Here is a 71,079-nt window from a genome sequence, read left to right as displayed (position 1 = left end):
ATTAATAATGTTGTGTCTGCAGCTTCATTATGGAGAAAATAGCAAGATGCTTCCTTTCAGAATGATAGCTTTTCAGTAATGATCAAGTCTATTTGATTTACACCCTATTTATTGTTCAAAATGACACTTTTACTTCCCTGAATCTAAAAAGAAAGCTAAGGCCCTGATCCTGATAATGCGTATGTATGTGCTTAGCTCGACACTCACAAGCCCCTTCCAGCAAGTAATATACATGAATAAATATGTGCAGGACTGAGGTCCCATGCTCCATTTGCTTGCACTGCTGTTCTGAAGGCAAGGATTTTTCTAATATATATATAGCCAGCTTTCAGCTCACAAAGGGTCTGAGTCTGTTAGCTTTAACCGGCACAGGCAGATCCATTTAATTCTCTGTTCATGTGATATTTTGCCAAGTCATTAGCTTAAGTAGAACAATTCATGCAAGTAGAGGCTTTTAGGCAGAATCTGAAGAGTTAAAAAAAATTACATGTACTAAATTTCATTATATGGAAGATTAAAAGTCATTCACTAAATTCCACACTCTTGTAAACATAAGGCCTGATCCTCACCTGAAGTAAATTGGCATAGAGCTATTGACTTCACTAGTGCCACTGCAATTAATATCAGATGAGCAGAAGTCCGGTTTCTATACAGTGACATTTTAGTCTTTTCATGACTCATTAATTTGACCACATACTCCCTGTGAACCTGATCTAAAACCTGTATCTCAATTACTTGATCATCCTAAAGAATAGCTAATTAACAACTGCATGCTTTAAAAAAAAAAAAAAAAGGAAAGAAAGGCAATATATTTTGATGTTTTCCATTTGACAGAGTATTATGTTATGAATAATATAATATGCGTTTCAAGATCTTGTTAATTTTGATGTGATAATGAATGGGAATTCCTAGTGGAATTTTTTGTCCAGAAATATGAATGGTATTAGCTCAACAGTTATATGATTAAGCAATAAGACCTGCTGAGGCAGGCACTACTCAGAGATGATTGACTGCTTTAATTGATTGACATCCAGAGGTAAAGCCAAGGGCACCAATTTACAGATCAGGTCAATTATCTCCTGGTAATGCCCACTTGGTATGTCTTATTGCTATGCTAATATTAACTGTTATTGAAACATTTTAATGACTTTTTAATTTAAAAGTGGTAAATTTAAAAAGGGTGAACATTAAATTATTCAACTTGAAATAATGGGAACAGAAATATTCTGCTTCGCTAATAGTGATGTAAAAGTTTTGTTGTGCATACCAATACTTCTAGAGATCATTTTAGTTTGTCTCCTGGGGAAGGCAAATGCTGTTTGGCATTTAATAAAAATCCATGATGTGGCAGCACAAAGTACCTGGGAATCACCTGAGCAGCTCCCAGAGCCTGGGAAATAACCATGGTCTGCTACATCCAAACATTAGGTGGAAAGCCACCCCAGGGAGAGGATACTTCCTGTAACGACGTTAAAGGTCGGCTTACAGAGGCAATGGAAGGTGCTCAGCATGACCCCGAATAGGGCTCTCTAATAGGAAGGGAGCCAAGCGCAGGACTGGGCAAGTTTCTTGTAGGGGAGAGACACGTGTCCCCACGAGGGTGGCACACCCAGGCTCTGCCAGCCAGCCACCCACCCGTTCCCCCGCTTTCGCCACATGCTATTGAAGCACAGGCACAAAGCGCTGCGTGGGAACCCGGCTCCGTTTGCTGTTCTTGACAAGATCTCACTCCTGTAATTTAACCCAGTCTTTGTCAAGGAAGATTTAATTTCAAAGAGCCCCGTACTTTTTACAGAGAAAGGGATGCGAGTCCTCTGGCTTACTTTCCCACCCCAGCCAGCTGCCCAGTGGCTTGCATCTGCTCTTCTGCTCCAGGTTACCCAGCAGGGCTGGCAAAGTAGAGCGTGTGTTGGCACTTCAGCTCGTGCTGTGCAGGAGCATGGGAAGATGTGATATGTTAGGTCTCAAGGGTGCACATAGCTGCTCTGAGGGCCATACAGGTTAGAGAGAGAGAGACATTCTGTTAAAGTTTCCAGGGGGAAAAAGAATATGGATGCAGTTACCATGTGAGCATGCAATGGCAACCAGGAAGATCTGGGATATAAGGTCCTCTGTGAGCAATCAGTTGACTCCTCTAGAGCACAGGATCTGGTATAAACAGAGAAGACAGACGCTTAGACATTCATTGACAAATAAAGGGTGCAGATGGTTTAGGCAGTTATTGAAACACACTGAAACTTTTTTTTGTGTAGGACATGGAAAAGAACAGCTACATGGGTTGTATCTAACAGGCAGGAACTGTCTTTCATTCGTGTAGCCTCAGAGTAACATTTTAGGAAGGCTTTTAGGAAGGTAAACATCAGCATGGTCATGAAATCTTGTCCAAAGAAAAACAGTGTTAAACAGATCTAGGAGATCGTTCAAGAAACAGTATTAAGAGCACAAGTGTAAAGTGTTCCTGTGCAAACAAAAGAAAGGAAGGATAGTAAGAAACCAGTTTAGCTAAATCACAAATTTTTCACTTCAAACACTACAAAGAGGAGGGGAGAGTAGACTTAACATCAAAGATTTTTAAGCGTAGTGGGATACAGTTAGACAGACCAGTGCACAAAACGCGATGCAGCTGGGATGTCAGTGGCCTGATGAATTTCCTTGTAGTTCCTGTGAGAAACTAGAGTAATCACAGGGCTTCTGGAAATGAAGATTGTGGCACAGGGCTACAGCATAGCAAATATGGTGTCTTTCTCCAGAGGAGAAAGACTGGACATACAGTGTTTTAGTAAGGCTTTTGAGATCATCCCACATGCTATTTGCATCCAAAATCTAGGAAATTGGTTGAAAAGCCATAGTTGCTAGCAAAAGGAAGGGGGGAGGGGCTGGGTTTAAAACTAGTGGGCTTTTGTGGGAGTCTGCTGCAGGCCCTGTACTTTTCAGTATTTTCATTAGCTGCGTGGATCATGTAGGCTGTAGTATTTCCAACACTGGGGGTGTTTAAGAAGATGTCAGACAAGTATGTCAGGTGTGACACAGAACAGTTGATCCAGCCTTCAGGCAGGAGCATGAACTAAGTGACCTCCACGGTCCTTCCAGTCCTATCCTTCTGTGCCTCTCATCAAAATATTTTAAGCTAATATGCCAGAATTTAAACTGGAATAGCCAAGACAGAGGAAAATATTCCTTTCTGCCAATCCTATTATGTGGGCTGTAACCTCAAACAGAAGGGTGGGGGGAGCAAGGGATGCAGTAACATCTTAAATCACCACTGTAAGACTCAACAGAGCTCATCTGTCAGCAAGTCGTGACAGGAGAGTCCTAAAAAAACCCAAACAGGACTAGCAGGCCTGCAGGCTAGGTGGTTTTTTTCTTGTTCTTTTTTTTTCCCCTTCTCCCTCCATTTACTCTCTCTTTCAGCCTTTATTTAAGGGAAGACAAACTCAGTTATGCTCGAGTTCAAATGAAACTTTCCAACTTACAGAGTTTCATTGAGTACCAAATGATGCCAAGCAAGCTTGCCTGTCCCTGGCTGACATAACATTGCATGACTCCTGTCCCTGGGACCGGCACAAATACCGGTTATCAATCTCACAGGCAAGGGAAAGTTAAATGAAAGATTAAGGGAAACGTGTGTGATGACAGACTAGCTTTGTACACCCCTGTTGGGTGTTGCGGGTTGCTCAGTCGTACTAAAAGTGTAGCTGTAACATGAGATGTAAATAGCTTTTACATTATTGGAGTCTGGGGTCAGTACCTCAGACTGTCCATAAAGAAAGACTTTTGCAGACATGGTGTGGGAACTGGGGGACTTGGTTTCCTAATCACCTTTCTGCTCTTTGGTTTCCCTAACTGGGGTGGTGAACGTTCCCCAGCCCTTGTGAGAGCTCTGAGCTGAATAGATGGAAACAACTGTTTGAAAGCTAAGGATTTAATCATGCTACAAGGGTTAAAAAATGCTACTGGTAGTCTTATCCAAGGCTTGAAATACATGTTTATACAACATACAGTAAGGACCCAGAGTTACAAAAGAGCTAAATTATGCATCTAGCGCTATGCTGAGTGTGGACTGTATAAATAAAAGCTCTAAATAGTTTCAATTCCTTATGTATGTTTTCAAAATACCTTTTCTTAATGCTCTTGAGTTTGGAATAACTTTTACGGGCAAGGGATCAACAGTGATGTGAAGCTGAATTTCACGCCCCTCTTAATCCATGCCATGAAGATATTCAAAAGTCAGTGAAAGATCAGTTCCAGTTCAACCCACACTGATGCCCTAATCTGTGTGCTGTCATCAGGCAATAGTGAGTTTGGAACATGCCATATGGGAGCCTGGCAGATGTTGCACAAACTGCCTTTTCCTTCCTGCTTCCCGGGCTTTCGTCAGTCATACGCTCTGTCACGGCAGCATGTAGGAACGGCGTCATATCAACCTCTCAGTAATTGCTCTAAAATTGCTTCATTTTTCCTATTGCACGCTCACAGGTCTCTGCAGTGTTTGTTATTTTCCATAATCCAGCCACATATCAGAAATTATGATGCAGTATTATCCCTGTTGCTTCTGTTCGTAGGAGCAAGAGTTCGCTGGCAACAACTATTGCCAGTGGCTTTGGGGACAGGTAATTTTCCAGAGACTACAAAATCCCAGCTAATGCCCCTTTGGGGAGTGGTTAAAACAAGATCCATCAAACCATACAGTATTTTGCCTTTTCTGGCTGCTTATTGATGGAGGAACATCTGGATGGTGTTTGCAGGAAGGCACTGGTTACACTAGCCCATGCACCAAGCCAGCCAGATGCCACCCAACATTGTTCAGAAAGCCACGGTCAGCATAAAATTGAGCCTGAGCTAATAAGGCCTGCTTAGATTATTTTGCATTAACGTGACTACATAGCATTTATATTAGATGTGGTGGCGTGAGGATGAGCAGAACCAGATATACATCCACCTAGAGAGGAGCACACAGGCTTTACTAAAATCCCTCTCTTCGGCTCCTTGTTTCTATCATCATCAAGGATGTACTGTCTCCTAGAGGTGCAACACTTCTTTCCAAAGTCAGTTTCTTTTGCTCACTAAACTTACAGGTTTACTTCTGTGTTTCATCTTCTGAATGGAAATAGACATTCTATTTCACCATGCCTCTAAGTTAGGATGACATCTTTGTTGTTGCTTTTTGTTTATATACAAATGGGCTCCAAATAGCCATGTTCATAAATGCAACTACTAAGCAAGGCTGCTTCCAAATGCATGCTACTGCACTGGTCTGTAACTGAGGTTCCCAAAATACAGCACATTGTGAGAACCAGCAAAGAGCTGGTGGATTATATAAAGGGACATATCACTTTCCCTAATCACCACTTTCAATTTTGTAAATACATGACACGTTAGTAGTTGCAAATCTGTACTGAAATCATAAATATCCTGGGCTGGACATCTTCTTTTTATAGTTAAAAAATAAATAAATAAAATAAATCTATAATTAAACAGCTTTTGATAAACCCTTTAAGTTTCTCACACTCAAGTATTTTGAACTGGTTTGGTAGAAACCAACTGGTAGAAAACCAGTTCTGGTTTTTTGCAGAAATGCATCAATCTATCTTTGATGTGTGTGTAAGAAATGGAATAGTGTAGTACAGTGAGTTCATGTAAAATATATATCTCTCAAAATAATGTCAATCAGATGAACAGGAGGTAGTGTCACTTCTTTTTCAAGGGTGGAAGGACAGTGTGTCCTACAAGAAAACAGGCATTGCTGATTTGTGCCAAATCTCATACTGATGTAATGCACTGATTTATTTCATTTAGCTTGATCACTGAGGAGTTTGCCTTTCAAATCACTAGAGCTGTAAGAAAAAGGAGAAAATACACATCATGCGTGTATAGGCAATTTGTGCCAAACTATTCAAAAGCAATATAGGTTGTCAGCAAACAGGGCTATTTGCTGTGTGCTGGTATCTGCTGTATGTCGCATATTATCTGTAACAACTCCGCAATTCGTTCTTTCACTCTTGTTCTCTTTCTTTCATCACATTAGATTATGTAGAGGCACTTCAAGGTAAATTTTTAAAACTGTGTGGGAGATGCGTGTTGGAGAAAAACTAAGAAGCAAATATCTTGAATGTTTTTTAGCACAACTCCATCTGTCACCTATTTTGACAACTTACCTGCTCATGTCACCTCTGTCTCACGCTGCTGTGTTGAGTCATATTGTGTTATTTCAGAATAACATATTTTGGAGCCAGGGCTGCCTTAAAATGCCACATGCTTAGTAATTATAAGATAGGCTTCTATGCGTAAAGAATACACGGGACAGATTATTTCTGTTCAGCCACCTCCATAGCCCTGCTGTGTGTAGTGTTATACTGTAATGAACCCACTCAGTGACACTGCACACTTAGAGAAGCTCAAGGTCAAGAGACTCATTTGCATCGTGAGTGCAACACCTCTTGCTGAAGTACTATTCCACATTGCCCCCACTGATGTGTCTTATTGCCAAACTGCTCCTTCCAGATTATGCAAGATAACAAGTCAGCTAAGAACGCTCAGAGATGACAGTGATATAAAATATTAATATGGCCTTATAGAAAACAATCTATAAGCTCTTATGGCAGCTGTGATTTTCTTTTGCAGTTTACTGTATTAAAAGAGCACATTCAACTTGCAATCTAGCCAGTTTCAAAAGCGTGTTACCTGTAGGCTTCCTGATAATTTACAGTCACAAATTATTGTTTCTTTAAGCCTTTTCTGTCACTGTATATAGGGGAGGAGCAGGAGAGAAGTGCTAGAACCAAAGTGAAGGCAGACTGAAAATACAGAGTGAAGCTGCCAGCTACGCAAAATAATCCAACAGGAAGAAATAAAAGGAAATCCTCCCTCCCTGCTCTCTTTTCCTTAATGGCTGCTACTTGGTGCTACCCTTTACACATGGAGGTGCATGTCTCTCATGAGAAATGGGAGGCAGAGTGTGGCCCTTTAGAAACTCAGAGGAGGAGGGATAGCCTGAGGGGCTGGCCTGATGCCTCCCAATCCCACCCACTAGGTACCTCCAGCTGGTTTGGGGTTTTTGGAGTGGGAGAGCATGGGGTGGAGTAATTCACTAGGATGAGATACACATTTAATGGCATTTTTTAGAACTGATAATTAGTCACCAGGCGTACATGGAAATGAATACTAACACAAGTGGGGGTGATCGTGGCAAAGATGGTATTAAGTCTTTTTGTGCAGCACAGGCTCCAATTCTACAACTGGTTGTAATGAACAGGAGTCTCTCTGACTCCATTCAGCTGTCGATCAGGCCATACCCATGTCCAAATGCCAGAGCTGTCTGGCCAACTTGCCTGCTCACATTCTTGAGGGAAGTGTGATACGTGAGACTTGTCATGGAATTTGGAGCCCGAATACTTGTTAAGTACCAGAGCGCTGGTCCCGCTGCACGCCTTCCTGGTGTTCAGGACACTAAGGACTCTGATGTTATGATGTTTTGAAGCTGTGCAGAGAGCAAGTGCAGATCCTGGTAAATGGTAGAAAGGGAAAAGCTTCGGGATTCTGATTAGCAGTCATCCCTGTCATAAAATGCTTCAATCTCCTAAGGATTACTCCCAGAGATGATAAAACTGCTCTAACTAGGTCCGCAGTATAGATGGGCAAGGAGGAAGGAGTGCTTAAAGGCTGAGCTTTCTTTTTGGGCCTGTAACACAAGAGCTGAGGCATTCCTGGCATTTAGGGATTTCCTCTCCTCTGGAGGCCTGGCGGACCTTGGAAGAGGTTGTACGATGCAAAGGAATTGCATAACGTGTACTCCTTTTGCAGCTAGCAACCTCGGTGGGAGGTATAGGCTGAGCCAGGATAGGACTTAGCACCCTGGCACACATCGTGAGATTAGCCGGTGTCAGCACAGTCCTTTAGTAAAACAAAATATAAGCATCAGATCACATTTATGCATCCAGCTTGTACCTGTCTTGCCAAGCTTGCATGAGCGACACCTGCTGCTAGTAGGTTTGGGGACACCAAGTGGCAATGGAAATGCATTGACTTGCTAACCATTGATAAGCTTTGCAGAGCCAAAACATGTTTGTTTTAAACCAGCTCTGTACTTCAGTAAGATCATTTTGGAAGTCAAATGTATACATATTTCTGGGGTGGTTTCTACTATGTTACTTTAGGTGTATTTTCCTGGACTATGTCTTGCCTAAAACTATGGGAGACAGCACAAGGTATAAGAGGCAGCTCCTGAGCTGAAGGGCATCAGGCATGTGATACAGCATACAGGCCCTTGAGTAATGAGCTAAGGAGACAACTGCCTAGTGTGAACAGTACATCTGATTGCATGTAGAAGATTCCTCTGCTTCACAGTGAGAACTGAAGTCCCAATACAGGAGTCGCAAAAGCAATTGAACATGTGGCTTCCACCCAATTCCCCTAGCGTTTCCCCCTCTATGCATAGGTCAGTAATGACAAGACACCGCTGGTAATACCAGCTGTAGCTGGTAATAAGAAAGTTCACCACACTGAGGAGTTTGAACTGCACTTGTGTAGCTTAGTAGCAGATCATTGGCCTAGGAGGATGGAGAGCCAGCCTGAACTCTGCCAGAGGTTTGTCCATCTAAGATTTATTTATTATTGCAGATTTCTTGTTTGTACTTGGACTTTGGATGGCACGGAGGGATAAGGGAGGCTGCAGGGCTACTGTCAATCTTTTTATCTCCAAATACTGGTCTAGCTCCAGTACTGCTGGGGGCAGGCACAGTCTCCCAAGTTTTGGGTTCTTCCAGGGGCTCTATAGTCTTTCCTACACACCTGAAGTTCTTGTTTCCATGTCTAAGCCTTGTGAACCATGTAAAATGAGGTCTTTAAGGCAGAGTCCCATGAAATATGACAGGTTCAGGCAAGAATGAAACACTGTCATTTCTTTCCTGGGGTTTAGACTGCACCAGGTCAGATATGGCAGAACTTGCAGCCAAGCCACAGAAGAGGCAGCTCGCTTGCAGCAGCCATAATAGATAGCACGGTCCCACCAGCCCCTGCTAGTGCATCCTGGCACCGGCCTGCTTAGCTGTTAAAGGCTTAGCACTGGGAGTATGGTGGGTTCAGGCTAGCCTTCCTCCTCCCTGAGTGCACCCGGACCAGCTGGCACCCCCACCTGAGAAAACCCTCCCATCTCTGCCTATCTTCTGCTGCCAGCACTTGGAGACTGGAGGGGCAGATGCTGCCGAAAGTTTATCTTGGGATCAAACACCAGGTGTTATAAAGGTCATAAATGTTTTCCATGTAACATTTTGTTTGCTTCTCAAAGCCTCTGCTGAGTTTCTTTGAGGTCTGTTCATAAAATGCTCTGGATGTCTCATGCAATAAAAAAGGTAGCAGGTTTCTAAACCAATTTGTGATACATCAGTAGCATCTCAGAAGAGTATGTTCTTATTACTTGGAGTTGTTCAGGTTGGCTTCCTCACCAACTGAACTCTTACACTTTGAATAAAAAAAAAAAATCCATATTGTTTATATTTTAGCAGTTTTGTAGATTTAGGAGTGTTATATTAACTGAAACATGCCCCAGCTGTTAATTTAGGTTTCACAATCTATCCCCACCGAATGTTATTTTTATGATATAGTGATCTTGTGACGTGTATCGCTCTTGGCCGGTATTCCTCTGGCAATCAATTCAACCAATTTAGAAATTCAGAGGAAGACACAGGATTAATTCCAGAATGGATGCATCGAAAGACATTGTTCTACTAACAATCAATCATGTAACTAAAACAGGTCAGTTAGGGATGGCAAAGATACCGTCTTGTTTCATGTTAAGCTATGTACCCAGGCTTGATACATTTTCCAAATTATTCTATGTAAACAGTCTTATGTAGTGTTTGGTGACCCATATATTCACTCTTTTTCATTTCTGTTAGGCTAAGGCGAATGGGAGAAAATTGTTTACATACCCAAAGCCATGTATCTCTTTGCTTCTAATTAGAGTGTATGCACACATTGTCTTCAGCCGCTGTCCTGTGCTTGCTCCTTCGCCCCTTCCCCAAGTTCTTGTCGCCTCTAACTTTTTGTCTTCTGCCTCGACCTCTTTCAGTTGGAACAAGGCAGGTTACTTTAACAGGGCCAGTACTAGGTCCTTATTAATGTGGTTCCTTGTGGCTGAAGTGAGTTAAGGAGCAATTATATGAGCAGCCGAGCAAGCAGATGAGAGGGGATAACAACTTGCAGCAGAGGGAAATGGTGAGCAGGAGGAGGATGGGGCGAGCACCTCTTCAGGTAGGATAGCTGTAACTGGACAGGCTTTATAAACACAGTCTTAATTGGTACCTATTTCATATCAAGCAAGAAAAGAGGGAGGTGAATTAGATGTTCACAGCATGGCATGTTTTTTATCCACACACAAGATCTTGGGAGTTCACTCTTCAATTTAGTTAATTTTGTTATTACTGCAATTGAATCTGCTTATGCTAAATATTTATTTATGTACATTCAGCCTCATTGCCTGCAGTATTATTTCTGAGCTGCTTTAAAATTATTCCTGCCTTTCTTATGCTGAGATTTCAGAAGTGAATACTGCGTTCTTTAGGAACATTGCTCCCAGTGGAGCATACAGGGACGGCTTTGAGGTGCTTGGCCAGTAACACGGTGTTCTTCAAATAAAGCTCCAGGTTGTGTTAGGCTTCCATCATCCTAGATTTTGTTGCGAACTGTTCTAATTAATGAGTCACTATCATATTACCAGAAATATATTCTACCTACTGATTTTCAATTGCAAATTATCTCTTCCTGTGTATTTTGTAAAATAGGAGACAAGGGCCACGTTCTATAGCAGCAATCTTACGGACCTTATTTGTCTATGTCAATCAACTCTGCAAAATGTATTTTTCAATCAGAGGATCTGTCTTCAGAGAAAAAAAGCAAAACCAGTAGGACCGAAGCCTAAATAATTAAGGCTAGAGCCTTAGCTAGTGTGAAAAAGAATATTGAAATCATGGGATACATAGCAGATGTTACCAGCTCAACATCAGCTTTTTTTATATTACAGCTATGATAGAAACACTGATCTTATGTCACAAGTAACAATTAGATTTCCCATACTGTAGTTGGCTTACTCCTTCTCTTTTCTTTCTCTCTCTTTTTTTTTTTATTTTCTTCCCCTTTTCTCCCTTTTCTTGTTCTGTTGAATTATTTTATTAGAGTTCAAGATCTGGACAAGTCAGGATTTCCTGATAAACCTGTGTTACCAGCACAGCATTTAGTCATAAAACTTCAGAACAAAGGGAATGAAAAGCATATTTCACAATATTTATTTCCTCCGGGTCTTAGAATAGACCAATATCCTTCCTAAACTTCTTTGCAGGTGTTCAGGTATAATTTGGATGAGTTAAGTATAGAGACAAGAGGCCATATTTCAGCTACATGAAAGAGGTTTATATTGTCATTTCAGAATGGAAAATGAAGTATGCATAAAAAAATGTCTTGCAGTTTAAAGAGCAATGTTAGAGACTGTGTATTGGCTAAACTGTTGCCGGACTGCTCAAAATATTGGCTGGCAGAGAGGACGAAGGAGGTGGCTTCAGCAAATGCAAAGTCTGTCCTACATGACATTTAAAAAGAAATATAATAGGTCCCTTTCAGTACATAATAAGTCTCTCAGATTAAATTCCTGCTCAGTTTCCACTTAACCTTTCAACCCAATCAAGGAAAAGTTAGGTTGAAATAGTAAATGTGCATTGCTTTGGGTGAGAAGTTTTATCCTGAGACTGGAAGACTGAGTTTAGAGCAATACCAGAGAGATAAATTGAGAGCAAGTAGCACATTTATGGGGGTTTGGCTACCAGGATATTGGCAAAGGGTATGCTTACTGTGTCCGCTTGCCCATAGCCACAAAGGGATGCTCATGGGAGGCTGCAGGATAACATACTGTGTTCAAGACAGCCCTGCTTTACAGTCAGACATGCCTGAAGAGCAAAGCCTCTGTGTCAGGATATTTTCTGTACGCAAAGAGAAACTGGAATGACAGACAAAACATGGGTCAAAGGGGGAACCAGACAGAGTAAATGAGAGATGAGATTGAACTGGAGCAGTCAAAGAAAAGAGCATCTTTTTCAGACATGGGAATGAATGGTTAGACTTTAAGATTGGAGTCCTTGCAATTGGCTTGAGCTCAGTAAGGAAAATAGATTTAGTAAGTTAGAGAGGAATAGAGCCACTGTACGCTCAGAAGAAATATATCAAGTTTTTGACACAAGGCCTATTTACCATTTAATTCTCATTGCACAGAGGTGAGCCCCACCCCGGTGCATGATGGAGCTGCTTGATCAGTTTAGCTGCTCTGCAGAGGCAAAGCTACAAGAGAAAACTGAGAATGGCCATCTAGTGCAAGGCACTGCTTTCAACTTTCTCTGGCTCTGAGAGTTACTCTAAAAGTAAAGTTCATGAGGTAAAGCTATGGCAGAATGCTGTGCATGCATTTTGAGCATGAAATTGGAGTTCTTTGCGCACTCTTTCTATGACATGACTTGTGGGAATGCTATACCAGATACGCAGTGAGTAGATTCAGTTACTGTTTTGACAGTGTTGCACGATCATATTTGCAGTGACTGTGAACTGAACTGCGGTGCTCTAACCTGTGTTATTCAGCTGAAAGCAATGCAGCTGCAAGACAGAGTGCCATCTGAGAGCTTGTGTTTTCTCTTATGAACCTAACAGGGTACAGCTACAGCTGATGGTGAAACCTTTGCCCCATAGTCCCTGGCTGTTTTGTTTGCTCTTGTGCAGACCTACCATTCTAGCATGCGCATGTGCATATGGTATGTGTATGAGAGATTAAATTTTACTGTTAATTGTATCACACAAATTGTGTCTGTTTCCTATCTGATGCAGTTTGAGACTAGGATAAACCAGTTATGTAGGTTCTCTGAAATCCTGCACATTGCTACATGTGGGCTTTGGAAGTTAGACTATTACATTAAGGGTAATTTCCTTGATGCATTGTTAAAATCAGCCACTTTTACAGTCTGTCTTCATCTGTGTGAATCTGACTTGGCACAATTACTTGTAAGAGCCACAAAATAATTGTCTATGAGTGACAGATTTTTTTTTTTCCTAACTCATCAGTTAAGAGATCCTTAATTGTGGAGACTGTAGCAGGCCTCACGTTCCTGCTGCTCCTCGGGACTTGGTCTGCAGTTGCCAGTAAGCAGGAGTCCAAGTAGACTGCAACCAATTCATCAGCTTCATGAATGCTAGCAAATAAGTAAAAGCTGATAAAATAATAAATCTTCACTTGGCAAACAGCAAAGGAAAAGACTAATGAAATTCGTTGGCTGGAATTTGAGTTTCTCCTACTCTTACTGACCTAAAGATGGCATCCATAGGGTGGAGGGAATATGAAGCTTTTGGGAAATGGAGAGTACTTGGAGCAGAACTGCTATCTTCCATGAGGACAGTGAAGTATTTCCATTTCAGAAAGGACTGAAGTTGGTTAAGCAACATTCCCAACCCAGACCGTATGGTCTGCTCTTGGCTGTGCTCTAGCATCTTCTCCAATGGGTAGACCTTTTCGAAAGCTTAAAGGTGTCAGGGAAATGTCTCTGGTCCTTCAGCCACAGAACCAGATGCTTTTCCTTCTGTATGCACTGAGAGGTGTAGGCATCATTAGCTTCATGCTGATGTCTCCCTGAGACATATATCTCTGTTCTGAGCTAGGGACAGCCGTGCTGTGCTGCACATCATGCCAGGGATAATGGGGCCTCCAGAGCCTCTGCTCTTCCTCCAGGCACATAGGAGTCTCCCATTCATTCATTTGTTCATTCATTCCACCTAATAAAAATATGTTGATGTGGGAGGCTGGGATCACACACAGCTTGGCAGAATTATCAGGTTCTGAAGGAGAAAAGAAGTTCACAAAGTGATACTGCATCATACCCATGTAACCCAGTAGTAACGATCCTGATATGTATTATTTTGCAGTAGCATCCTAGCAACCGTGTCAAATAGAAGAAGAAACATGAGAACAAAGAGTGCATGTTAGAGCTACCCTGAAGCATGTTTGAATTAATTATGCCTCTTAATTTTTTGGATAAAAATCAGGTGCTTATTTCATTATTTATAGCACAAAATCAAAACATTACTCTTTTATTTATGTTGATGCTGATTCTGCCCAGATTGTGTTGGTTTTCCTGCTATCAACAGCAGCTCTGAAAAACTTGACATCTTTCCATGCTTTTAGAGAACCGGGAATGAAGTGGCTTTTCCCTAAACTGAAACTGAAGTTTAGAAATCTAAAAAAAAAAAAAAAAGTTAAAAAAAGGAAATCAAAGTGTGTATTATTGGGGAAAAGAGTATTTTAAACTTTTACCAAACATATGAAATAAGTCATAATAACTATGTGGACTGTACACATCAAAGCAGTGCAAACTATTAACCAATTAATCTCAAAAACACTTCTGTGAGGCAAATAAGTTGGCTACTATGCTAACCAAGTTATGGGAAACTTATATTTATCAAAATGAGTACTTACCCTGCAACCAAAAAAGGAGGTATGTGCCATCATTTAAACTTCCTGAGATGATAAATACACATTTAAAAGACATGATTTGCCAAGCAAATATTATCTGCAGAATTAAATTTAGTATGGAAGGGTAGTATATTCTCCAAGCATTTCAAAAGGAGCCTATGCACATCGTTAACTACAAAATAGCTCATTTATTTTCATAGTTCAGGTCCCTTTAGCAAATAAAATGCAGTTTGGCAAACTGTGTAACACAAAACATGTCTGTAGTCTGCATGTAACATACAACCAACAAATTTTTAAAAATTGGAAGTCTGACCCACAGTTATGTCCCTCAGGCTTTTCTATCAGCAGAACTGTCCTGCAATCAAAACTGTGCTGCTTTAAAACTGAAATATTGTAGTGATGGATGATTCATGTCCCTAATTTAGTGATATGAGCCAATGAAAATGCAAGGCATTGCTCCTTTCCAAAGTTGGTTTAGTGTTCTACAGCCTCCTCCTGTTTAATCAGAATGTTTGCATTTATTATTATTTTCACCTATCTCTCAGTCCTCATTAATATTAATCCTTGCCTCCACACTAACATGAGCTGCAGGAACTGTAGCAGTGATGCTGCAGAGTAATTGTCTTTATAACTAACTACAACTGATTGCCGTTTCACCATGTGAGCATGAACTTACACATATAGGATCTATTACATTGTGAAGAAATGTTTTAAGTGAATTCCAGTGTCAGCTAAATTGATAGTTAAACGTATGAAATTCAGCATTGATAAATGGAAATGCTTTTTTGCACAACACATGATTTAACCATGGGCCTGTCTGCCACAGCAAATTGTTCAGACTGAGATTTAGAAGGATTCAGATTTAGATGCTTATATGGAAATCAGAAATACCTAATGTTATAATTAATACAACAAATAGTGAAAAGGATATTGAACCTTGTGTTCTAGGATGTAAATCAGTCTCTTAACTACTAGAGAGCAGGTTATGAAAGCAGGCTGTTTACACCTGCCCAATAATGTGCTTTTGCATTTCTCTTGATGTATTAGGTACTGATCAGCATCAGACAACAGCTACTTTGGTTCTGACACAGAACCGATCATTTCCAAAGGTGCTTTCTTACACTCTTCCTAGCAGGAAGATGTTGCTTACACTGTGATAGCACCCAAATTCTTTAGTCCAGGCTCAGAACAGCAAAGCAGAAAGGTCTGCAAACATACAGCATCATACCATTCTTCCCCCAAAGACGCCTTTTAACTCTGCTCACTGACAGGCTGGCTGTATTGAAGTTCAGTCTGATTACTTCTTTTGTAAATTTAAGATTTGAAACTGGTTTGCAAAGCATGTTTACATCCCCCTGTTCTACATAGGCATGGAGTTGCAGGACCACATTTTTGAGGGACATGGAAAGTTGCATGAAAAAGCTTTTGTCCCAAAACAGTGTCATGCCTATTGAGCACATATATATCCTGTGATAGGTATTACAGAAAGAGAGTATAATTAGCACATAACTTTGGGTCAGGAGAGCACCACTGAAGAAAAATGCATGATTATTGCCAGTTGCTACTCTGTGGTTCATATCATGGAGTGGTCTGAGGGCACACAAGCTGTATTTATTCCTTTTGTTTAAACCATATGAGAAAATGCTCTCCAGGACTACACCTAATACACTCATTTCGTTCACAGGACCAGACTAGAGCTACTCTGAAGTAATTTCCCTGAGATAAACATAGTGTGGACATCAAGTGTCTGCAGATCTGCTACCGCCGGACTGCACTGTTCACTAATAAAGACCTGGCCTTCACAGGCTTGCTGTTGTACAAGGTGGTCGTTGCCACTCAGGTGTAATTCCCTGAGACAGCTTTCCTCTTCCTCCCATATCTTTTAGCATCTTTCTTTTTCAAACATTTTGCCTCACCCTGCAAAGCCATGAAGACATTTTATGAATCTCTGGTGTAATAACTAGCCTGATAAATATGCTTGAAATGGATTTGATAACTCACATGTACTATGAAGTCATAGCTTACAAGTGATGTTAGGTGGTAGAACCAGGAAGAAACTGGAATTTCTCTTCCTGAAAAGACGCCCAATTTTGAAATAATGAGAAAGGTAGTCATTGTGATGGTCTTCTATTTACCATTATCCAAATACTCTATATCATTAACTGGTGGCCCTTGATGGCCCCCAATGTGCTGGGGAGGTGTTACCTCTTTTTCTGTTTTGTGTAAGCCACGTAGCAAATAATTACAGCTGCTTTTCTTCTGCTACTAAGGAAGAGCTGTAGGAGTGCCATGGGAGGAGGATCAGGGCCAGGTCTAAGTCAGTCCTAGAGGTTCTAGCAGGCTTTACCCATTTCCAACCGAGAAGACAAGGATTTCTAAAGGATGGCTGAGCATCCCTGTCCTACTGCAGTCCCTGTCAAAGGGGAGGGTGCTGTCTTTACCCAACAGGCAATCGGTAGCAGTGCAGTTTAAAGCTTTACAGGCCCAGCACTGTCAAAGCCACCATCATTCCCACATCGTAGTGCCTTTAAGAGCACAGATGCTGAAAGTCTCAGGAGAAAGGTATCCTGGGCTGCTGGTAAAGTTGGAAGAAGCTATGCAAAGCACAGATAGGACATTCCAAAACTGGAAAGGGATGAGGCAGTGATTTGCAAAGCGTTAGCAGCACAGCACTATCCTGCAGTAGAGGGATAGAAGCTGAACACTCAGAAAACCCAAAGATATCCTATAATAACAAATACAGAGCTAAAGTAAAAAGAGAAAGAGCAATATGGTTAGTATCTCATAATATATCTACCCTCTAGCCACTGCTGAAAGACATTCTAGCCCACACTAGATTTAAGATGGATGAGAAGTTTGCTGTCAAACAGGCAAGGCTTAAAAGAGTAGAGGAACTGAAGGTTTGATCTTTAACACCAGATGGAAAAGAGAAAGATGAAAGAAAAGTTAATCAGAGACTTTTCTTAAGCTCTACTGATTACTGGAAAGCTTTCGACATGGTCTGTAGTATGCAGAAGTGAGTGGTGAGCCTTGATATTAACCAGCTCACCTAACAGGTTTTTTTTTTCCCCCCAGAGTTTAACAACTCGGTCAATAGCCTGCTGGTGAGTTATTACATTTTCCATTGCAAAACTGACAAGATATTTTTTCTTCATGACCCTCCCAAATGGCACTAATGAATGTTTCCTTTAAAAGTCATTCTCATCCCCAGTGACACCACCGATGGAAGAAGGTCGAAAAAAGAAGTGATCGTCTTCTCCTGAGATGCAGAAACTACCCTGTGAGCAGGTGCTTCAGGTCAGTTATTTAAAGAACGAGGACTCAAGTGGCTTTTGAGCAGATGATCTCTATGAAGATTTCATGGTATTGGTTCATGCTGAAGAACTCCTACTTCCACTCCTGTTTCTTTAAGCCATGTAGAACACTGTCCTGGTTTACTGGACTGGAGAGGAGGAGGCAGCTGTAGGATTTTGCTGGATCCTGAAGTGCTGAGCAGCCCTCAGGTATGGGTCAGTCCTTTTCTAGATGTTCCCCCCTCACTTTGAGAAGCCATGAGTACGTCAGGCATTTCAGTAGAAGTGGCCAGCACACAGACTCGGTTCCCTGTGTGGTGGAGTCTCTGAGGTACCTTTTGAACTAGAATTTACCCAAAAGACTGTTGGCAATGAGTGATTGCACCCACAAGATCAGTAGCATTCATTGCAGTCTCTTTGAGATTTAAACTGATAACCCAACAAATCATCTCTTTAGCCAGCCATATGACTTACAGCATCATATAGTTGCTATTCATCTTCACAGCTTCCTGCAAAGTAGAAGATGAGAACGATATTATCAGTAGTTTGCATATGGGCAACGGATGCACAGAAGACTATGGGATTTGTTTCAAGGTCACGCTGTCTGTGGCTCAGAGTTGAACCCCTTAAACACAAGACCTCTCTGCCTCATTCTGATATCTAATGTCTATGAATATATTTTTCCCTTATGGTTTAAGCTGTTCTGTTGGTTCCCAACTTTGAAGCAGTTTCCTGCTCTTCCATGGCATGAATTTTTAACTCATCCATTGAAAGCATATGGGCTTTCCCTAGCAAGCAAGTGAATCTACAAGCTTGGAAAGGCATGTGAACCAGAGTTTGAATCTCAGCCAAACAATTTGTTCTGGCTTTAATCAAGATGTCTTCTTTTAACTTCAAATATCATTTTTTAAAATCCCATATCAAAACTTCTAGTGTCACACTATGAAATCAATAAATGCTACCAGTCATTCGACTCAGAAATACTTCAAAGCAGCTTGAGTGATTGCCATTATTTTATTTTTAAAAATATTCATCAAAGCAATACAGTTAATACAAAGGCAAAAAAAAATTAACAGCAACAAAGAAATGTGTCAGTTACATTTTGAACTTGCAAAATCCCATGAATACTGCTACTAGTTTTGCATTCAAAGTTTTTCTTTTCCCATTCCTATATTGACACCTTTTAATATTTCCCTTTTTTTTTGTTCTCATCATAACTAGTAACTTAGTTATGCAAATGCTAGTTTTCATGTAGTCATTTGATTGATCAAATATTTTGTTATTTCACACCTTAAGGAAACAGTTACATTTTTGGCCTAGATTCTCCTACATACAGTCCTGTGTGAGGAACCTGTCCTGACTCAAAAATGCACTTTAACTGTGTGTTGAAGTCTCATCAACTTCAGTGGCTCTACGTTTACAGCTAATTATGTGATTATGGGCATTCCTGAGTAAGGGTCATGGAGTTTTATCTTCTTCCATAAATATTTCAATGGAAAACCAATGGAAGTGTTCATGAGTAAAGTTCCAATGTAACCAAGAGTTTTGAGATGTTGTCCATTTATTATAGAAAACACTATCCGATTTTATTGTGTACTATAATGGTACTTAAATTTATGTAGTAGAGATATTTGGACTGAAAAGATTTTTACAAGTGATTATTTGTAAATACTCATTAACACAATTTCTAGAATCAGTAAAAAGTCATAGTATATCTATTTTATAGTAGGTAGATCTGTTTTTTTGTTAGATTCCGATCACTGAAAGTTTTTTTATAATTCTGAAGATGGGTTACTAGCAGGGAGGGGCCCATCTCTATCTAGCTTTGGGTGAAGTCATCTCACCTAGCTTTAGACGTTTACAACACAGACACCTGATTTAGTCCCCGTGGGCTCTGCTTACAGTCAGTAGAGCAAGATCAGCACTTTCAGTGTGTCAATCCTCTGATTAGTTTTAGACATTGATTTTAAGAGGAAATGAATCATGTTGTAAAGTGCCTTTTCTTGTTATTGACTATAAAAGTGTTTAGGGCTGAGATTCACTCACTCACACCTTTTTCTTTTATTTGAGGTGCCCTACAGTACCTCCCTGGCCACCAGTGGCTGCCCCAGTGTGGGTCTCTCAAAGATCCTGCATCCCATGGGCATAGCTTGGATGCTCCAGAGGGCTCTAAGATGCCATAGAGGCATCTTTTTAGGTGACTGGATCCCTGCCAGATGCCAACTCAGATATAGGTGCTACCTCCAGGTCAAGTGTAGCCTAAGTTGTGGTCCCATGAGAAAATAGAGCATATTCAGAGCCTGGAAGGTTTAGGCTGAACAAAACCTGGGAACATGCACTCCAGGAAACAGATTCAGAGAAAACTATGGCAGCAGCTCTTATCTTTTAAATTGAAAAGCTTGACATCAGACCTCAGCAGCTGGAGAGTTTTAAGCAAAGAATATTCAATGGCTTGATTCCCAGTTCAAGGTCAGGACTTCCACTGCACAATATATTTAAAAAGAAAATATTAAAAAATAAAAAGGGGATAAAACTATGTTACTAAGGCAGGTGAGGCCCTGATGTTCAGTTTTGCCCATAGAGAAGCAATGAGAAAAGGCAGCATGAGCCTAGTTTGTCTGTTTTCTCCTCCTGTCTTGCCATGCAGGGTGATACCACAATATGAACATATCTTGCTGTTCCATTATTGTCTCTGCTCTGCTGAGTTTTCCTGGCTTCTCCACTGGCAGGGATTCAGTGGCAGAGGGCAAGGCCTCCCTCAGTGAACCATCAGAGACCGGGCTCTTTCTGTTTCTTGTGTGTGCTGATATGCCAGCAGCCAGCCAGCAGGTTGGTACAATTTGTGCAATTATCCACAGATTTATCTATTACACAATGGTGGTGTAAGCTGCTTTGTGGGTTGTGGTTCCCCCTGCAACCCGGGGCCTGGCCAGTGCTGGGGGCTGCTAGCCTTGTGCTGGCTTTGTGCCAGTGGCAGGAGTCCCCTCATAAGTCTCCTTGGCCACTGCTTTTCACGCCCAGTTACTGGTGCCCAGAGTGATGGGCTCTGCCCCAGCTTTGGCACCACCCTTGAGCCTTCTGCAGTCCCAGTGCCAATCTATAGCTCGATTTCAATTTATGCTTGTTTAAGATGCGCTTCTATTCCTCTCTGCCTTCTCCTCCTCCTCCAGTAGATTTATCTTGATGGGTTGGACTCATGTAGGGGTGCTTACTGACACAGTTCTTACGTCTTGGTCTGCAGATAGCAGCTTTCGCCTTCTCATCTTGGTTCCTCAACAAGTCTCTCATAAGATGATGGATATCTCAGTCTCTGCACATTCTTAGAATGAGAATGGTAACACATAATTCAAATGGAGAGTTAATCCACTTGTCTGATGCGAAAAAGGAGGTAGCCAAACAAGAAGTAGTTTAAATGAGAGGTAATGAAAACACATCTATCTGAACGCATCGTGCTGGGTAAATTTTCAAAATGGAGTATAAACAGCTTTCTCAGCACTAAGGAACCCTGCCTGGCACTCTAACTTTTTCTTCTCATGTTTAACAGTGGATTAGTACTGCCACCACCAGTTTCCTATCCTCTTGTCCTGATGCCATCCGCAGTGATAACCACCAGCTCTAGCTCAACTCAAGTCATCCAGAAGTGGGACCCAAATGCTTGTATACTAGTTGCATGGGAACCTGCTGAGAATGGATTACTGCCAAGGGAATGATACTATCAGTAAGAAAGTGGGAAGTTGAGTGTAGAATTATTTATTTACTGTTTATCCATGTCTGTGTCTTTTTTTTTTTTTTTCCAGTTGTAGCAAAGAGTGACTATAGTATACTGTGTAGCATTATAACTTTGTTCTGTAAGGTTTCTCAAGAATGAGACATCTGGGGAACCTTAAGCCTCTGTGATGATCATTAAGCCCCTGGAAGAAAACTAAAAGAAATGTTCAAAATCCAGATACAAGCTGATTATGGTTTAGAGCCAGACACTTCACTCATGGTGCTCAGGCATATGACTGGGGTAGGGTTAGGGATGGGGAAGTGAGGACTTTCAGAGCTGAGTTTCCAGAGTAGTCCTGTTCATCCCAGAAAGTCTGTCTGTAACTGGTGTCCCAACATCATCTCAGGTTAGAAAAAAGAAGTTCCCCCAAGGGATGGCTCAGCAGTGGCTGGTGAGCTCCAGGAGAAGCTGTCCTTTCAGGTCTGGCAAGCAGATTCACCTTCAGTTTCTCAACAAGTGTCTGCCCTTTGTTTGACTGAACTTTTTTCTAACCATGAATTCTAACTGCTTTGTAGTTTTAATTCATTGTTCAATACTGCTGTTTTGGGGAATTTATGAATTCTTTGATGCTCTCTTCTCCTTACAAAAAGGGTTTAAGAGTGGGACATTGTGTAACGGTATGTGTGCTTGACACGGCAACCAGTAAATAAGATGTTTTTTGCTAGCTACATGATTTGTGGTATTTTTCATCTTCCATCTTCCATACTGTAATTATTTCAGCGTCTCTGTCCTTCTTGTCCATTATAGTACCTTCACCAGCAGCATGGAAGTGAGCACGTTGTGCACAAGGATCACGTGTTCCCGCTGCTTTCCTCACCTGAGGCCAGGGTGTGGGAGGCCAGGAGCGCAGCACCTGGGGAGAAGGGGGAGGCTGAGCACAGCATGGGAGATTGGGGATGCCTCAGGTTTGGGTAAGGTGGAAAAGAACAGGCTGATCCACACATGGAGTCTTAACTTTTCACCAGTTGCTGGAGTGTTTTGGCCGTGGTGAGGGCAATGTCGCTGCCAGCGGGTAGGGTAGAGCAGACCCCCAGAGAGAGCAAGAGAGTCTACAGGCAGGAGTTTGTTGATGCTGGAGTATTACTGCAGGAAGAGTGGCTTACTTTGTGAAGCCTTGTCTGTGAGATGTAGCAGAGAGAGTAAGGCAGCAGTTTAATGTGAACTGGTGAAGTCTGGGCGGTTTTTAGGTAGGTTTTGGACAGTTTGTAGGTACCTGTTAGATGCAGCACAGGGGCAAAGTTGACTTTGCCTGTGTGGTGCAGTTGGATTGCTGTGGAAAGCCAAACAGAAGTTTGCTTCTGCAAGTGACCTCCAGATCCAGCTGGCTGCTTTCGGCCTGGGGGGAGCCAGGATGGAGCACCCCGGGCGGGAGAGGGGCCCCTGCAGCCGCTGGTGTGTGCCAGATGCTGTGGGCCGGCCTGGGGCTGAGGCAGGAAACACAAGAGCGGCTTTGAGGGACCGTTGGGCAGGGCTCGGATGCTGGCCGTGGGGCCGAGGGTGACGCCGGGGCAGGGGAGCGAAGGAGGGGGCCGGGGAGTCGGCGGCGGCTCCGGACGGGAAGCGCTGAGGCGGCGCGGAGCGAGGGCAGCGCCGCCGTCGGGGCCTGAGGGGCGGCGGCTGCCGGACCTCAGAGCGGGGGCGGTGCCGGGGGCTTCGGCAGGAAACGCTGAGGTACCTGGCGGGGGGACGGCACCGGGGGGGGCCTCAAAGGGAAACACTGAGGTACCTGGCGGGGGGACGGCACCGGGGGGGCCTCAAAGGGAAACACTGAGGTACCTGGCGGGGGGACGGCACCGGGGGGGCTTCGAAGGGAAACACTGAGGTACTTCAGGGAGGTGTCGGTGGGGTAGGAACCTTGAAGCACGTCAGATGGGCCAATGGCGTGTTTTGGGCAGAAAATGCGAGGTATCGCATCCCGGTAAAGCGGGGGAGAGTGGCCTCCCAGCATGACCGCAGGCTTGGGTTAACTGTGCTTGGGGACAGGGACACTGAGGTTGTTAATCCTGTCCTAAATATTTCTCTCTCTTTCCCGCAGCACCTGACTGGGCCTGGAAGGAAATGGACAGAAAAGGAAAGGGACAGGAAAACCCTGTGCTACAGCACAGGTACCACTTCTTACTCTCGGTGTCAGAGACCCGAAAAATGGTTCCTATCTTGTCCTTAAACAGCTTCTGCTTGTACAGTTCCCCCAGGAAGAACACACATTCCCCAGTAAAATGCCATATTAAACCATAGGTTGTGCACTTTGCAACTTCCAAGCACATCTCTGCGTTAGCTCACACCTACAACATTGCACCACACATGGAATTTTTACTTTGCAGCAGTTGTTGCTGTGTTTGGCTTTGGTGAGGATAGTGTTTACTCACCTGCTGTTACTGTAGGGTGGACTTTTATGGAGAACATGAAATTTTTGATGCAGGGCCTGGTTGGTGTTGGAATATTATTGTGGAAGCCTTCATGCGGGCGTTTGTTGATGTTAGAGTATTACTGCAGGAAGAGTGGCTTACTTTGTGAAGCCTTGTCTGTGAGATGCAGTGGAAGAGCGCCCTTCAATGTGAAAGGATGAAATCTGGAAAGTTTGTGCATACATTGTGGTTTAGTTTGAAAAGATGAAATGTGAATTGTTTGAAGGTAGATTTTGAACAGTTGTTATTTGGACAGTTGAACAATTGACTTTGCCTGGGTGGTGCAATTGGATTGGTATACAAAACTAATCAAAAGAGGGCTTTTGCAAGTGACCCCAAGACTCAAGATCCAGCTGGATATTTTAGGCCTTTTCACTCAGTCTAGCTGGGCTGAGGAGGGCCGTGCATGGCTGCATTGCTACTAGACCCCAATGGAGCAAAGTGCTACAAGCTTAAAGCCCAGAAAAGTAAAAAACAAACGGTAAGGACTGTGCAAATTTCTGGTATTGAACTATGACATCTATAACACTAAATTTGGTTGAGCACACATATACTCGGTGGAGGGCATGCCAGGAAGCACTGCTGCTGTCTGAAAACACTCTGGTGAAGTGGCTCCTAAAGGGAGAGGGGGGTCTGTATGGGTCTTCCCTTCTGGGGTACCAGAATCCCTTAGGTAATACATATTTTCAGTGTGGTGGCTCTGCCCTGTACGTGTGGTTTGCTGGGGTCGGGGATAATCACCATTCCCCGGGGCAGCACAGAACAGCCCCTGGAGCAGGGCACATCTCAGTGCATTGCTACCTATTAATTTTGATCTACTTTGCTACTGTGTACATTTAGGATGGCAATTGTAGCATGGAGGAGGTGCCTCAGCCGTAACAAAGTTACCGTTCATCAGCTAACATGTTTTCATGAACACTTCGTTGTTTTTCTTTTCGTACCTGCTAATGTGATATAGCGAAGGCTATTCGGTACTGTGCATGCAGAGCAAAATTAAGTCTGGCAGGCAGCCCAGGAAGCCCTGCCACGTGTCCCAGCTGCTCACAGCACTCACAGAGTGCTCCGTTTCCCCAACTTTGCTGCTGCACATTTTGCCCCAGAGGCTCACAAACAACAGAGATTTGTGGTCAAGAGTTTCCTGGTGATTTAGCACAGAGGTGTAAACAGATAAAGTTCATGAAGAGGGATTCTTGTAGAGATGGACTGAATTTGCAATTCAATTTTTTTCCCTCTGTTAATTTCAAAGATGAGTGTGCCAGGCTCCTCTGTCCACAGGTGAAGTCGGCAAATTGGAAGGGACATTACAGAGACTTACTTTCAGGAAAAGGGGGAAAAATTATTTTTTTTTTTCTAGTTCTGAGCACCATTACCCCTCACCTCTGAACCAAGAAAGACTTTACGTGGTGTCATAATTTAGCAAATTACTTCCTCAAAGGAAGGTCAAACATTTTACCATTCGATCAATAGGAAGCGACTTACAAATCATGTGTATTGATCATTGTAATCATTCAGAGGAATGTAGGGCAGACACTAAAATCACATGCACTTAGTCTTAATTGCCCACATTAAAGCAATTATGCCCCAAAACTGTCATTGTCTAATGCTATGCACACTACCCAGCATGGTAACTTTTAGCCATACATATTTAATCATAAATCAGCCTCTTAGGTCTGTTGCACTAAAGACCTACAATATTGCTGTAATTATGCAAATATAACTATGTCTTTTTTCATCAACGTGTAAGATCATGTTACTTTTGGGAGCCAAGTGGAGGAAAATAAGCCCCTATATTAATGCAGCTGGTATTTAATACATATATTTTACAGCTGTGCTATGTGTTCATGACACAAGTACTTAAAGTGACCTGAAATTGCTAATGAACAGAGAGCGTTTGTAAAAGCAGTCACAGGTCAAGGACTTGCAGATAAAACTTGTTGAGCAGTACGTTGATGGTAGGCTTGTGTCAGGAGAGTGCTATTTGTTCAAGGATGTTTATAAACATTATTTTCCAGAGGATCATTTCAGCTAAAAGTGCCTCAGACAAATACCAGTTTGGTAGCATTAAAATAAATGTTTTCTGATCTTGTAAACATAAGGTGGGTGCCTTTTTCCTTTTGTCAAGGAAACCAACGTGTAGTCTCAGGGAAGTTTTGTTTTGATTTGTTCCCACAGCCTCCACTGTGGGAAATGAAAGATTGCTCAGGAGTTTATTCCTTCTACCATTCCAGAAACCATTTCTAAACAGATCTGGAAAAATGAACCGTTCTTGGTATGTTATATACCTTGTATTTTGCAAACAAGAATGTTTGAAATTACAATTACCTAGCATGGGACAGCCAAATTTACCCTTCATAGAGAATATGAGCTAACATCCCTTAAAGTTAATGAGAGCTTTTCTCCTGCCTTCCAGGGCTGAGATCTAGGCCACAAAATAGCTACAGTGGCCCATTGGTCTGATGGGGTCAGTGTTAGATTCTGGCCAGCCTCAGACAGTTCCCATGCACCTCATGGACGTCTTCAGAAAGAAGCATCTTCTGATGCAGCCCAGAGCAGAACGGATCATGGAAAGGGAAAAATACACAAGACTGAACTGTAACACAAAGAGGCAGCAAAAGGAAGGAGTTTCGCTCTGCTTCTCATAGAGCCTACTTTTAATTCTTGACTCCCCTCTGAAGGAGCACGGAGCAGGCCGTGCTCTGGCTTCGCATGCAGAGGCACAAAGGGAAGGCACAGAGAGGGAAGACAGGCTGCTGCTATTGCCAGGCACCTCCGCACTACCATTTCCTACTCCTCTGAGCTTTATCGGAGCCTGAAATATCACATCATTTCAGCGAGTGTTGATCGCTACATCGGTAGTTCTGCAAAATGTTCTTGTTGCACCTTCTTAGTCTTCAGCACAGTGGGCTGCTGACACACCGGCCTGAGGGTACTTCTGCGAAGCCCCAAAAGGTAATGAGAGAAGCTGCCTTTTTGGCAGCGGGCTCCAGCTAAGGCATGCGCACCTTCGCTGGGAGATGTGTGAGTTGCAGATCCCTCAACAAGCTTCAGAGCTGTGGGAACAGGGAACGGTTTGTGGAAGCTAAGAGCTAAATTGATTCAATCCTGGGAGGATCTCTGACTCCAAATCTCAGGGAAATTTAAGTTTTTGAGAATGTCAACAATGTTTCTGATCTTCTGATCTACACATGCAGAGCAGTGTGTAGAGCATAAGATACCTTGTCAGTCACATGTGTATGCAGGTGGGCACTGAATCACAAGTAATTTAGTATGGGCTTTTAAAAGGGGGAAAGTATGTCATTTCTCTCAGAAGCCCTTAGACCCAAAATAGTGATCCAAGCATTAAACACTGATCAGAGAAGAAAGCCCCAAGCTATTTCAGTGGAGGAAAAAGAACATAGAATTTATGGGCTCAAAATGTTTGCATCAAATCTGATCAGAGCACCAATTAGGTTACAAGCTAGGCCTGGATATGGCCAGTTTGGGGGTACATTGCCCATCTCTCCCTGCATGGCTGGGTGGTGAGGGGCTGCAGCGTGCCTGATCGCTCGGGAATCCCACCACTTCCCCACTCATTCGTTCTTTCAAGTAGCAATGAAGTTGTTTGGCTGGATCCTTTATGAAAGTTAAAATTGGTTTGTCATTTTCTTTTCGCTTCTCACACCTTATCTAGTTTCTACATTCTTCCCACTTCAGTAGTCAAAGTGATTGAAAGCTGAAAACTGAGCAGATCTGTCCCTGCAGCAACTTTCCTCGCGTTTCTCATTTACCATTTTATCAAACAGGCTCTTTGTCTCTGCAGTCCCCTGATGTTGCCTCTGTTACACGGAGATATTCTTCAGGTCATGGGGGTTAAAAGGGGGCTAAAAAGGAGATCATATTGGACTTGCTTTACACAGACATGTAGCATTAGACCCAACGCCCAATAGAGGAAAGATATACTACTCCTATTTGATGAGCAGCAGGCCAATAAATTCATTAATCATCATTTTATGCCTCATCAAACACTTCCCAAGTTCCTCCATGGGAGTTATACAAATTAGCCACTGAAAAGGCAGTAATTTTAGTTTAGCTAGGTAAGTGCTTTTTGATTGCCTTCCTGAACAATGCTTCCCTTGACAAGCTAATAAATCAGCCCTTTCTGAATCAGAAGTGCAGCAAGTGCGAACAATAACTCCACATAGTTTCTCCGCTGATTTCAGCTGGAAGGCCTAAGAGGATGATCTGGGATCAAAGTCTCTTACTTTATTGCAGAGCAAAAGCTTTCTTTATGAAGAAGAGCTACAGAGAAATGAGGGAAGGGGGGATTTTTTTAATCAATTAATGAGGGAAATAGTCTTGAAACAAAAAGGAGGCCTAAGTCTCTGATGGCGGGCAGGCTGGTGGGGTGGCAGGGCAGGAGCGAGCCCTGCCACAGGTGAGACTGGAGGCATAAATCGAGGGGCTGCTCCTGTGGAGAGCTGCGGATTACCAGGGCGAGTCAAAATAGAGACCGTATTTAATCTGCGACCAATTGATTCCTTGAGTGTTTCAGGTATTTGTAGTGTAGGTTTAGATTTGTTGGGTGGCTTTACAGTGGGAAGCCTTGAGGCTGTGCTGTCTTATCTTTTTTTCAAATTGCTGCCTTTGACAGTATCATTTTTTTTAACTTGGCCGTAAATCATTTCACTAATCAGCTGTCACCAGCCAACATGCATACATTGGCATTCAGCCGGAGAATTTGTTTTGGAAGGCCTTTAGCAACAAAAACTATGTTTGTATCAATAACCGTCTGTTAATGTCTCATGCATACGGATGTAGAACACGGGGAGGAACAAGGGGAGACAGCAGTAGCGGAGAACAATTTGGTGGAGGGAAGGGGGGCAGAGCATTAATTGCCTCGTACGGCGCAGCCTCCCCCCGCCCCGCCGCGGCTCAGGTGAGGCGGTTACCTGCGGTTACCCGCGGCTCCGCCGAGCCGGGCTGCGCGGGACTGAGCGCTTGGCCGGGAACCCGGGCCGGGCCGGGCCGGGGCCGGGACGCGGAGCCCTGCGCCGCCCGCCGCTCCGCCGCGGCGGAGTCCGAGGGTTCCCCCTCCCCGAGTCTAGACCCGAGGTATTTTAAGTACAGTGTGTCTCTTCTCCTCTTCATTAACTTTCCCTCCACACATCACTGCATGCCTCTGAAAATAACTTGGCAAACTGGGAGCCGTTTATCTCTTTTATCTTGGGACCTGATCCAATTAAATAAGTGCACATTTACATTTGCATCCATCAGGCATGAGCGTAGAGAGGTCTGTGGTTTGCTTTAAGCAAATACAAGCCAATTTCGCTGGAAAAGAGGGGTCTGGACCAAGACCCCCCCCCGTCCCGGCCGCAGGGGCGAGCCGGGCCCGGCAGGCGGGCGCAAGGCAGTGCTGCCCGCCGGCCGCGGGCAGGATGCGACCCCGCGCCGGGCCCCTTGCCGGGCCGGACGCGCAGCACCGCCGCGGCAGAAAGAGGTGGTTCTTCCACAAGTGCCTGCATCAGCCCGAGCCGGGCTCCCGGCACGCTGCGAGTTCGCACATGCTCTAATTATAACAGATGAGTAACGCCGTGCGGAGGACATTTATTTTCTGGTAGTTGGAGGTGAAGAGATTCCTGGCTGAGGAGGCTGGCAGCGCCCGGCGGCGGAGCCCCGGGCCGGGAGCCGCTCCGGCTGGCCCGGCGGGGCAGGACCCTGGGGAGCTGCTGGGCGCCCCTGCTCCGGCCGCCCGCCGCGTTTGGCCTCGCCGGGCCGAACCGGCGAAGGTTTCCGTGCCACCAAACGTGCAAGGGGAGGCGAGAGGCGCTCGGGCAGCCCCCGGCTGCCGCCCCGGCGCGGGCGCCCCTGCGCCCGCATATCAGCCGTGAAAATAACGCCGTGTGCTCCCGTTGAGTAAGGGGTATTAAACAAACGCAGCCGCCCCCCAAAAGAGGGGGCGGGGAACGGGATGCGAGGTGACCTCTCCGGGCAGCAGCGCCTCCAGCCCCTTGCGGGAAGCAGCCCCGGAGCCCGGCGCAGCCCTCTCGGAGGACCCCGCGCTTCCGCGACCGCGCAGGAAAACGGTTCTGCCTGTGGGGGGAGAAGTAGAAGCACCCATGTTGGGGACACCCGTGTCCCCTCGGGTCAGCGTTAGGCGCTCCGGTGGAGGTAGCACCGAGGGTGCTGGCTGCAGCGGGCTCCACATCGGGGCGGGGGGCCGAGGGGGCATTAGGCCCGGGGGCTCCCGCCACAGCCCGGGAGCGGGGGCAGGAGCTGGAAGCGGCGCTCTGGAGCTGCCGGCGGGGAAGGAGGCGGCCTGAGGAGCGCTGTCGGGCAAGAAAACGCAGCGCCCGCGCAGGAGCCCTCTCCCGCGGCCGCCCCGTCGGGCAGGGCCGACATCTCGGCCGGGTGTGGCCCGTTCCTCGCCGGCCCCGGACGAGCACTTTCCCCGGCAGAGAAAGGTCTTTGGGTCGGGCCGCGCCGCCGGGCGGCCGCTTCCGCGACCGCGGAGGCGCGGTGGAGGAATGCGGGGACAATGCGCCATCTGTCACCGCCGGGCCGCGCCGCGGCCGGGAGCGCCGCCGAGGGCGCTGATTTATGCTGAATGCGCCTTAGAAGATCTCGATGTAGACTTTGTCTTTCTCTGTCAGAGCCAAGTAAAAAGAAACAGCTGGCCTGAATTTTTAGCACCCATAATTAATTAAGAGCTTCATTCCTGGGATTTGATGATTCAATAAAGCAAGACCCTTATTCCCCTATGTGATTCCAGTGAATATCTACTCCACTCCAATCCTTTTGGGTCCCAAGATAGGGCAGATTAACACTCTTTTTCTGTGCGAGAGAGGAGAAAATGCCTCAAGATTGCATCTGAGGCGCACACAAAAGGTAAATTCAAAACTGCCACTTGTTCTCTGCAAAGGCTCCTTATTCTCCGCTATTGATGTATTTGTGCCAGGTTTTAAAGAAACCAGAGGGGGGGATGAGGAATTAACATATTGCTCATTTGGAAAAACAGCCGGTTCTGGTTTTGGTAACACTTGTTCCCTTGCCAGCCGCAGATGTCCTTACTAATAATCTAGGCAGGTCACAGAAAGAGGGGAGCGGGGGGCGGGCTCCCCTGGCACTCCCGTGCCGCTCCGAGGCTGCCCCGAGCCCCGGGCACGGCGGCGGCTGCTGGTGCTGGGGCGGGCGGTGGCCGCGGAGCCGGGCGCACCGCACCGCTGGCTGCGGAATACCCGCGGCTGGGGACCGGCGCTGTGTGTCGGCCGGGCAGAAGGGGTCGAGTTTTCTTTCTTTATTTTTTTTTTTTTTTAATTCATCTACGGTTTGCGTTGAAGTTCCTGTACTTTTTCCCTACTGCAAAACCCCGTGATTTTTTTTTTCAGTCGCCTCCTTTAAACTTGCTGACCGTGTGATTCCCCGTGTTCTCTTGGCGGAGGAGCTTTCAAGTTTCTAGGCTCGACAAGAGAAGATGCTGTTCAGATCCTCTTACCCGGGTGTGTAGGGGGGGGAGAAGCCCAATAAGCCAATTAGACGCGACCGCGCCGTCCCGGCCGCGGCGGAGGCTCCGCGCCGCGCGGGAGCCCCGTAGGTTAATCGGGACAATTGGAAAAGCAACACTCGCGGGGAGAGCAGCGGGGGGGATGTAAACACGGTCCGGGGTGTTGGGGGTCTAAATTAGGATTTGTTTTTAAGCGTGAAAGAGGAAGCAGCAGGGCTGCGGGCTGCGCCAGGCTCTCCTGCCGCCCTCCGTCTCCGCGATTGAGAAGCGGGGCTGGAGGTCCAGGGGGGTCCCGCCGCCCCAGCCGGAGCTCGGGGGCTGTGCCGACTGCCAACCGCACCCCCAGCTGTGTCCGTTTTCCTCCAGGACGGAGGAGAATTCACCGTGGATGGGGCGGCTGGCGGCAGCCCCGGGCTCCCGGCCCCGCCCGGGATGTCGTCCTCCCGAGTGCGCCGGGGAGGCGATGGGCCCACCGGGACGAGCGCGTCCGGCCCCGGAGCACCTGGGAGAGTGGTTTCCCCGGGGAAGCCTCTTCCCTACCCGGGGAGAGGGCGCTTGGCTGGGCCGGGCGTGGAGGGGGGCGCCGGCCCGGCTCCCCGACGGGAGCTGCGCTCTCTGCCCGATGGGCTGCAGCTTTCCGCCAGGAGCCTCCACATGCCCCCTCCGGGGTCCCATCCGCGGCCGGCGCGACCTGGAGACGGAGCTGTTCCTGCGGCCCCACGCGTGGGCGCCGCCGGGCCAGCACCCTTCTCGGCCGCGGTGGGGGGGTTTTGGGGGGCAATGCTGGACTGTCACCCGCGGGAGGGGGAGGCCCGTACGCCGCACCCCGCTGCCACCTGCGCCGCTCAACCCGCGCCGTCGGGGCGGGCGGCGGAGGGGGTCGCGGCCCGCTCCGCCCCACCAAGGGCCGCGGCGGGGGCTGCCGCCCTGCGTCCGGGGCGGAAAGGGGCGAGCTGTTTCCCGCGGGCGCGGAGCGGCGCCCCGCGGAGGCTGGGCCGTTCCCACCTGCGCCCGTGGGCAAGCACCTGCTCGCAGGAGCGCTGGTGGGAGCCCAGCCCGCAGGGCCCCGCCGCCAGCCCCGCTCTTCCCTCTCGCCTGTCCCGCCCAAACCGCTCTTCAGTGACAACGAAGCCCTCCTGCCCCCAAAACTCCGCGGAAGCGGCGGCCCTGCCCGGCGCCCCGGCCGCGGTCCGCTCCCAGCGTGAAGCGTCGTTCCCGGCCTCTCCGGAGGCTGGTCCCGAGTAACCTACGGCAGCTTTAATTGGCAGCAGACGTTATTTTTATTTTAAGATATCCTGAAAAAATTTTTTTGAACAACAAATTAACATGCCAGAGGCAAAAAAGGCGGACGCTGCCCCCTCCCCCCTGCTCTGTTCTAAAAAAGAAACGGGGAAAATCGTGCTTATGTTAAAGACAGGCAGTACAGTACATCTCCCGTGGCAGGGGGAAAGGGTGAAGAATAAAATTGTTGTATGAAATCGATGGGGCTACAATAACAGTTATGGTTTAAAGTAGGCGACAGGCTGCAACCTAAAGGAAACGGTTAATTCCCTTAGGAATTTATACATCAAACGAAAACCGTATTGAGATCGCTGATAGACCTATTCAAAATAGCCCCGATTATAAGGAATAGGGCTTTTGAACGAGCGAAGCTCCTAAGCCGCTTTGCAAAATAGCTTTTTCAGAGATAGGAAGATCAGCTGGGGAAAGGTAGAGCGACAATTAAAAAAAAAATCCATAGCTAGATGAATAATTAAAACCTATTTATTTTGAGATAGTCTTTCCACTGCAGGACCTGTTGTCTCCGGAGCGCGGTCCGGAGGGGCTTTGTCGGCTCCCTGCAGCAAAGGGCGCTCGGGAGTTCCACCCGAGTTCAGCCAGAGGCGATGTCTGCCGGGAGTCAAGGTGCCAGGAAGAGCCCAGGCTGGAGGCGACCCGCGGCGGTTTGCCTTCAGCCCCGCACTTCGGAGCTGCTCTTGCCTGGGCCAGCTCTGCCCCTGTCCCTCACCGTGCGAACTTTCTCCCGTTTTAAACAAGGCAGGTGAGTCCGATAAAGCTCACTGCTGCGCGAAAAATACGCCGTCCTGCGGGTCTCCCCGACTGGAAAGAAAAGATCCAACCGAGGAATTGGAGCGTTTTTTAAAAAATCATTTATAATTTATAAAGTGACAAAATAACATACTATTATCCCAGGAATATTTGACTCTTTACACATTCGGCTTGAAACAATTTTGATTTTAAACCAGATTATCGACAAAGATCGCATAACCAAGTGAACACGGACTGCATCTTTGAAACAAAATACAAACTAGTATTTAAAATCCCGTAAAATGTAAATATGCATGAGTAAACCTGTTACAGCTAATAAACGGCCCTGACAAAGTTGAAGAGATTACAAAATAATTATCTGTCTCGTAAAGGAAAAAAAAACCACACAAAACGGAGGGGTGTCTCGGCACCATCTCCAGCGGTCCCAGCGATATTCCCATCACATTAGCAGCGGCGATGCGGTCGCGTACAACTGACACCCACAAAATCCGATCTGAACAGGGAAAAACCCGTCCCCGGAGCTGGATGCTGGAACAGTTCCTCACCGTTATTTGTTCGGAGGGTGCCAGGGCTGCTCGGGTCACCGCACCGACGGGGACTGACTTGTGCTTTGAGGTTCCGCGCCGGGTGCCGCTGGGGAGCACCTAACTCGCTCGGGAACCCGCTCTCCCCCTGGCTTGGGCTGCGGAGCGACAGAAACGCGCCGAGAGGGCTCAGGGCGCTGTCTGTCCCCGTACCCAGGGGACGTCTGGTGGCTGCGAGCGCCCCGGTGGCCCGTCCCCAGCCCCGGCGGCCGCCGCGGTCTGCCACCCGCCGCGGCGTGGCGGGCGCTGCGCGGAGCGGGGCGCGGCGGCCCCGCGGGGCTCCCGCACAGCCGAGCGTGCGGCGGGAGCCAAACTCGGGCCGAGTGTGACACCTACCTGCCAGCGCCGGGAAGCACCGCGCCCGCGGCCGGCCCTGCGCGGGGCTGCGCGGCCGCGGACGGCCGCCCAGACCGCGCCGTCCCGTGGGCCGAGGGCAGCGGTGCAAAACGCCGGGGGGGGGGGGGGGGGGGGGAAAGGGCCGGGGCCGAGGCGTCCCCCGCCGTAGCGAGTGCCTTTGCCTGTGCAATCCCCGTCCCCGGCCACCGCCGCAGCACCTCTGCAGCAGCGACGCGGGCTAAATCTGGCAGAAAATCGAACTCATTAGCAAAGTTCACCAGCTGATTGCTTTGCATAAAACGCGACACTGATTGGAAGTAATTAGGTTAAAAGATGGGACTGCGCTTCGATTTGGTGTTTCTAACAAGTGCTTTTGTGCGTGGCCTGAGTTAAGCTTTTACCTCCGGAAACAGCGTCCCTCCCTCCCGCGCCTCTCCCCGTTCCCGTCCCGGTGCCGCTGCCGCTCGCCTCTCCCCGGCTCCGCAGGCGGCTCTCACCGCCGGAACCCGACCTTTTAGAAATCGTCAGTCACTTTGAAAAAGGCTTCGGGTACTACGGTAAGGTCCTAAAAGGAGCCCCGCGTCTATTTTAAAACGTGTATTTTTTTTCCGCAGCTATGCACGTATCTGCCCGTTGCAAAAAAAGAGTGGTTTTGATTCTGTTAAAAATCTCTTTTAATTAAATATTTGCATTTTACAAAGGCGGCTGCAGTTTTTTGTATCTAATAAGTATAACCTATTTCCTTTTTTTTTTTTTGCATTATAGTTTAGCTCACACCCAAGAAAAAAAAACAATAGGCATAAAAAATTAAATTAAACTTGTATATATATATTTTAAAACTATGAAACAATTCGGAAAAAGACACAGAAATGTATATATTTATATTACGAAAACAACATTAATGCCTGTACAGGTGTCTTGATTTCATAATTTACTTCAAAGATACTGTATTATCAATTTAAATACAAAAAGCTACATTAAATATACAGAATAAGATTTAATACAAATCTTTCCTCTTTGTGTGTGTGAGAGAGAGCGTGTCACTCGTTTGCTTTTCACTTGGTTAAGACATTTCTGGGCTGTTTCCACCCAGCCATTTCCAATAGACTCTATAAACTTTTGAAGGGGGTGCTGGGAGGGAGGGGGCAGCTGGTCTTTTTCTGTTTGTTTTGTTTTTCTTTTGGTAGTGGAAAAATAACTGCCAAAGCAATTCATTATTTCTCTCAATAAATTAAAAAAAAAAAAAAAAAAGAACAAAACCACAGTCCCGGGAGGGGGTAAGGAGGAGAAGCCGATATTAAATGTTGGACATACCTTTCTTCAGTTCGTAAGGTGAGTCTTTGCAAAGGTCTACTTGGGACTGGCTCCTGATCATTTTAGCGTCTTTAGCCAGGCTCTCGGCTCTGCTGAGGACAGTCTGGTTTAATCCATTGAAGTGGGCGCCGGGGGCGGCGGCGGCAGGGCCGCCGGCGGGGTGCCCGTGCAGGGCCCCGAAGGAGCCGTAGTTCGTGTAACCGGGGTAGAAGGGCGCCGTGTAGTAGAGCGGCCGCGGCAGGACCGCCCCGTTGGGGAAGGGGCACTGCGCCGCCGGCGAGCGCGGCCGCGGCGGCGAGCGCGACGGGCCGCCGCCGCCCAGCACGGCGGGGCCGGGGGGCGCCGCCTCGCCGCCGGCCTCCTTCGCCTTGTCCGCCGAGGTGGCGATCTCGGCCAGCGACCAGAGCTTGGGCTTGGCGAGGGCCGCCTGCTGCGGCGAGTGGATGACGGAGGCGCCGGTGGCGGCGGGCAGCAGCGGGTGCAGGTAGGAGGCGTGCGGCGGCCCGGCGGCGGCGGAGGGCGGGCGGTACGGCGGGGGCTCCTCGCCGCCCGCCGGCGGCAGCCCGCGGCCCGCCGGGCACGGCCCCAGCGGCGAAGAGCCGGGCGCCTTGGGGGGGGCGGGCGGCCCGTCGAGCCGCTCCTCAGCCGGCTCTTTGCAATCCGAGTCGCTGAGGCCGCCCTCGGCCTCCCGGGGGCCGGGGGACTCCTGGAGGCGCTCGCAGCCCGGCGCTGCCTTGGGATCCGCCGCTCCTGGGGAGGGGGGGGGGGGGAAGGAGAGGGGTGGGGGGCAGCTCTCTGGCTCGCCCTGCACCCCCAAACCCGCCCACCCACTTGGCCCCCCCCCCCCCCTCTTCCCGGCCCCGCCGTCGCCAGGCCCGCAGCGCTGCCCTCCGGCTCCCCCCCCCCCCCCCCGCCCCGGCTGCCCGCTCGGGGGGACAGGCCGCCCCCGCAGCCCCGGGCCGTGGGCATCCCCGAGGGCGCGGCCGCGGCGTCCCGGCCGAGCCCGCTGCCCTACCTGTGTCCGGCGTCCCGGGGTCCCCCTTCTCCTCCAGCTTCTGGGGCTCGTCCTCGTCGTTTTTCTCCAAGTCGATGTTCTCCTCTTCCTCCTCGTCCTCGCTGCGGTTCCGCGGGGTCCAGGTCATTTTGTTCTCCTTTTTGAGCCGCCGCCGCGCGTTGGCGAACCAGGTGGAGACCTGGGTGAGGGTCATTTTGGTGATGATGGCCAGCATGATCTTCTCGCCCTTGGTGGGGTAGGGGTTTTTCCGGTGCTCGTTGAGCCAGGCCTTGAGGGTGGCCGTGGCGTCCCGCGTCGCGTTCTTGCGGTACGCGGGGTCCCCGTAGGGGTAGGAGCCGAGCGGCGCCGCGTACGGGTGGTACCCCAGGGAGCCGGCCATGCCCGGCGTGTGGTCGTAGGGCGAGCCCTGGGGAGAGAGGGGAGAGCGGCCCAGCGGGGCGAGGTCAGGCAGCCGCGGGGCGGCAATGACACGGCAAGGGCAGCGCCAGGGCCTGCCCGCGGCCCCTGCCCGCGCCCCGCTGCCTCTCCCCCGGCGCCGGGCCCTGCCCGGCTTCTCCCCGGCTCATTGCCGGGAGAACGGGCGGAAGGGCCTGGGGGGTCGCCGGGGCCGGCAGGCTCCAGCCCCAGGAGGCCACCGGCCGCCTGCAGGAATTCAGCGCCTCTCCCCCAAATGCAGGCGCGGAAAAGCAAGTGGGCAGCGCGGCGTGGGGGCGGACAACGGCGGGAGGACCCTTCCCTTCCCCCCCGCGCCGCGATCGCGGCGGGCAACCTGCCGGGCCCAGGCGGCCGGGCCGCTCCTCTGCCAGGCCAGTGGTGGGAGGAGGAAAAAAATAAAGGGAAGAAGAGAAAAGAGAGGAAAAGAAAAGAAGAAAAGAGGTAAGAGAAAAGAGAAAAGCAGGAAAGGCAGAAAAAGGAAAGAAGAAACTGTGAAACTCTACCTAAACCCTAAACAGAGGGGAGAAGCTGAGCAAAACTCCCGGGGTTATGGGGGGAACTGCGGGGCACTGGCGGCGGCCGCAGCTCTGCTGCGGGGATGCCCCGGGCCGGCCCCGCGGTGCCCCCGCAGGCGCGCACGGCGGCGCAGTGCCCTGCTTTCCCCTTCCCTTCCCCGCGCAGCGCCCGCGGAGCAGCTCGCGGCCATGGGATTAGAGCTCTGCAAGATTTAAGCAGCCTAATTATCGCCGTGCAGGGGAAAGTTGCCTGGGTTTATCGCCCGGATTTTTCCCATCGCCGGCCGCTGCTGGGTTCCTTCCCTTTTCAATCGCAACCAGCTAATTGTTGCGAAATTACGACTGCCGTTTTATTAAAAAAAAAAATAAATTTTTTTTTCTTTTTTTTGAGGGAATGAAATCGGTCCCCGCCTGCCCCAGCCCCGTCTCGCCTGGGCCATGCCGGCGGCTCCCCCCGCGCCCGGCCCTGCCCGCCGCTGCCGCCAGCAACAGTGTGCGGCAGCAGCACGGGGCGGCGATGCGGGAAAGTTGGGCGGCGAGGCGGGGAGCCGCGCTCCCTTTTGTCCCCGATATCTCAAAAATAAAATCGGAACAAAAAGCAGGCCCGGGAGGAGGGGCAGGCGCCCGCGGGATGCCGCCGTGCCCGGCGCGGTGCCGGCTGCCCGGGGCTGCTCTTACCACGTAGGAAGTGAAGGCGGCGGCGGCGGCGGCGGCCGGGTCGGTGCCGTACTGGAGGTGGGAGTTGTAACCCGGGGAAGGGGCGGTAAAGGCGGTAGATCCGGCATAAGGGGAAAAAGCGGAGCCCGAAGAAGATCTCCCAAGTTCATCGGTCCTGGGTCCGGAGATCACGCTGGTGCTGTACGCCGGGCAGGAGTAGAGAGCCAAGGACGCTGACGGCTGGTACAAGTAACCCTGAGGATACGACATGGCCAGGCGCACACATATACCCGGGAGCCCAAGGCGCCGGGAGGGAGCCGCCGCGCTGCTGGGCTGGGGCTGCTGCGGCCGGGGCTTCGCGGGCGCCTCTCCGCCCTCGCCAGCTGGGCAGCGGCGGCACCTTGCTCTGTGCCGGGGCTGCTGCTCCGCGCTCGCCTGCAGCCTGGCACCGCTTCCTCCTTTTTCTCCCCCCCTCTCTTCCCCGTCTCTTCCCCCCCCCCCCCGCGCTCGCTCTCTCTCTCTCTCCCCCCTTGCACTGGGGGGCTTTTTTTTTTTCCCCCTTCCTCCTCGCTCTCGCTTTCCGAAGGGTCCTGCCAAGATGCTAAGTTGGAAATTGCAGCTCCTGACGCCTTCTGCGCGGCCCGGCGAGGCTCCTCCTTCGCGGGGTGTTGTCAGTGGAAGGACTGGCAGGACCCCGCTGGGCTGCCGCGGCCGGGCCCAACCAGCGGGAGGGCTCCGCGCTTCCCTCGGCCCTCCCCAGCGCTCAGAGGCTCAAGTGCGCCGGCTCCTGGATTGCAGTCACCTCCGAGCCATTTAAGATCAGCTCCAACTTTCTGCATGTGCTAAATACCGTGCGGAGCCGCGCTGCGCCGGAATGCAAGCCAATCAGTATATGAAAAAAAATAATAGATATTTAATAAGATTTATTAGCCGCCCGGCTCCCCCCTCTGCGCAGCCACCCCTCCTCTTGCTCTCTGCCCCCTGCCCCTCCCTCCACTAAATCACTGGAGGTGGAATATACGCGGGGTGTGTACGGTGGTGTCAGTTTCTCTTTTCTAAACAAAAAAGGCGATTTTCGGCGCGGAGCGTCGCGCCGCAGCCCCGGCCGGTCCGGCAGCGCTGGGATGCGCGGCCGGTCGCGCCGTCGGGGCGGGGGCCGCGCCGGGGCCGCCCCGCCGCCGGACCTGTTGCGGCGGCTGTGCGAGTGGAGCTGCGGCGGGGGGTTCCCGGAGCGCGGCGCCGGGCCCCGGCGACGAGCGGGGTTTGGCTTCGCGGAGGGCTCGGGGGGGCCGTGAGCTGGGCGGGAGGGATTTAGTTTTTCCCAGCGCCGGTGCCGGGAGAAGGGGAATCCGGAGAGGGAGCGGTGGGGGCGGAGATGGGTCTGCAGAAACGGTTCACCATGCGGGTTTGCCCGCGGATCTAAAGAATACACCAGGTATGCTCCCCCTCCCCGACTCATAAAAGGGTCGAGGCGAAAGCAGATTAAAACCATACGAAGCGGGATAAATCCCCGCCGATCAGGAGATGTAATCTCCTTTGATTCCACCAGATACATTTCCCAACAGGAACATACCCCGATTTATTCCCTTCTCGCTTTTTTTTCCCCTCGCGACTGAGGCAAGGCGCAGCTCCCGCCGCCGCGGACCTTGCCCTCCGCCGCGGCCCCGGCCACCCGGGACACCCGGGGCCGAACCCGCCTCGCACCCGCCGCGCCTTTCCCGGGGTGGGGGCGGTGATATAATTAGGTTGTTTTTTTTTTTAAATCTTGTAACTTTTGCATCTCCCGGCCCTAATTCCTCTCGCCGCTGGCCCCAGCGGGACGGACGCGCAGATGCGAGCAGGGGAGGTGTGTTTTGAAACGGGCAGGCCGGGGCAGGAGCTCCCTGGGTCGCCGAGCAGGCGACACCGACGCCGCCCCGCTCCCTCCCTCGCTCGCTCCTCGCTCCTCTCTCCCTCCGGGGCTCTGTCCCGGCGGCAGCGGCCACAGGCCCCCAGCCAAACGGCGGGGCACGGCCTGAGCCTTCCCGAGCAGCCCCGCTGCGGGGCCGGGGGCGGGGGCCTGGGCCGAGGGTCGGCGGCGCCTCGGCGGGAAGGGGCGGGGCGGGCAGAGAGCGCTCTCCCCGGTGTCCTCGGGCGGGGATCCCGGCAGGACCGGGTGCCGGGGCGGCGGGGCGGGCGCGGCCCGCACTACACTACCCAGCAGGCCGTGGCCCCGCCGGTCTCGCCCCCGCCCTTCCCGGCAAATGATTGGCCGTCCTGCCGCCGGCAGTGGGTCCTCCCCCTCTTCCATTGGCCTGGGGAACTGTCCTTCAGCGCGGGGGGGAGGGGGTGTGGAGGGGCGGTGGCGGCACGCGGCGCGGTTGCTGGGGAGTCCGGAGGCGGCGCTGACAGGACGGCGCGCGGAGGCGCTACGGGGCGAGGCGGCGGCCTCCCGGCCCTGCCCGGCCGGGCTCGGCTCGGCTCGGCTCAGCTCAGCTCAGCCCGTCCCGTCCCGTGGCGGCTGCGGGTCGGGCCGGCCCCGGCCGGCGAGGCGAGGCGAGGCGAGGCGAGGAAGCGGGGCGGCAGCGGCGCGGCGGGACCTCGGGGCCCGGTGGCAGCGCTTGCCCCGCCGTGCTGGTGCGCCCCCTGCCGGGCGGGCCTGGGCGCTGCTCCGCGCGCGGCCGGCGGCCGTGCCGGCTGCCCGGGCCCCGCGGCCGGCGGGCGGGCGCTCCCGGGGAGGCGCCGGCGCCGCTGTCGGCCGCGGTCGCGGGGCCGGGGCTGGGGCCGGCGTCTGTCCGCGCCGGGCCCCGCAGTAAGGCGGCGACCGCGGGAGCGGCGTACGGAAGCCCGGCGAGCCGTGGTGAGTCTCGGCACCTTCCTCGGTGCTGCCGTCGAACAGCGCTTTGTCTGGCGTTTCCCTCCTTTCTCCCCCCCCCCCTTTTTTTTTATTTATATCTTTTTTTTTTTTTTCTTAATGTGGAAGTGTACGGTCTCTTTGAAATCCATGTGGGTTCTGCCCCCGGTAACGGGGAAGGGTCTAACACCGGATTGCACGCTCTCTTACATGCTCAATCCACACAGGTGTGCACTTTCATCAGTTTTCAGCTGCACGGTGTCACTGATATTTGTCCCTGGGTTAATTTTAGCTATCGCTTTAAAGCACCGCATTTCTGTTTCCACTCAAAAGTGCTTCTGTCATAATCCTCTGACAACACCCCTTGTTCGAGGAGTGAGGTATCATCTGGTAAAGTTTTATATATTTAACATTCATTTTATAAGTGAGCAGAATAAGTAACCGCTTTTCCTTCCCCGTTTCTTTGTAGGGAGAGGCTGAAGTTCTAACCATCTTCCCATGGCATCTGACGTTTTTGAGGAGGAGGTAAGGCTCATGTCATGTAAAATTACCCTCTTTATTTCTGATGTTCTACTAATCTGGCTTCTGTAGGCGTACATTTTGGAAACTGTGGTGAGTTCATGCATACTTTCATGCATTGCAACATAATACCAGAGCTGATTAATAAATGGTAGTGATAGGACTCTTATGCCATCAGGATTGTAAGTGTCTATCAAACCAACATTCTCACTACATCATGCCACTATTATATTCTTTGCAATTTTAAAAGAACTGTAGATAATTCTTCAAGATATTGAAACATTTAGTTTATAGTTCTATTGCTGTGGTTGTCACCTTCGCTTTATATCAAATTTGAGACTCATTTCTTAAGGATGTCTCTATTTTCTGCTTTATTTGCACATTGATAGCTCTACTGAATGACTAGTCACAGCAACTTTTTCCTCTGATAGAAGCATATTAAAATGTGAAAGCCTAAGACTAATCTGCTTTACAGGACTTTTCAGCCTTTGATTAAAGGGAAATGAGAAGTTTGTTTCAAGGCTCTTGTTTATGTAGTTCGATCAGTTCTGTTAACAAATATGAGGTTTGAGGATACATTTGCTGCTTCTCTTCATTTTTACTGAAGGTACGTACATTTGAAGGTATGGTTAAGTTCTTGGTATCAAGTGTTTGTCTGCTTTGCAGCTGCCAGAGAAATGATATTAAAATTCTGTACTTTATATATTTTTGTCGTAACTTCCTGGAATCTAAACCATTAATGCAATAGAAGAAACATTTACCATTCAATTCCTACTTAATGATGAGTAGGATTTATAGGCTGGCTCTGCGCTCTTCATTTTATTTAAATTGAGACTTGTGAATTTAAATTCAGCCTGTATAAAGAAGTAATTAAAGTCACTATTTTTATAGCCTTCGGTCTGATGGGCTGGTCCTGCAAAGCTGTTTAGAATGGTCTTTGCTTACTTTAGTAGTGGGACTCTAGTAGTGTTTTTGACATGAGGGGAACTTGGATTTGAGATGACTGCACAAAATGTGGTGACCCAAAATGTAGCAATATTTGAACCTGCATATTTGTTTTTCTACACTGGTTTCATTTGCATAATTTCATTTAGGGTGTGCAAACATACATCGTATAGCATAAAATAGCTTAATAAATCAGGGCATGAACATGTAATAGGGATCAGCTGTGAATATTTTCATTCTGGGAGGGGAAAAAGAGGCAGAGTGATCTTGAAAATAACAGCAAACTGTATTTTAAAAGTAAAGCCACTGGTAGGCTCTAACCGTAAGTGGTTCAGTTGCAGGTGGCTTGTAGTGGATGGAGTTAAACTTGGGTATCTTGGATATGATACACCTTAATTTAATTACTTTAATAGCTACTTTCTGTTGAAACTTTAAAATCTAACGATCCTGCTTTTATTGCAGTCTTTAAAGATCTAATCGTTCTTGTGTGTGTCTGAGATGTACAACTTAGTGTAAGGAGAGGCAACAGATTGGTTCCGTCATATGATTTGGTTGGGTTTTTTTGAGAGTACTTAAAAGATTATGATGGATAATGCTGTCTTGCCAAAGAATGCCGACACAGGTGTTCATCATTATCTTAATTAAGATCCTGAGAAAATGTCATCTTTCGGCATGAATTATGAAGGGAGATGCATTAGAGATCATTTCAACATTTTTTTTTTCTTTTTACAGGGGTAGATGAGAAGGAGGCTGTTTTCTCAAAACCTTTTTGATATTTCTTTATCAGAATACCTGACCTTAGACACTTACTGAATAATTTGTTTCTCCACTTCAATTTGTGAATATATTATCAAGAGATCTATATGTGATGTTAAAGGGGATCCTCTTTTAAAAAAAAAAAAAAAAAAAAACAAAAAACCCTCAGATACTCTCTGTTCTGTTTAAAGCTCTCCCTATAAACAAAATACTAAGAGTCAGATGGTAGTGAAAATTGCTGCTGGAAACATCTGCTAAGAGATGTTTTATACAGTGTATTTTAAAGTATTAACAACTCAGAACAAAATAAATATATATGAATATTTATCTTTTTAATTAAGCATGAAGAGAAAAAAATTTCCTTTTCTCACCTTTGTACCACCATGGAAGTAAAACTAATTAGTGTGCAAGAGGAGGGAGGGGCTTGTGGTTTTCCGTGTTGAATCAATACATTATTAGCTGAGCGAGAGCTAAAGCAGTGCATCTAAAATATTGGCTGAAGCATCGGCCGTAAAACTTAGGGACGATTTCCTGCAGGTACTCACTCATGTGCATGTTGCTGTTGGCTTCTCTAAAATGAAGTGCTGGGAGTTACAGGGTCAGTACTTGCAGTGGAAGTGCCCATGTTTGGTGGCTCTAGGTGAATGATCTTGGGAAGAGCTCTGCAAGACACCCTTAACTTCTCTGTTGTTTCTTCTGCCTGCACTTAACTTTGCCCGGCACTCTACTTGTTAGCATTCTCTGTGTTTGCAGTCTGAGACCGAGGTGTAAACTTGCGAACACCTAGAATAACTCTTCTATGTCTAGCAATTGGGTATTAGGTAGCTCAGACTTTTGTTTTTCTCAGCAAGCCTTTCTATGTAAAATCACTTTTTGTCTGCTAAAAGAAACCTGATGATCAGTCTCAGTCCTTTTTTTAAATTGCATCAGCAAACCTGTTTAGTATGTGGAATAAAACCATACACAGAAGTGCAGCTGGCAAGCCTTTCAAGCACGTAGTTATTGTATTGAACATGTAACTCCAAAGATCTTGACAGTATCATGGGAGAACCTGAAACTGTGTTTCAGTTTCCTTGAAGTTTCCTGTAATTAACTTAAATAGTGCTATTTGCTTGAATTTGTTGGCATAATATAGACTAAGTTAAGAATGTCTTTAGGGCTTATTTTCCTTACAGTTCCACAGGCATATGCAGAAAATAGACTCTCCTAATGGTTGACTTTAGTGGAAAAAATGAAAAACTGCTCTCTTTCATGTCTAAACAAGTTTTTCACTTAAAGCAAGCCACATCTACTGTTAGCCGGCCCCTTACTGTGGAAGAGAAGCACCTCAGCAGGAAGGATGGCTGTGGCTCCCTGTGCCCTTTTATGGGACATGCATGTGCCTGTAGCTTTCCATATGGTGGCAAATTCCCTTTTGACTGCAGCGTGGTAGGAGCTCCCGTAGAGGTGGGTGACTTTTAGCAGTGTTGTGTTCAAAAGGGTTTGTGTTTTATCTACTTATATTTGCAGTCCTTATGACTGTACTTGCGAGAGCTTAGCATTACCTCGCTGACGAGAAGAATAAAGCCAGGTCGCCTTTCTAGCCTTACGCCCAAAGAATTCTTTTTAGCAGTTCATAATTTCTGATTTTTTATTAATATTAGAGCTTTTTAGTTTCTGTTCCTTGATGTGGGTAATGCAGATGCGAATGATTCTTGAAGCTGTTTTCTGCAGATTAAAGTGAATGTATTTGTAGAGTCAGAATCCTTTTTTTTTTCTTTTTTTCTTTTCTCTCCATATAAATGATTGTTTGAGGGGGAAAGAGCAAGCCAGTCAGACCTTTCAACGTGTATGCGGATCATCATTACAGAGACTTTACTATACTAATAAACTTGTGACTGATCACTCTCCTATTCTTCCCAAAGGAGATGCATCTTCCTGAGCTCTTCCCCCCCCCCCCCGCCAGCAGAGCGAGAACTGGCTTTTTCCTTTCATAAGCACATCGTTTTCACAGTATTTCTCAGCATTTCTATTGCAGATCAAGAACCCAGCATTTACCTCTGAAATATTCTTTGCTGACATCTACAGAACTTTTCATGCCCTTCAGATTTAATTTTGTATAGAATAATGCATGGTCTAATACGTAGGTCCTCTGTTTTCAATTAAGCCGTATTAGGTAACTATGCTCTTCTTTCATATCTCGTAGCAAAGTATCAATATCCAGATGGCAGTGTGCTGGGCTAAAATAGCTACAAGCTTGGCTGCTACTGTAAAGCCAAGAACTAACATTTTAGCCTGTGTGATAAATAAAACTGAGGTTGTGACTCTTGGCGTATTGGAGTTGTACTAAATAATTCTACAGTGCTGTTTATTACTGGTTTCATTGGATAATATGCAGCTATAAAACCTGCTTGAAGCTTTTATTAAGAATACTCTGTCATTATGAAAAGGTGCCTACAAGGTCTTTATAATATTGACGGTGCAAGAATTACTTTGTTTGTGTTGACTTCCTGGCTGTTGTCTAGGGAGGACCTTACCGTGTCCCAGCTTCTGTAGGCATTAGGTTCCATGAATGTCTCTTGGGAAGAGGACAGCTCTGTAGACCCTAGGTTTCAAAACTTAATTTAAGATATTTTTTGCTCTTTGTTTTTTTCTTCAGTTTATTTCAGTATTTAATTTCTTGCTTCAGTTAAAATTCAGTTGATATTCTCTGTGGTATAAACTGTGCTACTGCGTCCCAAAGTAAAACTTAAACCGAGGTTACCCAGATAGTTGTGTGAGAGGAGGTTGCAGAATGGCTGAGAGACTTTTATACTGGCTGAGAAGGGGATGGGAAGACTTAGTAGTAGGGAAGGGACTAGGAGTCTTGAATCCTGGGCTTGTTTTTTTCATTCAGTTTCTGACACATCCTATGACCTAGACTTGTTCATGTAACCTCTGTGCCTCTGTTTACCTAATTGGAACCCTCTGCTTTTCTCAGAAATGTTCAGATTTAAATTGGTGTCCATACTCATATAATTTATTAGGCTGTTGTGCTTTTGAGCAAAAGCAAGTTATTAATGCTATTACTGATGCATTAGCTAAATGTCATTAAATTTCCATGTTCCACAGATCTTTGATTTCCATAGGCACCTGTTTGTGGTGCACCTCTCAGAAAACGCAGAATTGAACACCATCCAGTGGGATGTGGTACTCACATAGTATCTGTGGGATTTAGCAAACATGCTAGATCAATGGGTGAAGAAACATTTGCATTAGTCTGTAATCCTTGTTTGTAAGAGAAACCTGCTGTCTAAATTAGTGATAAATACTATCTTTTTGTTCCATTTCCCCATTCTTCATATCTCTATTTTTTCCCTTTATAGCATGCACCCAAGAGCAGAAGCAGCAATGTCCTCGATGAGGAAAATGAATCCAGCAGTCCATCCTATCCTGTACCCACCTGAGTACAGGAAGAGACCTCATACAAAGCCAGAACGCATCTGGGCTTGCAGCTCTTTTTAACCATATTAAGTCCTATTTAGAGTTAATGGTAAGTAATTTGTTTTGTGTATGTTATGATTCATTAAGCAAGGCATTACACTAGTGGTGCTTTCCTTTGTGGTACTGGGTTCTGTCTCTAACAAAATGTGGAATTAATGTTTCCAGGTACATCAGCTTTAGTCCTGTTTCTGTTGAGAAAATCATGTGGTGCAGATGACAAGCATTGTAATAAGTTTTTTGGTTTTGTTTTTTTTTTTTTTGTCCTCTCCAGATGAGCTCAGTGAGACTGGTCTAAGCAATGCTGAAGAAGGGAAGAACAGAGTTGGAAGGCAGGAGCTATTTCAAAGCAGGATTCTTCTTTCCATAACACCCAAACATGAAGACTTTATAAACTTCATTAGGTAGAGTATTGATAATAGTGTAATATCAGTAATACTGCATGATGTAATATTGCACTGCTTTATTGTTCAGTGATCACGTGGAGCTGCGTTAAATAAATGAATATATACTAGTGGCTTAAATGAACATTATGAGTGAGAGAAGTAAATCGAGAAGGTGGGTACTACTGGAAATGCTACTAGTTTTTTTTAAGCCAGTGTTGTCTTTTTTCAGCTCTTTCCATAACCTGTAGTTCTTTTGTTTCTTGAGAAAGATGGAATGAAGAATAATACCTTTTCATTCAAAAAAATTGAAGCTAGTTCAACTTCTTAACTAGAAAGACTTCACAGTCCTCTTAGCTGTTACAGTATCTTAATGCTTTGTCCAGCAGAAAATAGCACTCATCGTGCTGAACCATGAACTCTCCATAAACATCTGTAGTGCTGCAGCATGTGCTGCCCTTTCTTCTTAGGGCTTCCCTTGTCTGGGAGCAGTTGTGAAATGTCTGCTGTGGTGTAGCCCTCTGTGACCTCTTGTGTCCAAGGGTGGAATTCGCGAGTCTTTTTCTGTCTGGAATTTGTGGGAGCTCCCTCCTGAGCCCAATAGTTCTCAAATATTGCAAGAAAAGATCTGACAGTGTTGTCTGGGAGATGTGACTGACTTTATTATTGTTAACATTTATTAAGTGCCTTACAATGGAGGGGAAGAGTCATTGCCTTCATTTTTACAAATAGGATAACTGGCATGTAGGAAGAATGGATCTCTTCTATCTTCTGTGATTCTTGACCCACCTAATTAGGTGATTGTCACAAGAAATAACAACCTGGCTCAGGGGAATGGCACTAGGGAAAGATGCTGACACATTCAGTATGGCACACTGCTTCTCCCTCCCAGAATGGCTTAATGTAGTAAGCAGGGTCTTCCCTCTGTGAGTGTTGGTTGGCCACTGAGGAGATTTAAAAGGGCTGATGATTCTGAGGCTGTCTCTCTATTGGATGGCTTCATTATAGATCTCATCCAGGGAAAAAGTGAGGTACTGCAAGTCATTTCTAGGAGCTACTTTTGGTTTTAGCGATTACTCACCTTCTGCCTCCTCCTGCTTCCTTTCACAATAGTGGCCTTTCCCCAGGATAAGCTGATTCACTTCACAGCTGGTATTTGCAGTTTTCCTGCACTTAGTTAGCCTCTAAGGCAGTAACTGTTTCTTCTGGGCTAAGACTTTACTTTCTTTTTTTTAGTAGTTTATTTTGCTAAGAAAGAGAATCTGTCCAGCTGCTACAAACAATAGTGGTTTTGATGTGTATCAGTAAAGAGTTAGAGATGTGTGTTTTCCATGTAGAAGATAAAGAGACATGAAGTCTGCTTTAAAGGAAGGCAAACCTTGGAGAGGTTTACTTAGATGTACTATATGCCCTATTCTTTCATTTTTAAAAAACAGTATTAAGGGATTTCTTATTTCAAGAAAAGAGAAAATAATTTCTTCTTTTTGATTGCTTTTTTTTTTCCTTAGTCTCACAGTTGTGAGATAAATATCCAGAAATATGAGTTGGTAAGGTTAATGTGATTAAAATGAATATGTGATAACGGGCTCTGCACATTAAAGATTAAGAGCTCAAATTATAGACTCCAGAGTGGAACACTCCATGACCATTTGTGAATTTTGTTTGTGCAAGGAATGCAGGCTTAGGCCCACAGTTGCAGTTGCATGACAATTTCATCCTGTCTGCTGCTTTTTTATCTTGACTGATCTGCACAGAAGTCTCTCAAACACTGTAGTGTCAGGGTGAAAATGTAGTTTGGGGTGAGGTGGGGGGACAAATGAGGAAATAATTTCAGTCCAAGCATTAGTGTTACTCTATAAAAATAGATTAGTTTTACACAAATGATTCACATTTACAAAGATCAGTTTATAGCATTTTGACTGCACAGTAGTTAATTCTTTATGTATAAATTGATCCTTTATACAAATGTAATTCCATATACAGCAGTTAATCTCTCTGAGTGCAAGTTGAAAATATATTATCAATTAATTTATGTAGGTTATGGCTTACTTTCCCCTGTACTCTTCAGTGGTTACCTACACTAAAGTTGAGTTGGTGTGTGCTTAATGAAAATTAGATGTGAAATGTAATATGTCAAGGACAAAGAAGCATTGAAATCCTTATTGCTCTTAAAAAGACAAAGGTACCTCAGACAATTCTTTCTTAATCTCTTGAGAATTTAATGCGTAATTCTGTTATAAGCAATTTGGAGTGAATGAAATTGAAATGTTTTTAGAAATAGTGGTAGTACCAGATACTATTGCTCACCTTTTGTGAAGCCTAGTTTTGTTTTAAAATGCTTTGTGTTTTGAGAGGCCGATTTATAGACAATCTTCCATTGAGAAAGAAAAGTATCTTGGACTTTCATGGAGGGACAAGCCTAGCTGTTATATCTGTGAAATTTGCTAATGTTGCAACCATTTAAATAAAGTGTTTGTTTACATAACAGCAATGGCATTTCTCCTCCTCTTCCTTGCGGTTTTGTCCAACTAGATGTTATGAGTGGCAGTTGCAGTGACTGCTAAGTGTTTAAATGATGACACCATTATGTGAAGTGATTTTGAAATGAGAGATTCCAGCCAAGAATTACATCTGCTCTCATCTCCTTCAAATCATACTCTCTGGCTGTGCAGATTATGATTGATTTGTTTGTGACAGATTGCAGGAAACAGTCATTGATTTTTCAATATTTTACCTTAAAATTATTTACAGTTGTAACCAAGGGGAGGTATTTCCATGGGCTGTCAGCCCCTGAAAGACTGGGATAATATTCCCTGCTCCCTGACAAGACAAATTACCCGTAATGAGTGCAGTAGCTGAAGGGTATACTTTTATTTTAAAATATGTCAATAACCCCAGTGACTAAACGAATATTGATTCAGCATAATGAAGCCTGAGTAATGTGAAAATGAGCTCTTCAAGGAGCATGGTAAAGACTTTCTTTTTAGCTTGTAGCAAGAAGCTTTTCATTCTTTACTGTTAGGTCGTTGAAATGTGCAGTCTTAAACAAGTCATCCTTAAACAGTAGTAATATGCGGAATAATGTAACAAAAGAACTTGGGTTTTTTTTCTGTTTGGTTTTTTTTTTTTTCCCCCCAAGTTCTTTTTCTTCAATGTGTTTCAGCAGATCAGACGTTTAAAGGGAAAAATGCAAGTTATCCGGGGCAAAGATGGAATTACTATTGGTGTTAACATCTTTTGCAATAATATTGTTCAGCCAGCCTAATGGCCTTTTTTAAAGTGGATTCTGCATATATGGGCATGGAAATGTATCTAAATAAACTGTGGATGTAATTTCATATTATTGACTTCTTGGACATATTGATGTGTGTTCTATGTGATCGGTCTAATATTCTTGTCCTTTAACAATTTAGAATAGCTCGTTTATGAGAACCTAGATATACTGTGTTATAAAACTTAGTTACCGTAGTGCACATTTTTCTTTCCAGTGCCTTGTAACACTGCATGTTTCTTACCAAATGAGAATTTTCAAGCAGTAATTCATTTAAATTACAGTAATTTATGCAGTGCCATAGGTGTGGTGTGGAAAAGCATCTGATAGATTAATACGGATGTACTTCAGTTGTTCAGGGTAAGGATTAGATTAAAGACCATGTTGAGGTACAATTTTTTTAACATTAAAAATATGGAACGCTAAAAAAATTATCATCTGAAAGGATCAGTTTGTCATATTCGAGAGTATTGTGCAATGTCGGGAGGGCTCTACAAAAGCACTGGGTATAAATAACTGTGTAATCCAGACATACAGAAAAAGATATTTTCTTGAGGTGTTTGTGTATAATATGTCAATTATGAAATAATGTCATAGCCAGAAGCATTTAGTGAGCACGTTTGGGCACGAAGATGATTTTCCTTATTTTCTGAGGACTGACTTCAATTGCATCCAACTAGCTTGTGAAAATCTTCAGAAGGATGTTTTCCTATCCACACAGGTGATTTTTTCAAATGTCATTCCTTTAGCACAGCTAGAAAGTATTTCAGGAGGCACTTGAGAACCTGTGGCATTGAGAGTTAAATGGCAACCCTGGAATGTGAGATAAGTTGCTGTGTTTAGTTTGTTAATTTTCAGAAAAATGTGATGTGATGTTCATTTGAGCGGGTTACAACTGTAAATAGTTGTAGGTGGTTTGTGCATAACACATGGGGTTCGCAAAATATTGGAGAATCATTAATGGTGAGGGAGTAATAACCTCAAATATATAGCAGTGACAACAGGAGAATTTGGGGCTGTTGGAAATTAAGGTTCAACTCAGTGATATTTTACACATTCCAAGTTCTCTGCCTGTTCTCTTTGTTTCTGTACCTTTTGTTTCTTTGGCCAACAGCAGGAGATGGGAAGGGAAGGTCCTCTTTCGGTAGCTTTCCCACAGTAGCGGGGAAGAGGGAGACTGTTCAGGGCTGGGTGCCAGTTCTGATGCAGACTGAAGGGCAAATAAATGTTTGGTTTAACTAATCTCCTTTTCCTGAATAACACTTGCATGAGCTCAGTGGTACCAAACTGAACAAAAGCTGATGCTGCTGAAGGTAGTGCTGACAGCTAAACCAAAGTGGGCTCTGCTTGCAAGACATTGCCTTGTTTCACTTGCAAGACAGGTAGCATCTCTTGCTTTGCTGCCTTTCCCAAAGATGAGTTTGCTTATTAAATACCCACCTGCCTGGCATTCTGGTTCAGGCCTGAACTGTGTGCTCGGCACTAATGGCAAATAGCGCATTCTAGGCTGCAGGAAGCTGACAAACGGCTTGGAAGCTTTGTGGGTGATACCGGAGATTTCTGGTGACGGTACCTTGGAAGCTCTTAAGTTTATTTACACATCCCCTTTTAGTGTTAGAACTGCTACAATTGCTAGTCCACTCTCAGGTGACTATGGAGGAGGAAAAACAAAACAAAACAAACCAAACAACAATCCCAAATCATTAATCAGTTAAAAGTTCTTGTGGCATTTGGGATCTGCTAGGAGCAGAACATAAACCCAGTTGCTGTTCAATTAGGTAAAAGTAAAAGCAGAAAACACTGTGAAATGAAGGTTACTGGTAAGAACAGAGTAATCTCCTTTGTGGCAGAGAAGAGGCTGTTGATAAATCATGAAGGGCTAATATTTAGGGGTCATATGTCCCTTGACACTTGGGGACTTGCAAATTTTGACCCATTTCAGTTCATTTCAGGCCTGACATGAAGACAGTGTCTAAGTACGTTCTTGTAGTGGGAAGGTGGTGCAATGTTAATGGTGTGGGTGTTTTTGTGTAACAGTTCAGATCTCTATACCTATTTAATTGTCAGATTCCACTATGAATAAGGTGGCAACCAAAACCAGTGGTTAATTATTATTTTTTCTTTTTTCCCTATTTATTCCCGCTCTCTGTTCTCTGCTCTACAGATAAACTATGAACTTGTTTTAGTTGATGGAAGGGGTGTGGGAGTTGGGAGGGCATGTAAATGTAGGTGATGGAAATCATGCTAACTGGCCAAGCCTTCTCCCACTCCCCACCCCTCAATTTCTTTGTTTAAAATCTAAGAACTAATATGTGATGGAACGTGAATCAGAGTAGTCCATAAGTGGGCAGACAGCGCTATGTAGAATTTGCTAATCTAAACGTCCTGGTTAGTTGAAACCAATTCTTTGTGCCCTAAACTATGCATGTTGAAGTTTTTGTTTCTTTTTTGCTTTTATCAAAAGCAATTCCGTATATGCAGAATATTCACATTTTCCTGGCATGACCATGTTATGTACTAAAAGCTTTCACTAACTTGAGTGCCGATAGTATCACAGAGTCTTCAGTATGGTGGCATATGGTGTATGGTTAGCTGTTAGAGGGAGATAACCCTAAAAAAATGAGGCGGATCCAAGATGCTTTGAGAGTCTTGACTAAGTGCAATGGTTAAAAAGGCATGGCTGATTTAATGCATGAGTGTTGAAAACTGTGTCTGGAATTACGGAAACAAGTTGAGAAAGATGAACTGAATTGATTGTTGATTATTTTCCTTTCTAAATTCTGGGAAACGACATATTATGCTTTGCTGTGGCCTTTAGGAGGGTCCACAGTGTCCCTTTTTTGTTTTGTTAACTTCTCTGTTAATATGAAGTGTCATTCCCCAAATGGAGTAATGTCCTTGGGCTAGTGGCAACAGCTGGAGTTGCAGAATTGATAAATAATTCAGAGAGGGATAAAGGGTAGGGGATTTTTTTGTCATTTGAATCTTTATTATGTGCACACATTCCATTTTAGATATGGCATCATTTGAATTCATTTGGTATGATGATTGCACTGACCTGTCATATTTATTTTGATGTCCCTTCGAAGGACCATATGCTCTGTCCTCGGCATGAAGAAGGATGCAAGTTGCTAACCAAAAAAGCATCTACGTTCCTGTAGGGATGTAGACCCTCGCTTCCCGTTGTCACGTCAGTAGATGTATAGCTGCAGTGCAGCAGAAGAAAGTGTAGTTGTTGCATCAGTGCAGTGACTAAATGGCAGTATAGTCTAGCAAAAGGTGGAAGAAAGGGCAAAACCCATCTGCATCAAGGTGTTTTGTGGCATTAAAAACTCAGCTGTCACTGAGGGCCAGTTGGTGTGAGGAACCTGGCATGTGGAAGATGGAAAAGATTAAAGCCAGCTAGATATCTGCCAAGGTGGAGGTGTGCCATGGTAGCTTTAATGTGGGAATACAATTAATTACTTTGTATGTTGGAAGTGGGGTTGCCATGCACACAGCCTTCTGGGGATGCATGGGAGTGAGTCTGGTTATGCAAGGCTCAGGTCTTTTTCTTTGACCAATCCATGCCCTTCTTTTTTCTTAAAGAAGCTGCTTGCTTAGCCAAACAAAATCTTGGATAATGTTTTTTGGAAAAAGATGCAGTTGTAGTTTTCCTCTTTACTAATTCTGTTGTAACCATTGCATCTGGTCCTTCACTTATTTCGGTGGTACGTTTCTGTGGACAAGTGGTATATTTTCCAGAAGTGACAGAGAAATCTACCAGTTTCAAGTTCAACCATGTCCCGTAAGTAATGAGCTACATGATAATGAGTAATGTCTGGTTCCTAGTGGCTAATGCACTGGCTGGTATTAGCAATTCATAGTTGGTAGGTAACAGGACCTTGTTAATATTACCTTTGTATGCGCTATTAACGTGATAGGATGCAACACTACAATATTTTCATGGTATGAGGGGTAATTGCAGCGGCGAGTGGTGATTTGTATGAAGTAGATGGTCCATTGTGCTCATGCCAGTGGCAGAAGGAAGCCAATTAAGTGCAGGTTAGTGAATAACTAGAAGCTGTGAATGCGAATGATAACTGTATGCAAAATTGTTTCTTTTCTAGATCCTGCCATCAATGACTGAGCCTCCCTGAAATCTTCTTATCAGTTACTGCCGAGATGAGAAGGATAACAGGAAGGAGGAGTGCTTAAGTGGTTTTAATGACAGTTAATTTCATCTATTTATCAAATGACAGGTTGTTTTTTCCTCAAAACTCGATTGTCATGACGAGATGCTTTTGGAAGTCATCTTTGTAAAATAAAACTGACAATTTTTAGGCTACAAAGAGCTATTGTATCTTTCTACACAATGTTGTCATTATGGTAAACCGCTGGAAAGTCTTTATTTTTGAACTAATTTAGCTTGCATACTTCATTCATTTATTTGAATGTCTGTTGAATGCCATGTGAAAAGTTTCTTGCCAGACTTCTTTTATTCAATGGAATAGTTATTCTTACAATGCTCAATTTATTATTGTCTAAATTACTGTTGCCTTAGCCTCCTGCAAAAATGTTTCTTTTTAGTAATTCTTAAACAAATAAGGAATGAATGAGGTTTTGTCCCCTTCATGTTTTGATCGGCGTATTTTTCCTTTCAGTGAAAGCGTCTTCAGTTTTCAGAATGACACTATTACAAAGAAAGGTGCTTTGCTTTTTTTTTTTTTTCCTTTCTCCAACAGACACTGTCTTTTGTGCAATGATTTTTTTAATATGTACACTGCCAAGATGTAATTACTGGAAGGAGAAACAGAAGCTGTTGGGAATGTCATGTTATGCCAAATTAAGAATTATTAGCTCTTACTTTCTCTGCGATCTCTTCGACTAGAACTCGACCTATTGCGTCTGCTTATACTTTGACTCTAGTGGAACTAATGTGTCCTTGGAGTAGCATTTTAGAGTAACTTCAGATTCATGGTTTTTTCACAAGTCTGCTTTAAACTGCTGGGATTAACTTCAGAGAAGGCAAGAGATACAGCCTCCTTTGTCAGCAGCTGTGTTAGTTAAAGAAGGAGGCTTCATGCATGCTTGCTTGCTCACTCTCTCCTGGAGGTTATTGCCCCTCCTAGGGAAGCAAACTGAACTGCTTCCCTGAGCACACCCAGACTTATTTCAGCCAAAGTTCATCGTATTATCAAATAGTTAACTAGCACCTTGGGTCATTTTGATGAAAGGGCAGGGAATGCACAGACCAGCTGTGCAGACAGCGTATCTGGGAAGGGTGGTGTGTTGACAAGTGGGTTGTTGAGGAGTTGTTGTTGGTGTAGTCTTTTCAGCAGGTGCAGTTATATCTCTAAGATGTGGTAAAAATTGGACGTGTTAGAAGGCTGTGCAGTTCTGTCATGTATAATATTCACATTTCGGGGACATACTGGACAATATAAAATAAACCTATGCGCTTTGACTTACTCCTTGTGCGTGACAGTGTGAGTGGAGAGAGATGGTGTGAGTGTGTGTACATGACAGGACACCTATTTCAGGAGAGTGTGTCTGGTAAAGGTGTGTGAATGGTACAAATGTTTCCATTATCTGGAGATCACACTGTTGTGCTTTACTCATCCAAGAAGCTGCCTAAACCAACACATGGTTCAGGAGAACTGTTTTTGACACATGGTGCCCTGAACTGCCTTTAGTGAAGAGGGGAGAACACCTCCAGCAGGAGAGGCCACCCCATCCACTGCTGCTTCTCTGTCTGATATTGCATCAGTAGATGCTGGAGTCTGGTGAGGCATCCAAGCTCTTGATGTTCCCCATGCCAAAATTAGAATGGTACTGGTGATCTATAGTACTGGAAGGCATACTGAGTAAAAACAGTGCACTAAACTGCTCCTTCAACACTGACCCTTCTTGCGAGAAGGCGGTGGGGTGTAGGTGCTGTCCCACAGATGGCTTGGGCATACAAAGAACAAGAGGCTTTCTGATCTGTCAGAAACCTGAGAGCAGCAACACTGCTTATGTCTCCTCTTGGGGCACTGCTAGATGAAAAGAACTTGGTTCAGTCACAGAAAGGACTGAACCTCCAGCTCTGCTGGTGTTGCAACCAATATCTTTTAACTGGCCATATGCTAAAGAATGAGGAAGTATGCACTGGCTTCTCTTATGTGCCATATGTAAGGGAGGAAAATAATGTGCTACATCTGGAAAGGAACTGGTGTGTAAGAAGGTGCTGCTTTGCAGGCAAAGAACCGCCTTGCCTCCCCTGGCTGGTTTAGCCTTAGCAACACTATCATATCACAGTGCCTTCAGGCCGGAGCCCGCATCTGCTGTTCCCTGAACTGTGGGTCTGAAAAACAGTGACGTGTAGGGATGAGGCCTGGCAGGTCTTAGGACTCAGGCTTACAAAGAAATTTGGGAACGTGCACAAACTTAGAAATTGCTAATATTTTAACATTATATGTAAAAAAAAGAAATATGATATGACAGAGTGTGAAACCTACTGCTTTTCTGCCAAGTTTTGAGTTAACTTGGCTGTGTACTGCTGTATGTTGAGAATATGTTGGACTCTTCAGTCAAACTCTTTTTTACCCTTGTTAGCCTATACTTGCAGTGTAGCGCTCAGTGCATGCATAGTTCAAGGGGGCAAAGCGCCAACCACATAGTTTCTAAAATCCCCAGCTTGCCCCCGATCCAGTCTCTGCAGCTCTGCGGTGAAGGTGGGTGCAGCTCCAGGTGTGAGAGCTGTGCCCTGTGCCGGTACCCTGGGGTCAAGCTACAGCTGAGCTCTCGGCATCTGTGCCGAGTTCAGAAGTGATGTACCTCCTCCAAAGGACTGTCCAATGTCTCCCCAGACCATGAACTAAGGGGAAACGAGCCTCCACAGCTCTTTGACACAGCCCATAATTCATAAAATTTTTTTATCTTAATATGGGCTATTGTAGTACCAAGTTTAAAATGAAATGCTCGTGATTGCCTAATAATCTTTTTGCCTGCTTGAGTGGTAATACGTAGTTAAACCAGTATTGCAAAATTACATATGTAGATATACCTGTCATGGATATGTTATGTTGATGAGTAAAATTTTACGTCCAAGCACTTAAAATGATCAAATACTATAGTTAAGACTGTCATACTGTTTATGTAGCGCTAAAAAGAAAACAAAATACAATTTCAGAGCAGACAGATTTATTTCTTATAAATACTCCAAATAATAGGTTGGTTTCAACTAGACTTCCTGGCTCTTCAGTGATTGCTGCATTCGGTATGAATCTATCAGGCTCCCACGCATAATCATGTGTTTATTATTATAAACACATGATTTCTATGTATGTTCTCCGCAAATATGTTGGACAAAACATAGTTTACCTTCTTAACTGGTACTATATAGGTTACTTTCTAACTCCTTTAACTTCAGTTCAAACTTGGTTGAATAAAATGTGCATTCCTGAAAATAATCTTTACATCTGTAATGTGACAGATGATTTTATATGACTGTCTTCATACTCCAGACAAAGCAAAACATTTTCAAGGCAATATGTGTTGACAATATACAGAGATAAAAATCTGCTAATGACAAACTCTAAGGTGCAAACTTTTAGTAAAAGCAATGAATCATTAGAAATTATTAGAAAGGGAATAGTTGATTTTCTATCTTTTGAATTAAGATGAAATGTCTTTATAGAGGTATATGCTTGAACAAATGGCTGGGTGGGGTAGAGGAATTCCTCACAGGCTTCTGTGGCTTTTGCTACACCTGGGGTCAGACTGGGCCATCTTAGATGTCCTTTTGTCTTGGAAGGGAGGAAGGCATCTCGGTGTAACAAGTATCTTCATAGCATAGCAGCTTCCACTGAAAAGTTACTCAAAGTTACTTACACTTCTCTTTAAAAAAAGATCTGGGAGGGACATGGCTCAACAACTAATTTGGCAAGGTTCCTGTCTCCTCACGCCGTGCTTTTTTCAAAGATCCTCTTTCACCTGACTGCTTAGCTCTGTAGAGTGTTATGTTTCATCGGCTTTAGGTGGGTTTCTTTCGTTCATCCATCCTCTCCCCCCCGCCAAATTAATCAAACAGCACATGAACATTTTTTTCAGAGCAAATGTCTTCTACAAAGGGTATACTTCTACAAAGTCTAATGTTGTCTTGCTGCTAGAAATAATTATTAGGTTTAAAATAATCTGACAGCATCCTGCTGTTTATAAATTAGGTTTGTTCTCTATTAAGATTAGTTAGCTGGCACCCATTCACTAGTACATTACAAAAAAATGATTGCAAGTTGATCGCATCCGGTTGTCTGCCTTTTTTCTTTTTAATGGGCTTTTTGTTGCTGTGCTGTCACCAAGGTTGAAATAAATGTGTGCAAGTTGTACATTTCCAAGTTCTCTACAGCCTGGGGAGATGATGCTGGTTCTCCTGTACCATGAAAAGACTTACGGGCATAAGCATTTGGGGAAGGGAAGAGGTTGTCTGCACTCAGATTTCTGAATCTTGTGTACCTTTGGTTTTGGCCAAGGGGGATGTTTTCTGCTCTATGGCAAGCAATATGTTACCACTGTGTTTAAATAGGTGTTGTTATTTTTTAACTTGTATGTACTAGCCTGTTTTCATGCAGAAGTACATATTTTACCTGGGAAGAATGGTGTGTGAATCTGAAAAAGAAGAAAAATTATTTAAAGTTATGTGCTAGTGTTTAAGATTTAAAAAATAACCATGAGGTCTTTATTTCTTTGTTTATGATTGATTAGGGTTAGAGTTTTAAAAGCTTAATGCCAACTGTAAGTGCTTTACAGTCAGTCACTGAGAATTATGGGCTTGGCATGACTCATGTTTTTGTCCTTCAGTATATCCATTATTGTTAGATCCTGAGTAGTCATTGCACGTAGATGACTGATTTTGGGGGGCATTTTACATTTTTACATGTTCAGAACAATACTTAGTTAAAGCAGCTGCTGGGTGAATGGGGTAATTAAAGAACTGTACAGCTTTTATTGAAGTTGACACATGCTGCACATTCCTTAAAACTCAGTATGTGAGCAGAATGTTTCCAGGATTTATTGAAGTCAGACACCTAGAGATACTGGGGAGCTTTTAATAGTAGTAAAGATAACTTCAAGTTTTACACTGCTATATAAATCTCTTGAGGAAGAGAGCTATTATTGTAATACATTGCTCGTGTTCTTCATATTTTGTCCGTGTGTATGTTTTATGTATGCACACATACCTCTACACACAAATGCTTAAGACCTGAGCACTTTTATTTGACAGTGATTGTATATTCTATTTAGTATTTATTTGGAAAGAAATAGTGTTTTAATGCTGACTGAGAATCTTAATTTGCTTGATGCCAAAAGAAGTCTGCAGTTTATTGATTATTTTTTAAATTTTTTTTTTTTTTTTTGTAACTAAACTGCAATCCTGCTTAGTTTGAATTGCAGCTTAGTGTGTGAGTGTCTTGGTGTGGCAAGTAAGGAATCTTACTTAATGTAAACTGAGGATTTGTTTCATTTTAACTAGTATGATGAGTGCAATGTTCCGCATGCATAATGCTTTGCAAGTTGTGAAAAAATAGACTTGTAATTACAACACATGGTGACCAAACAAGTTATAAACGAATGTCCTCAGAAAGTCTATTGAACAGATATAATTACCAATATTGTAATTTTTAGTGATAAGATCTTCTTTTTCTTTTCTTTTCCTTTCTTTTTCCAGTGTATTGGAACAATTTTATGTCTGTTTGAGCATGTTCAGTTAGTCTGCCTTTCCTGTTAACAGTTCATGTCTTTAAAGCATCTTTGATATTCCTTTTTTAAAGTTATAATTATGCATTTCAGGCAGAGCTAACAAACATGCACGTTTCAAGATCAGAACATTTTTTAACCTCACTTTATGTGTATTTTGTTTACATGGCCCGTGGTGTGGAGAACTCTGCTGAGTACGCTCCGCTCCTGTGGGTTTCCATGAGAGTTGAGCACTCTGAGCTGCACACAGCTTAGCACACCGCGTTATCAGTGTCCAGGTATAGATACAGGCACAAAGTACTTTCCTGAAAGAGAGGGCAGTCTTGCAAAATGTCAGAGGAACAGATGACTCTTTTAAGTGACCCCAGAGCCTGAGCCAACACTATGAGAAACAGCCCCACCTCTTTCAAACCCAAACAGTGCCAAGTGCATGGAGGTTGAGCAGGTTCATGGCCCTGCGGTGAGCAGCGGTGGCAGCAGTGTACAGAGGCAGCCGGAGCATGAGTGGGGTGCAGGAACCTGGCAAGGTACTGGAAATGAGCTGTTTCTTCTTTTGTGAATGCTTCCAGTTTACAGTGCTGCCATTTCCATTACCCTGCTAAGAGAGAAAGTCCCAGTACAGTAGCACAGTGGCTGGAGATGCCTTTTCAAAATCTTCTTTTTAAATAGCAATAATTCAGTCACAGGCAACTTTCACCTGGAAAGCCTGTGGCACCAGTGTACATTAGTAAGGCATTTTTGCTTCCTGAAATGATTTGTCAGCGTTAAAGTCTTAGTAGTGCACTCTGGACTGGCTGTTTATCTGTCATCCATATTTTGTATGATTTCAGAGTAGAACGTTGCCCTTACCGTTGAATTATTTGGCTAAACCCTTCCAACTTTCACCTGTATATTTTGGGATGTTTAAACCTTAAGCACTTTTCAAGCAATATGTTTGACTTACTATTAATGCACACTATAAAATAAAATACGCTATTAAAAAACATGCTGAAAGAACATTATTTATCAGCTACAATTAAAAATGTGGAAAAAATATATTCAAAATTTTAGGTTTTTTGCTAATTCTTCCTGGTTGATTTTGTATTATTTTTAATGTGAGACATGGAAAAGAAGAGGTTAATTTCCCTTACCAGGATACAGAAGGTGCTGTCATGTATCAGTGTTCTAAGCTTCTAGGACTGTATAAATGGAAAATATACTTTTTAATTTTAGCATTGTGTTAGGTGTGCAGTAGATATTAGTTTTATGCCTGGATGTCTGCATGAGCAGGCTAAGTATTTTTAACTGTCCATGTATTCCAACAAACTCATCTTACAGGCAAATCTTTTCATATTGCATTGTACAAGTTGAAGATAAAAAATTGGTTTCTAAACTACTCGCGTGTTTTAATATTGTGAGTCAAATCCCATGTGTTAAAGTGTAAACTACTAACTAATCCATAGGAGTTGATGCAGGAGAAAGTCATTTAATTAACACTTTAAATTTCAGCTGTGAAAGAAGGTGAAAATGAGGTCTGAAGAATGGAGAGAGGCTTTGTTTTTCATTGCTGAAGACTCACTGCATCGTAAGTCTCCTGATGCTCATGTACATAGACCATCTCTTACCTGCTAATTAGACCTCTCCAGCGTGCTCTCTAGAAATGCACTGGAGAAGTTTTTTCAAAAAACCACCATGCCATCATAAATAAGGAAATAGTATGGTATGTAACTATTATACACCACTTGTTTGGCAGACTATAATTTAATAGAACAACAATGATCAGACTAGTATATCAGTTAATTTTCAAAACATTTTATTCCACACAAATTAGCTCAGGTCCTGGAGGGCAAAATGACAAGAGGTTACTCGTATACTATGTATTTAATTAATTGAAAAATGCTCAAATTGCTTTTACAGTTGTTATTAAAAAGTAGAATCAGTGTTGCCAGTGCTCAACCATAATTAGAACCCCAGGGAATTAAATATTTAGCATTAGTAATGTAACAGCACTTAGGACACAAATTTCTATTTTTGTAATGAAAGCAATACAGTGTAAGTGCAAATGGCTGAAACGACAGCTGTGACAAGCAAACCAGCCTGGGATATTTCAATAAGACACCTCGTCGGACAGCAAGTCTTACCGCATTACTCGTTTGTAAGAGATCTGTGAGTTTAAATCCCAATAGCCAGGCATTACACCCAGTATTTAGATTTCTAATTGCTCACAGGATGAACGGTCAGGCAAATGTCACGCCGTCAGTGGGGGAAGTGTGCAGTGTTTTCCCAAATAACGCAGCGGAGGTGCATGCCTTTGTCAGCATGGGGAAGGGGCTGTGGGGGCAGGTCCCGGGGCTGGGGCGGGGGGGGAAGAGATCTTGTTTGTTTTAAGTTTAATTATGTTTTAAGTGTAAGTGCTTTCAGTGATACAACATGAAAAGTCGGATATTGGGCTCTAATGAGCTGTAGTGGTAGATGGCTGGAGACCCTGAGGGATTCATTCGCTAAATTAACTGGATAAAAGTACTTGGTTTGGGCACGGTAGGATGGCTGAGCTGTGCTAAAAAATTCCCTTTCAGAGCTGTCTCTCATTCCTGTTTTTGTTCTAAGCAGGCCATGTAGCGACTTCCACAGCCGCCTGCTACAACTGTTCAGCTTGTCAGAAGGTATAACATTACTAGCTAATAAGTAATAAAGCATATTTGACTTCATTTCTCTTCTGTTTTTTTTTTTTTTTTCTCTGGGATGGCAGGGGAAGGCAGAGAGCTTGAAGCCAGCTGTGTATCTTTTGAATGAAAAAAGCTGTATTTGGGCAAGGCCTGCTTTTGCCTTTTTAAAGCACTGATTTGTTTTCTAGAAATAGGACAATCAGGCAGGAGAGAGGGAATGCTTGTTTTTGAAGATGCTTTTGTTCCAGTTGGCAACTGCTTGCAGGTTAGGTTTTGTGTTCAAGCTGAACACGTCTAGACAGTATGTCCTTGCTACAGCACTGGACCAGGACAGCCTGTTTCTTGAGAGAAGCAGGTAAGGACCAGCATCGTGCCTGTGCAATGCCACATCCAGTGTAAGCAGAGATGCCCCAGCTGCTGCTCTCTTGCTTTGCAACCATTTGTTTCTGCTGCAGGTCACTCTGCAGATAAAGTTTATTTTAACTCTGCCAAGAAAAATGAAAAAAAGAGACTTCACACCAAAACTTGGCAATCAGTGTCAAAGCCTGTAAGAGTATCACTGGTTCTGAAATTCAAAAGGGTCTTTGTCCTGAGATGTTTCAAATAATAATTGCAGAACAAACGGCCCCTGGGCTGAGCCGGGGCAGGAGTGAAGCTGCCCCAGCCCAGGTGTTGGAGATTCTGCCATCAGCCCTGCCCAGCCCCTGAGCCTCCCAGCTGCACACACTTAGCTCCAATTGCACCTGCCCCACACCTTGGGGGTATAAAATGGCACCTGCCAGCCTAGCTCCGGCTCTTACTCCTTTGCTTGCTGTGGGAGAAGCTTGTAAGGAAAGGGCTTCCCTTGGTTGTTTTAAAAATGCAATGCTATTTCTTCACCCTGGCTTTCAGAAACAGTTTTGACTTGCTAGCTGAAGGTTCCCCTCGATGTCTGGTTTTAGTGGAAGTTGCTGAACTTCACTGAAGTGATGAGCAACCACGGGTAGAGCTGTGTAACGGGGTGTGGTGATGACCTGGTGGGTACCCTGCTGTGGTCACCAAAATCTGTGGGGGTTGTTCAGGTAAGTGCAAAATAGTTATGAACAAGGTCAGGGTTACAGATAAACACCTCTCTCTTGCTGATGACCTGCTGGGGCGCAGCAATGGTCCAAAGGGATCAGGAGCTTCAGTTTTGTATGTTTCCTGAGCAGGTAGTCCTTCTGGGAAAATTAGCTTTTCTCTAACAGGTTTATGAATTTGGGTTCAAAGTGTAGGAAGGAGCACCCCTTGTGCACACTGAAGCCTTGTGGGGCAACTCTGAGGTTCCCTGGGTGCTTGCATCCCAGTGCCCAGCTTGCTTCAGCTCTCTGAGCTTTTTCCTGCTTACCAGAGACTTGCAATCAGAAACCCCTTGTGCTTTGTAATTTGCGTGCAATGCACAGAACTGGGGTACCCAAAGGTTTGATGTAACTGTGAATTACTGCTGGGTGTAAATAATTCTCATGAGCTCTTACTTTCATAAATAAAATTGTGGCATTTCCTCCCTGTCCCCTTTCCTTTGACACATCTAGATGGCATGGGAATGCTGCTGGGGTCTTGCTGGTGGCCCTGACTTGGCAGCAGGATGAGCTGCACCTGGACTGGGCTTTTTGTCCTAGCATCTAAAAGCTGGGCTGAGCCTCTTGTGTGGATGAGCAAACAGCTGCACTGACACGATCGATCGTAGCACCATTGCTGACTGTCGTGTCGGTGATCTGGGAATCTAAGAAGTCTCTATTCCGGCCTGGGACAAGTTGTTTTTTTTTTTTAAGTCTGTTTCTACAAAGCTGTTCTCTCCCAAGGATCCTGAGGCTTGGATCTTGTCTGTCATTGCCAGGATCAATTCCTGCAAGTCCTGCAGCAGTTGGTCTCACCCCGAGGACGGGGGAAGAAGGGGGGCTGTGGGCTTTAGTTGCCTGGAGATTGGCAGCTGTAAAGGCGTTCTTCCCTTCTGCTTTATTTTTATTCTTTGGCATCTCTTCTTCCAATCTCTGTACCCACTGTGCCCAGTGCTGTAAAACACACAAAGGCAGCCTCTGACCCTTGCTGGTTTCTCATCCTTTAAGTTGAGGATAAAATGTCCTTTTCTGCTCCAAAATCCACCAGCATCGTCTCTTCGGAAGCATGTCACAAGCTACTCCATCACCAGCCTTCTACCTTAAAACATAAAATATATAAGCTTTAGAGAAGGTTAGTCCTAGCCAAAGGACATTCAAAGTTACTTCTAAGGCTTTCCATAACGTTGGCTGCTGCCTGGTGAGTACGGCAGCATGCTATGAGCTCTCTGGCTGGTAGGAAGAAGGTAGGCAGGCAGAGCTGAAACAAAAGTTTTTCCTGGGACGTGCTGCCAGTCCAGCCTCGCCAGGTCTAACAGCCTCTGACGCCTAAGGCAGGATTTAGTTTTAGCACACTTCATCATATTTTACCAATTAAGATAATTTTTTTCAGAAAATAAAAGATAAAAATATTCAAGTATGTTTTTCAATATGAACTCAAACTAACGCTGCTTCCCCTTTTTAAGGTAGATGTGCATCCCAGAGGTGAATGTGTGGTGTCACTTACCGCTAAGATTTTCAGAGGTTCCTGACTGACCAAACCAAACATCACAGCATTGTACCGATGACTGTTTCTATTGTTTAAACAAGTATGAACCTAGTGTGAAAAATGAGACTTAAAACTGCAAAAATACCTGGGTGCTGCTGGAAATTTTCCTGCAGCCCTGATTGAATGACTCTCCAATCACATGTTGGCTTTACCAAGGCATTGCACTGAATGGTGTTCCAGTGATGCAGTTCCCTTCAGCTTCCTAGGTAATGAGTAGTTCTTTTTTGATGCCATGCTAGAAGAAAGCAAATGAGCTGAAAGCAAAGTATGGCTGTGTATGGGAGTTTCTTCCTTATTGTTTCTCCTTAAATTGTGGTTTCTGCTGGTACTGACTCTGTGCTTTCAATTATTGTCCAGCATGAAAGGGAAGCAGCTTGACAAGAGAGGTTTTCTATTTTTCTGTTTTCAACTGCTTGTTGAGGTAGGGTTAATTTCTTTCCTCTGTCCCTTTTAGATATTGCCTCTTATTTTCTTAATGGCTTAAACTCCTAAAACTATGCCATAGAAAAATCAGCTTTGCTCTTTGTGACTTGCTGCCCCTATCCCCTGTTCTATTTATATTATTGAAATTCTATTTCATACACACAGACACACACCTGCAGTATTTTAGACCTCCTCTGAATATCTCCTAGGGCTGCTGTTATGTGCTTTCCTTTTCCTTTTTTTTTTTTATAACCCCCTCCTCAGGTAGTTGCTAGTGTTATTAGAGCCACCCTGCCACTGAAGAGTAATGTGGAGTTTCAAGTCATTCTCAAGCTAGCTGCGGTCTTTAGGGCCCGATTCTGTGACTGCTGCTGGGTGTCCTGCTTACAGCAATGAGCCTGCCAGTGCAATAGGGACGGCAGCACACCTGACTGTGCTTGTGGGACTGGACCCATGGAGAGAGGGCTTTCCTACTGCTACTGCTTTATAATAAGTAGGGAAGCTGGACCACAAAAATGCATTCAAAAACTTGTATCCAACTGCTCAGAAAACTCTGAAATTGGGTTCCTGCTGTGTTGTGTTGCTGATCTACAAGTTTCCAGTCAGTTGGAAAAGTTAAACTCGCATTACCAGCCTAGGCCATATTGAACAAGTGAGGGGCAGGTTTTTGGTCTCAGCTCTCGGTTGTGGGGGTGGAAGCAGGGTTGTGAGGCTCTTAATGTTACACTCCCATCATGCGTGTGACGATGAAATGAATTGGTTAATGAGTGCCTAAGCATCTGTTCAGCCCCTCGTAGATGCTTTGCCAAGGTTCAAGTTCCCTGAGGAGGATTAGCCACCTGGTCCAGTTTTCATGATATACTGACAAAGGGGACACCCACCTTTCATTTTATTGTAGGGGATGGACGAATGCTAGATTATTGTTTAGCCCAATGCACAGGATCCCCAGGAGGTCTGCGTGTTTGCTGTATTTTTGTAATTTAATGATTACTTTTGTAATCGTTACAATTTAGATTACAGCAGAGCCTGCAACCGCTGTGTATTTTCGTAGGAAGAGTGACATCTACTCACTCAGCTTGTCTCATGGTTTTGCCAAATACACTTATTTATTTTCCTTTTCCTTAAAGGACACGCAGCTCTTTGCACACAATTATCTCTCTTGCTGTATAATATATAAAATCAATATACACCATAGGGCAACAAGAAATGGTGATAAAAAGAGTTTTTAAGAGACAAATGAGCATTTCATAGCCTGAACTTACAATTAGGTTTTCCAAAGTGTCTAGATTTTGCTGCATGGACAGCATAATGAGTTGGATGAAAGGCCTGCGCTAAAAGGCTTAAATTTATGTGACGGTAGTATCGCTTTACGATGAGTATGATTTAGTAGGGGTTTGACCCATCAGACACATTATAGCAAAGGAACTTAGTATGCTTGAAAGACAGAAACATTACACATTTGTTGCTGAACTTTGAAATAGCTGAAATTGTGCAACCAACCTGAATTAAGAAAATGAAACGGATGAAGTCTCGGCGAACCGAAAGAAGGGCTTGGCTGGGCTTTTGCCTCTGGGTTGCCTGCTGAAGCCACGCAGAATCACTTTCTGGTGTTGGTTTGGGGCTGGGGGGAAAGGAAGGGGGCGTGGTTTTTTAACCCACGGCTGGTCGGATAGGTGTTGGTGGTACAAACCCTCTGGCGAGCTCTGTGGCAGAGTCAGCCTGGCTGCTCCTGCAGCTGGGTACAGGTGTGCTGAGCTCTCTGGAAGAGAAAGGGCTGGAGGAGGAGGCTGGGATGAGATGGCCCTGCTGCTGCAGGACCCCGTCCCTCAGTTGCGGCCCGTGGGCAGGCGGATCTGCCCGGCGCTGGGAACGCTGCGGGTGCCACCGTGGAGCAGGGCGATGGCTGAGGCAGGGCAGCGCTCCGCGAGGAGCTGCACCTCCTCACCCCTGCCCGTCGTGCAGCCGCCGCGGACATAGCCTGCCAGCGGGGAGACGCGCAAGTACGTGGAGGAAACTCGGAGACCTGTCTGCTGGATTTGGCAGTGGTTTAGGTGCCCGTGGCGGGGGGGAGACGATAAGATCATTTGTTGGGCCGATCATCCAGCTGAGTGTTCAGCTCCGAGCAGTTCACAACTCTTCCAGCTGAGCACCCTGACTTCGGTACGGCTGCGGTTCGAGGCCCTTTTGAAGCCGAGAGGTAGGAGGATGCAGTCGGGGTCTGTTCATCTGAGGCATTTAAAAACACCTGCGTGCGCAGTGCCCACAGTCTGCGTTTCAGCACGGCACTGGAAACACACAGAAAGAAGCTGCCCTTCCCGCTTCATAGCTCAATAGCTTGTGAATAAAGGATGTAAAAAGATTTTGGTTTTGTCTCCCAGTTCGGCTTTTGCCAAATTCCGTTTACAACCTCAATTTTACACCTGAAGTCAGGTCATCTCCCTCAACAGCACTGCCCGCTCTGTTTTCATTTATTTGCTGCACTTGGGTGTCTCTAATGGCCCTAAGCATGCTGGTTGGACCCGCCATTTTAGACAGACCACATGCAAAGGACCTATTTACAACCTATGTTGCCAAAGCAGAGGGTTGCCTTTCCCTGGCTGTCTAGCGTTATTTGTAGTTGTGGGGTTTGGTCCCATGTTTTATTTGGCTTTACAGACCCAGTGTTGTTTAGACAGAAGAAAAGGTGATGTTTTCTGGCAGCGCACTGGGGGACATACCATTTGGGTTCGACACCAACAGCGCAGGTTGCTCTGCAGTTCTTAGATTTTGTTTCTGAATTTTTTTGCCTACTAACAGTGATTTTTTAAATTTTTTTTTGTTTGTTTTTAATAAAGTAAAATAATGATTGAACAGATAATCTCTGGAATGTGACCAGCAGAACGTGCAAGAATAACGTGGTAGAAAATTCCCATTATTGCAAGTCTCACAGTTGGTCTTACTGCAGTTTCCTCTCCTTACAGTCCCCAAACAAGAATTACCTTTGCAGGAGCATGTGTGTGGGAGTGCAGGCAATGCATGTTTCCCCAGAAAAGATTGGCTTTGGTGCAAGTGTCCTTGTGGCTTGAGAACAAACAGTTGGTGTAACAAAACTTTGTGAATAAAAGGTCATGGTAAATAATGCACACTGACCGTTTTTAAGTTTAAAAAACCACAAACCCCAACCAACCAAACAAGTAGCATCATGTAAATTGCTTTCCTGTCTTTTCCTTCCCAGCTAAAACATTTGTTGGAAAAAAGCATCTGAGAAATTCTTTCAGGTTTCTAAAATCTTGTGCAAGACCAAACATCTGAAGCTGCAACCTTTTAGCCGGGTGTAACAGGACCCACACCGCTTGGTGGGGTTTAGTGCTGCAGCTGGGTCCCTGAGATTCTCGGGATCAGTTTACTATGGCTGGTTTTGTCTGGCAGATCGTAGCAGTCTCCCGGTATGTCTTTTACATACTGCAAAACCATTCATAGTTCATTTGATATTCACCAGCATCAGCTCAAGTCTACTTTGTAAGTAGTTCTGAATTTCTGCATGTGTTTTAAATATACTGGGCTTGCCAGCAGCGAGAATAAGCAGTGTTGGTTTGTTTGGTTTTTTTTTTTTCTTTTTGTTTGGTTTGTTTGTTGGTTTTTTTTTTTCCTTCTGATTTTTGTCACTTTTTCTTCTGGTTTGCTTGCTGTAGCGTATCACAAGTAGATTTCTTCTGTGCTTTCAAACTGGCCTTTCCTAGGTAATGGATGGTTTAACGAAACTGAATGAATGAAAATGTTTTCAATTAAATATGGCAAGATAGTAAATAAAAATTGTTTAAAAGAATCTCGCTTGACTGCTTGCACACAATCACAGAGGCACTTAATGGATGAGCTTTTTCACTTAAGGTTATGTGGATTTCCTTTGCTTCTCTAATCAGTTTTGTTATGAACAAGTGTGTCCCACCTCCCAGTGTGTGAACCTACCTGCTCATGGTAAGTGCTGGAGCGGGTGCGCTGGGGAAGCGAACAGGATCCTTGTTGGCAGTCCGAACTCCCTTCCACTGGCTGTGCCTGCCTCGGCGTGTTTGTAAGTGCACAAAGGGGAAAAAAAAAAATCCTATCTTGTTAAAGGCTGAGCTTGTCTGCTGGAAAAATGCCCATTTGCAGGTGAGAAATTGTCTGTCTTAGTTAGGACAAGGGAACTAATTGTTTGGTCCTGTCTGGTTTTAAGCGCTCTGAGCAATCTGGGCTCTACCGCTTCCTCTGGGAGATTAAGTTGCTTAATACATCGGAGTACCAGGAAGTTGGTTTCTTGCCTGGGTATTCAATTTAAATTTTTCTTTAATTTCGTCTTATTACTGGAGCTGGCAAGAAAAACAAAATATTTTTCGGAATCGGGGTTTGCTGCTTTCTCAGGATCCGCTAAGTGGTCCGCAAACAGGCGCGTCTCCAAGGGAAATGTCTGCAGATGACAACTGTGTTGTAATGGTTCTGATGGAGCTTTCTCCAGTTTCCTACAGAGTCCTCATCAGTTTGGCTTTTGAAAATCCTGACTGGTTTCTGTAGGGTGTTATAACATGTATGACACATTTACACATAATTGCTTTGACCTTTCTGCAAATTCTAAGGCTAGTAAAACTTTGTCATGGAAGAAAGTATGGAAAAACGTGAATATTCCTAAAATCTGAGTAATTAGGAGGAGATGGGGATTGTGTGCATGAGAGGTTCTGTGTCTCAAACACCTGGTGACTCTAGCACCAGCCCTCACGTGCCCGAGGTGGAGATGAGGAATGGTCTTGCACCAAAGCTTCTGACTTGGAGACAGAATACATGAGTTTTGCTTTGCCTTACACAGATTTATTTTGTGACCCTGTACAAATCACTTAACCTCTTTCTGCCCACAGTCCGTAAAAGAAGGATGGTGTTTCACTATCTCACAGAAGTGCTGGACACTTAATTCATTAGTGCTTATAAAGTATTCTCAGGTCTTTTAGAGGAAAATGCTGCACGTCTGTGAAGTCTTAATGTTGATTCATGTGTAACTTTGAGGCCTGGGCCTTGACTCCCTAGAGCTGAGATAAAGACTGTGGTTGACAAGTTCATTTTTATCATGGACCTAAATCTACTCTATGCTATTCCAGGACTTGCAGAAAAGAAATTTCCAAAGAATATTGAAAATAAATATTGAAATGTTTCTAT

At 45.3% G+C, this 71,079-nt stretch overlaps 1 protein-coding gene and 1 long non-coding RNA gene across 7 annotated transcripts; one reads left to right on the top strand and one right to left on the bottom strand.

Annotated features, from left to right (window-relative positions):
• The first annotated feature begins 23,427 nt into the window (after positions 1-23,427).
• Positions 23,428-62,521, top strand: LOC115345964. Of its 6 annotated transcripts, none has more exons than XR_003924975.1 (6): positions 41,070-41,185; positions 41,649-41,704; positions 46,744-46,910; positions 47,133-47,262; positions 54,622-60,507; positions 61,718-62,521. It is a non-coding gene; the product is annotated as an uncharacterized LOC115345964 (long non-coding RNA). The 6 variants fall into 6 exon arrangements; XR_003924980.2 differs by lacking the exon at positions 61,718-62,521 and adding an exon at positions 42,174-42,305 and having other exon boundaries at positions 54,622-55,958; XR_003924977.2 differs by lacking the exons at positions 41,070-41,185; positions 61,718-62,521 and adding an exon at positions 23,428-23,661 and having other exon boundaries at positions 54,622-55,958.
• On the bottom strand, positions 35,067-38,843 carry IRX5 (iroquois homeobox 5). The gene is made up of 3 exons (XM_030025512.2): positions 38,368-38,843; positions 36,740-37,145; positions 35,067-36,474 (listed from the first exon to the last, which is right to left on the bottom strand). The coding sequence occupies exons 1-3, from the start codon at positions 38,614-38,616 to the stop codon at positions 35,708-35,710; spliced, it is 1,422 nt and encodes a 473-aa protein (XP_029881372.1). The 5' UTR covers positions 38,617-38,843; the 3' UTR covers positions 35,067-35,707.
• Positions 62,522-71,079: the final 8,558 nt, after the last annotated feature.

The sequence above is a fragment of the Aquila chrysaetos genome, chromosome 9 (assembly GCF_900496995.4).
Source record: "Aquila chrysaetos chrysaetos chromosome 9, bAquChr1.4, whole genome shotgun sequence".
Classification (NCBI taxonomy): Eukaryota; Metazoa; Chordata; class Aves; order Accipitriformes; family Accipitridae; genus Aquila; species Aquila chrysaetos.
The sequence above is the reverse complement of the archived record's forward strand: the minus strand, read 5'-3'. Positions and strand labels throughout refer to the sequence as shown.

Bases quoted from the DNA above. Each gene is read 5' to 3' on its own strand.
- IRX5 (XM_030025512.2), bottom strand. From the start codon at position 38,616: ATGTCGTATCCTCAGGGTTACTTGTACCAGCCGTCAGCGTCCTTGGCT. The intron at 37,146-38,367 runs GTAAGAGCAGCC...CTCTCTCCCCAG, and splicing joins CCGCCTTCACTTCCTACGTG to GGCTCGCCCTACGACCACAC. The intron at 36,475-36,739 runs GTAGGGCAGCGG...CCCCCTCCCCAG, and splicing joins CCCCGGGACGCCGGACACAG to GAGCGGCGGATCCCAAGGCA.